Source organism: Lactuca virosa, chromosome 5 (genome assembly GCF_052849685.1).
Source record: "Lactuca virosa cultivar CGN04683 chromosome 5, Lactuca_virosa_CGN04683_v6, whole genome shotgun sequence".
In the NCBI taxonomy this organism is placed as follows: domain Eukaryota; kingdom Viridiplantae; phylum Streptophyta; class Magnoliopsida; order Asterales; family Asteraceae; genus Lactuca; species Lactuca virosa.
Genome location: NC_136430.1, coordinates 299,019,376 through 299,091,464, shown reverse-complemented (window position 1 = coordinate 299,091,464; position 72,089 = coordinate 299,019,376). Strand labels below are relative to the sequence as shown.

The following is a 72,089-nucleotide window of genomic DNA, read 5'->3' as shown; positions in this document are numbered from 1 at the left end:
TCAAGTATTTGCGAAGGACAAAGGACTGGGTCCTTGTACTTGGTGGCAAAGATACTTTGAGAATAGATGGTTACAGTGATGCCAGTTTTCAAACGGATAGAGATAACTTCCGTTCTCAGTCTGGATGGGTATTTTTACTGAATGGAGGAGCGGTTACTTGGAAAAGTTCCAAGCAAGATACGGTGGCTGATTCTACTTGTGAATCTGAGTACATAGCAGCGAGTGAAGCGTCGAAAGAAGCAACTTGGTTGAGGAACTTCATCGGAGATCTCGGAGTTGTTCCAACCATCCAGGAGCCTATGGAACTGTTCTGCGATAATGAAGGAGTGGTTGCCTTAACAAAGGAACCCAGCGATCATGGTAAAACCAGACATATCGACAGAAAGTACCATTTCATAAGACATAGAGTAGAAGAAGGCCATCTTGTGGTAAAGAGGGTATCATCTGAACCTCACAAAGGGTCTGAGTAGGGTTAAGCATATTCAGCATGCTCGGAGCATTGGACTGAGAGATGATATTAGTTTTAATAGTTAGATTAATTTTTATTCTGAAACTTGTAACAAAGTAAATGTAATTGACTTTTGGTGATTAAATAATAAAGTATTATTTATGAGTTTGGTTACTGCCTTTTGTCAATTGTTTATTATTTTGTTTCATATTTTGCATGTTTTACTTCCTGAATAATATGATTATTCAAACTCCACAGTCGCTCGTACTTTTGGAAGTAAGTAGTGAATTAAGACTGTCATGAATTGGATTGCAGATTGTCTAAAGGAGTTAGACATAGCAATAGAATTGCTGCAATGTTCATGAGTACTTAGAAATAGAGATTTGAGTATTGGATAAACCCTCACTCAGAGTATTACTTCATGGAATTCATCACGAGTAATACTGAGACGATAATATCTTATAATCTTGAAACGAAGACATATGAGTTGTAATTTCCAAAGTCGGTTATACATTGGTGATACGAAAACGCATCAGTAACTTGGTATCATAAAACGTATTGTCATGTATAGTTTGATGAGTAAAAGATACTAGCATATGAGTCAACGTTTATTCGTTCCTTTTGCCCTAACCGGAAAAGCGATATCTGTGGGCCCCTCGATGATTTGGTGTTGACTTATGTGTTGGGCCCAGCCAGGACTAAATTGATGTGTTCAATTAGAAGTCCTACATCAACACAAATCAGAATTCGAGAAACATAGATTCTGGACAAAGAGATTGATTACATTCCATGTCTTATGTCTGGGGATATCTAGCAGAACGAAGGATTATATGATCACTTATCTAAAGACACGTAACTGACTGGGTCAGAGTTCAGCAGCAGCTTTTGGAAGCTACAATTTGCTGGTCAAATTTAGAAGTCATACTAGCAATTATAGTTACAAACTTATCCAAGTGGGAGACTGTTGGATTAGGTGTCTAAACCCATAACTATAATTGGTATGTACTTGAATTGATAGCAGCACAGTCCTTTTGGGTTGCCCTCAAACCTAGCAACTCGACAAAGAATTTATGAAAGGAGAGAAATTGGTTTATTATAAGATTAATAAATTAATATAAATGATTTATTAATATGTTAAAAGATTAATATATTAATTAGAAATCATAAGGTTTAATTAATAGTTAGCCAGGAATTAATTAGAATTAATTTTGGGGTTAATTGTATTAATTATAAAGTGCAGGGACTAGTTTGCAATTATCAAATAGTTGAGTGGAAGGTTCCAGAACCTCCTTGGAAGGGGGTGGACGAAATCTATAGGGGAAACCCTAATGATTTCGTCCAAGGGGCTTGGATAAGGCCTTTGGACTCGCTTAGGCCCCAAGCAAAGGAACATTAGGGTTTTCCCAAAACCCTAGATCCCTCAGCTATATAAGGAGCCTCCTGGCTATCAAAATCGGCCACTCTTACTTTGGTGAAACCCTAGGGCCGAAAATTGCATACCCTACTCTCTCTCTCTCTCCTTCTAGTTTCCTTCTTGCTAGCATTTGGGTGTGATTCCATTAGAGGCATTACATTTGTGGTGCTAGGCTTCCAAGAAGATCAAGATCAAAGGATTGTCAATTGTTTGCTATAACAATTAAAAGGTATGTAACTCTAAAACCCTAGTTTGTTAATTTCAAAAATAGCCTCTCTCCTTAGGGTTCTTGTTTTGCAATTCAAAGTTATATGTTCAATAGTTAAAACATAGATCCAAAGTAGGTTGCATGTGAACTTAGGAATTGTTTTCTAGTTTATTTGTTTCACCTAAAACCCATCAGATTTTGTGTGTTTTCATGATATATGTTGTGATATGTGTTTTACTTTTGGAGTTTTACTTGAGCTTGAAGTTTAGTATTTGGATCTTCATAAAAACCTTGAGAAAAGTATGTGTTATCACATATATTACATGTAAACTTGTAGATCTGAGAGTTATACACTTAAAATAGCAAAAATAAGTGTTGTGTACAAACATGGATAACTTAAACTCAAAAATCAGCCTTTGACAGAAAAGTTTTGGTCTAATCTCGGACTGTTTTGACCACCTTAATGGTAATATTTTTCAAAAATGTTTTACATGCAAAAGGTTCAGGTTTATACCTTTAAAATGACTACTCTCACGTTTTCATACGATTTTTCTACAATTTTTGCCGAATTTTACAAACCTGCCTATCATATTTGAATTAATCTCGGACCAGTCTGTGAAGGTGAGCAGTTCCACACTGGTTTGAGGCCATTAAAATTTTTGACAAACTTTGTGAACAAAGTAGACAAATTTTACAAACTTCCAGAGTTTACGGATCCACATTTCGACTTACGATGATTTTCCTACAAATTTTCCAACAACCGGGTCAGAAAAGTCAAAAACCAGAAAAATTGTTTTTAACTTACTAAGAGTGTTTAAACTTGTGTTGGATGCAAGACTTGGCCTTTAAAAGGCCCTAAAATGTTATTTTTACTAAAATTGGACCTTAAGGGTAAATTTTTGGCTTAATGGGCCAAGAGTGTCATTTTTACAAAAAGTGGGCATTTTATATCATTTTAGTAAATAATTGAGCTAAAACTAGCAATATAATAACAAACGAGCTAATTAGGTCACTTTCATGTTTATTGGGCCTTAGTAACCCATTAATATGTTTGACAGGTCTTGAATACTATTTATATGTTTATTGGGCCTTATTGACCCATTAACATGCGCGACGGACCTTGGATACTATTTGCGTGCTATTTGGGCCTGTAAATACCTTTCATGTGAAATGGGCCTTAGTTGTCCTTTTACATATATTTTGGGTCCATGTTATATAATCTCATTCCTATCGGGCCTTGAAATGACTTACATGTTTAGCGATGTCTTAATGGTTCACTTACATGGTTCATTGGGCCTGGGAATGAGTTTTATATGTTTTTCTTCGCGTAAATTCGATTAAGGATCTAGTGAGACATGTCGGTTGACACCTATTGAGTGTACGATTGTAGCCTGTAGTTATAACCAGAGTCTCTTGGAGGGAGAGCGGGGATTTGTGTATAGATCTATACGGGGATGACACCCCACACCTGAGGTGTTGCTACAGTTAGACTACATCAGTCTAGGATGACTATAATCTTATTTTATTTTTCCGCCGGCGTTCACAAACGCCAAGACAGACGAAATTGTCATTATTTAGTATGGTTATGACGGCTCACTTAGAGGAATTAACGTCATGAAGTTTGCGGAAGACCATTTTTTTTCTTGGATTACTCGGAAACATACTCACACTGGTACTCAACCTCGGGGTTGGTACGACATCATTCTCTTTTTTTCTTTTACAGGCAACATAGGGTTGTCTGGGGGCATTCTATTTACATTCTCTTCATTCACTTTTTGCATTCTATAATTCAATAACATACATGCATTAATACAAGATCGGACACAAACATACTAAACTATTTTAAGAAAATACAGGATTTTCTTGTGATTATAAAGTTATACAAATCATTTTCTCAAACATGCTTATGAACTCACTAACATTTTTATGTTGACCTTTTTAAATTAACTTGTATTCTCAGGAAACCGTTGAAGCAGGTTGGGCTGAACAAACTAATGGATGTTTTGTTATATTTTGTTTCATCAGACTTTAATTATTTTGGCATGTAATATTCAAACACGATACTCGATGTAAACAATGATTGTTGTTATATTACATGTGTAGTGATGATGATGTTATGTTTCGAATATATACTTTGTGATGATACTTTAAGGATAAAGTCACGCGCAAGCCCCCAGACGTTTCCGCCGTCTGGTTCGGGGGTGTGACAATTAATTACAATGTTAAATTTAGTGTTAATTAATCTTAATGTCATTTAACTTATTTATACTTCAATATCTCCTAAAAGAGATTATTCAAGTAATATGATTCAAGTTAAATAATTATATGTTTACCAATAATAATTTGATATTTTTATTCATTAACTTCCACAAATTAATGTAAAACCTTTGAGTTATTTGGTATTTTTTATTTATGTTTAACAACAAACACATTAATATATTATAAACTTTAATAAAGCAAAGCAAAGAAACATACACAGATTTTATTAAACATCATCATTTGTTATATAAAAAGTTAATATTGTTTTTAAGTAATTCATAAACTATAATATATAACATATATGTATCACTTTTAATTTTTTTCTTTAAAAATATAATGTTAAACATTCATAAACTAATTGGAATATATTATTGATCATATACTTATTTTTATTTATATAAGGTTTTTGTGATATTAAAGGTTTAATTTATATACTTCATGAGGTAACATGTTAATTATTAATATGTAATTAATTAAACTAGTAAAGAATAAATATAACAAAACATATAGTTATTTATATTTTATATAATTTATCACTAAAAAATATTTATATATCTTTTATTATTATGACATTCTTTTTCATCTTAATGAAGATAAATATTATACGTCAACCATTATAATTTTTTTATATAAATATTAAATTACGTAATTAATTTAATTATAATACTAAAATTTTAATTTATAACCTACTGATGTGCAATTTATATATTACCAGTTTTAAATTTATAAACCTAACCTACTTAATTAACTAATTGCACATAGACAATATACCTAGTCGAATTATATGATAGTTTAGGTAAGTCGGGTGTCGATAACAAGGAACAAAATTTTAATTTAGAAAATAACTACTAATAGTTAAACTAATAAACAACTTTAAATATGTGGTTTTTACTGGTTTTGCAAGTTCAGTTCTTAACTCAAACAATTATCAATTAACATCTATTAAAAGTAAGCAAGCAAAGAAAACGATTTTTAATTCAAGTTTAAAGAGTAGTCATGTTTAGTTCTGAATTCCCGTCTCATATGGTTGATTTCTAGTGGATAAATGATATTGATTATCAATTCATCAAATTATTAGTTATCATGATCTGGTATCTAGTTTCCAATTCATGAGTTACCATGTATTGATCAAGAACAAGTTAAACACAAAATTTATATAAGAACAAATTGGATTATGAATGATAAATCTATGAATTACCTATCCTAGATCAAGACAAGCAACTCAAGCACAAATTATTGATCAACTACGCTCTCTAACACTATCAAAGTAGCTAACTTTTTTTTACCTAACTCTAGGATTTGTTCAATCACTAGATCTAATTATTTAATGGTCATAAACAACTAGATAAAAAATTCATGCAATTAGAATGATCATCTACCATACTAAACTTGTATAATAAGCAATATAAGCTAGAACTTCAACATGCTAGGATTCTGATTATCAAACACTAGTAAAATCAACATAAAACATCCATAAATTCAAAATCAACACATAGTATACAGGTTCATCTTCACAGAAGTGTAGGGTGATTAACCCATAACTAAAACAGAAACAAACATAAAATCAAAGCTAATTAAACTAGACATGGTTAAAACTAGCAAACCGAATGATCAAATGTTGTTCTCCTTCTAATTCTCTTCAATGCTTGAACTACAAACAAATTCTGAACTTCCAAGGGTTCTCCTGGGGGTTTTAGTCGCAACTCTTAACTTAATTCCCAAGCCAACTCCTGAAATTCGACCTAAAGTTCGATATATATAAATGCCAAAAATCGGTTGCCACGTCGTGGGAATTAGACCTCCACGTCATGGCCCTCATTTAAAACGTGTACGCCTTAAGTCTCGGGAAGCTTCTATGTCAGGAAAGATGGCAACGTCGTGGCCTTGAGAATGTCAGGTCGTGGCATGCAATTTGCACAACTTCTTCTTTCTTCTTCTCTATTTTCAGCTTCAATCCTCCAAGGATTCAACTTTCTTCTTATTTCAGCTCCTTTTCCTCGACAATATCATTTTTGTCGGCAACATACATTTAATCATTATAAGTACCAAATATCTTTGCATTTTATCAAAATATAGCTTAAATGTATTAAAATAATGCCTAAATATATGTATAAATATGACAATATCACCTATCATACTTCATTTTTCTAATTTAACAAATAAACTATTAAAATGTTTTGAGACTCTTTTCTAAAATAAATAGTTTTTTTTTTCAAAAGGTATTTTCTAACTTAAATAACAACATGAATACTTATTGATACATTAATCAAAATTTAACTTTAACTAAAAACTATATAAAATTAAAAATTACATTAACTTGAAGATAATTGTTTGAAAACCCCATCATTATCAAAGTTGAAAATGATTAAAGTAATAGTTTTTAAACTATGGACGTGTAACCCACATATATATAGATATAAACACTCTACATTTTTACTTTGGATCTTCTAATAATAAATATATTTTTATCATATGGTCTAAATTAATATCTAATTTCTATAAATTTTTTTAGTATAAGAATAATTATCATAGTTAATAGGAATAATTTAGCTATTTTTTAATATATATATATATATATATATATATATATATATATATATATATATATATATATCATAATTTTACTCTTATGCAATGCATAAACATTCTCCTAATATGAAATATTATGAAAGGAAGTGATATAGTTCATTTCTATCAACCCTTATTTAGGGGCAAAAATTTTCATTTTCATGTAAGGGAGTGTTTGGGATTGTTTTTAAAACACTATAACAACCTTAGTTAAGAAGTATTTATTAATATATAGTTTTTTAAAAAGTGTTTGGATTAACCTTTTGATGGGAAAAGTCAATAAATTAACAAGTTACAAAATGTTTGACTAGCTTATAAATGTAAAATGACTAAAATAACTTATAAGTCGTGTCTTTTCCAACAAAAAGTCATATGTCTGGCTTTTCCAAAACTCATTTTTGAATGTGTTTTTAACTTTTCAAAAAGTTATTTTAAAAATAACATTTACAATTACCAAACATTATTTTTGACTTATTAGTTTTTTGAAAAATTAATAAGTTAATAAGGAGTTCCAAATGGAATCTCAAAAACCCTCAAAGGCCGGAGGGAATGGCTCGTCATGGACTCGCTACACCACCCCGCACCTTTGCTAGAGAGTGGCCAAAGATGGGTTAGTACACCCTTAGCAAGATGAGAAAGAAAGCAAGAGAAGAATTCTAAATCAAAACTGAAGAATTCTAAATCAAAATAATAAGTTGGGCTTTGGTATAAAAATTGAAGAATTCTAAATCAAAATAATAAGAAAGATGATGAACCTATGTGTTGAATTGTGATGATTTCTTCTTCTCAAATGGATTTCTTCTTTTCACTGTTAAAGCACAAATACATTTGGTGGGTATATATGGATGTCTTTTTATTTATTTTGAATTAAATGAAAAATAATGAAAAGTAAATAATGTTTCGAATACTTTTGAAATATTTTTTAAATTTATCAGTATTCTATTTAAGTGTGTGTTTTAAAAAAATAGAATTTATGTAATATAAAATGTTTGTATATTAAAAAATATAATTTATTTAAATTTGAAAAAGAAAAAAGAAAAAAATAAAGAAGTGCTAGGGATGCTAACCACTCCATATGAAATGCTAAAAAAAATGTGTTAGTAAGGTGGGAGGCAAAAAAATGACATGATAGTAAAAAAAATGATATGATAAGATGTTAGAAGTGTTATCACTCTCTCCAACCTAAGTACCATTTTCGCAACCCCTCCCAAGGTACACTTTAACATATATTTCAAACTTTGGTATTTCTCAATCATAAATAAAGATTGTTTAATAGTGGAAATCACATGCACCAACAACACTCATTTTAGCCTTGTAAATCATACTTGATCCCACAAGCTCACATTGTGACACATTAGTCGGCCTAACTTGATCAACCACACAATCAAGTAAATAATGCTCAGAAGGTACTTAAAGAAAATACACTTATTGCTTTATAGATAAGTCAAAATAAGAATACAAAATGATTTTTTCAATAATTTTGCCAAGACGTATGTCTTTGGTTAAAAAAATGGTGATTTAAAAATCAATGGGAAGAGCCTTATTTATACATGAGGGCTTCAACGAAAAGACAATACTAAAATAAAATAAAGGGGCGTGTTTTAGGAAGACAAAAAAAGTAAAAAACTAAAGAGGCATGTTTTAGGAGGTGTCTATTCATTTTCCTTCTTAAAACTTTCAAGAACTATGTACAAAAGAACATATTAGAATCTCTGGAAATCTTGGTCTTCAATTGGGGGGTCCTTACAATTTACTTACTAGGATATTATTGTCAAACTCAACAATTCAAAATACATATCATAAGTTGCATTAAATATGCAACTGTGGGGACAACCTTGAGGGGAAGATTGTCTATGTCATGCTTTTTTGCATCAAACAAATTCAGTTTTTAAATTATGAAGTGTGATATAGTCATATTGATATTCTCAACCAATGCTCAAATAATAACATGAGAACATAAAATGTATGGAAAAAGTTAAAATACAAAACTGATATCTAGAATTGTCCACCAACTTGGCTAGTGCATTTTCCCTGTCACAGTTGGTCCAAACAGCTTTTTATTTAATAAAATGCCCAATCTGATTTTTGTCAATTTTGCATTAAGCATTTGACTTTTCTTTTTTTACTTTCCTTTCATCAAAATGGAAACATCTAAAAATTAAAATAGTTTCTGACTTTTGTCATTTCCTTTGCTATCATCAAAATGGAAACTTGTAAAAGTTTTATGATTAAAATACTTTTTGATTTTATCCATTTAATATTAGAAAGATTTCAAATGAATTCTTCTTATACAATCTTCACATCTTTTGTAAAAATTTCAAGTCAACCAAGATCTCATGGAACGTAGTTACCAACTAATTATTTCATTAAGATAAGTTATGCATTTTGCTCGAGATAGTACACTAGTACGTTTCATAAAGCAAGATCCAATCCTTGAAATGTTAGCAACTAAGCATCATTTTTCGGAAAAAAAAATTAAATATAATCTCACAAACAAACATTGAAACTGTTAGATTCTCAAATAAATCGGGTTTATATAGTTATAAAATATACACCATGAAAAGATTGGAATTTTTAAAGTGTGAATAAGTCCAATTATAAAATTAAGGGCTCTTTTGGTTTGTGGATTTGTGGAATTCAAAGGAACTGAATGAAAGATTGGAATTTTTAAGGGCTCTTTAGCCTTTATATACATATTAATCATGTGATTAAATCTAAAGATATTCATGCATCTTGTAACACAAATCTTTAGCTTTGATATTCATGCATCTTGTAACACAGGAGCTTTTAAACACCATTTTATATTAATAAAAATGCATTTTTATAATACTTTTCAATAATTATCAGAGTTCACAACTTTAGAGTGTTACATCAATATCAAAAGTTGTAGTAAAGAGAAAAGGATTTAACAACCTTCTTTCTTCCCTTCCTCGTCATCAGTGATTGCACTCTCCACTTTCACTATTATACCTAAGTACATAACACATTTAAACAAATATGTCAAACAAAAGTCTGGTGAGCTACATGGATTTTGACACAAACTCTCATTCATTTATTCATTTAATATATGATAAAATTACTCTTTACACAAATGTTTTAGCAAAAAATCTTAGCAAGTAGAATACTAGCAAGTACAGCCATGTTAAGAACGGATCAACTAGGCCAACGATAACTGATACGGTTTACACCTGTGTCCCATCGTTTAGGACCTGATTCAAGATAAGTCCATGCCACTACATGCAAACTTGCCGCTATAATGATGCTCTGATATCGGGAACCATAAGTGTAACATCATGTTTCCCGTCATTTCTTATTTCAGGCCGTGGGCTATAATTCGATTGTGTAAAAGCTTTGGGCCTTAAGGAGGTAAATATTAGACCTTGTGGAAGGAGGTAATGATGGTTGAGAGATATAACCCTCGAATTGTGTTTTGTGCCGAAGGGTAAAAAGGGAAAAGCCATAGGCTGGGTTCTTTCATGAAATATTGATTTTTGTTCAAGAAGTTTTTAGCCCAAGATATTTAGATAATATTGTAGAGTTCTTCAACACCTTTCCGTGGATATAAAGAACGTTGAAAACGGAGTTGAAACGAAGAAGTTACGAACGTTTGAAGTTATGGCGATTTTTGGGCTAGCCGCATATGCTGGGCGTACGGGGAGTACGTTGGGCGTACTAGGGCATCTCTAGTACGCTGGGCGTACGCGATCAATGCTTAAACCCTATTTTTGTGATTTGAGCCCTATTTAAGCTCCTTAACTCCCCCAAACCCACTCCATTCTCAGCCTCCACCTCTCCAACACCCTCTGTTGAAACCCTAACCCTAGTTTGAGCCTTGTGAGCAAAAAGAAGGTGTTTTAAGTGCTTTGGAGTGTTTTTGGTGCACCTTGGAGAAGAGGGACTCATTGAAGAAGCGTTGGTTGCATTGGAGCTTGTAGATCCAGACCTTGTTCACCTTGATCTTTCTTGTAGAGGTATAAAGTTTGAATTTTGATGATGAAATTGTTAGATCTAGCTAGTTTTGGGTGTTATGAGCTTTTGGTCACTTTAAGTGCATAAAGTTTAGATCTTGAAAATTTGTGAACTTGTTATGGATAAAGTTGGAAACTTTATCCATCTAAACATCATATTGATTCAGATCTGAAGGTTGGAGACTTGGACTTTGTAACGCCCGTGTTTCTAGGCTAGGCATTAATATTGACATAATGGTCTAGGTTAACCTTTGTAACTCATTTTGAAGAAATGAAAAGGAATTATGTGAATTTTATGTGAATTATGTGTTTTATGCTTAATTATTACGGTTTAATTAATTAAGAATAAAAATGAGCGTCAAAAATTAAATTTTAGATAAAGCCGGTATCTATTAAGAAACTTGTACTAGGCGTGACAAGGATTACGGATATATAAAGAATGCCGAAATCCGAGTTATAACGAATAAGTTATGACCTGTCGAAGTTTCACGATAAATCGGCACGGTGCCGAATGCCGTAAAAAGTGAGTTTTTGATAAACTACTTTTTAGCCTTAGTGATCTAAACGAAACTCGTAGTGTTCGTTAAACCGAGAGTATGTAAAAAAAGAACGCCCAAATTTGACTTCGTATGAGGAAGTTATGATTTTTCGAAGTTTCAGTTTAGCAGTAGACAGCTAAAAACTCGAATTTTAGATCGAGCGATTTTTAGCCAACACAACCTAAACGAGAATCGAATGTCTCGTCATTTGTAGCACAACGATAAAAAGACAGACGAAAACGGACGTCGGATGAAGAAGTTATGAGTTTTTAACGGATTTCCTGTCCCGGTCTGTTAAAAATAATAATATAAAAATTAAATTCAAAATTAGCCGACAAAGTCTAAACGAAAGTTGTAGAGCGTAATTTTACCTACGCGTGCATATAAAGAACGTCAAAAACGGAGCTCGTATGCGAAAGTTATGAATTTTAGAAGATTTTGGCACAAAATTCGAGAAATTTCGCATGGATGAGCTTCACCCGGAAATGCCACGTCACCTTCGCTCGTAGCGCGCCACGTGTCCGAATTGCTGAGTCACCTGAGCCCAGCTGGAGAGCGCGTGTCGCTTCCTGATTCAACCGAAGTCTCGGTCCTCGCACATCCGACGCGTGTGCACCCCCGTGTCCGAGCTCGGTGAGTCATCCAAAGCAGGTGAGTCATCTGGAGCTGGACCAATCCGAAGACAACACCTGTCCGAGCCTCGCACCGCCTTAGCCTCCGAACCTCGCAGACTCCGACGCGTGTCTTCTTCTCACTGCTTCGGGTCCGAACTTCGGCCCTATATATAGAAGGCTTGCGACACCTCCCGGGTATATTTTGGAAAAGTGTCAATTTTAGCCCTTTTTTCAATATTTCTTTCATTTCAACTTCCCTCGAAGCCCCGGTATCAATTATAACCCCCGGAATACGCCACGAAGTGCCCGAGAAGCCAGGAAAATTTATCTTTTCGGTTTCAAAGCCCGACCCTCGCAGAGCCCGGTTTCTCAATAAAACTCCCGGTTTTATTAGAAACGATCGTTTTTAGGAAACGAATTGTTGTCCGATTTTCATTAATCAAGTGAGTGTGTAGTTACTTTTACCTTACACATATATATGAAGTATTTTCTTTAAAATACGTGCTATGTGTAATTATATTGATTGTTTAATTAAGGTGACTGTTGAATAGATGTTTTATATAAGTTTTAAAATGTATATATATATTTTTATCTACAAATATGTTGGGTAAAACATGGATAGATGAATTAGATGATGTGTGATGAAATAAAAGTGATGAGAGGTATCGATGTTTAAGATGATCTAGTCATCTAGCAGAGTATAGACAACGGCCACAGACTATTTTAGATAGTCCAGTGGAACGTTAGTAGACTTGTAATCGGTACGTATGTTTGAACTATATGTTCATAAAGTGTTCTTGAACTATATGTTCATTAGGTGTTTTTGAACTATGTGTTCATCCATTAGTTCTTCTTTTTGACACTATTATGTGTCGGGGTACGGGAGCGTACGGGAGTACTTTATCAGTATTTTCCCTATACTTTTATTTGGAAGAGCTTTGGAGTCTCTGTTCTTTTATGAAGTGATTGGACGAGCTTCATGAGTTAGTGATATAGATCATGAGTTAAATAGTGGGTGTGTGATGAAAGGTGAGTTGGATAGATGAGATGATCAGTGATATAGATCATGAGTTGAGAGTGAGTGGTGAAATATGGGAAAAGCTTTTACCCAAACGTTGGCGTGAGTGGTGCAATATGAGAAAAGCCCTTACCCAAAAGTTGACCCCCGTCATTCAGCAGAGTATGGATGACAACCATGGACTGTTCTAGACGGTCTGCGGAACACTAGCAGGCTCGCAACCTGTAGGTGTTAATGGACTTGAGTTTTCATTCGCTGTACTCGATTCCCCTTCGTGAGGGGTGCAATATGAGAAAAGCCCTTACCCAAACGTTGACCCCCGTCATTCAGCAGAGTATGGATGACAACCATGGACTGTTTTAGACGGTCTGTGGAACACTAGCAGGCTCGTAACCTGTAGGTGTTAATGGACTAGAGTGTTCATTCGTTGTACTCTATTCCCCTCATAAGTGCCTTTAGTGCATGTATGGCTGGGGAAACCCCTTAGTATGTTCATCAGCTGTATGGAAAACCCATTGACATGTATTGCGGGGGGGGGGGGGGGGAACACTCGTGGGAAATACCGTCGATGAATAAGAGCTATGGACTTAGCATATGGAAAACCCATTGACATGTATTGCGGGGGGGGGGGGGGGGGGGGAACTCCCGTGGGAAATACTGTCGATAAATAAGAGCTATGGGCTTAGCACATGGCAACGATGTGACTTCATGTCTTATTTGACATAAATTGCAGAGGGAAGCAATGTTGTCACTTTATAGGTTGTTTTATGTTAGGATGTCTTGTTTGACATAACTTGCTGAGGGAAAGCAATGTTGTCACCCCGATGTTTGTTTTATTTGACATAACTTGCTGAGGAACCCCCAAAGCAATGTAGTCACCCCTAGTGATAATCCTTAGGCTAGGTCCCTTGTGATAGTTGTTTTAGGGATGTAAAGTGAGGATAATGGGAATGGGTAATTAGGGTTATTTTGGTTGATGAAATTAATAAATTTATTGTTGATTGAGAACTTAATAAGTTTATTATTTATTGTGGGTTGAAAACCCTATATGCTCAGCATGCTCCCAAGCCTGACCCATTCAGTTTATTTGTATCAAAGGTATCGATACGAAGTTGCTTTACACTGAGAGATTAAAAGAGAAGTAGATCACTAGTGTAAATGAATGTAAGTTTTGTTTATGCTTATGTTTTTGTATTGACAATGACATCCCAATGGTTTAAGTGAATAAAATACATTTCTTCGGAAATGATTTGATAACATATTTATTATGTTTTTCTGGGAACAAATTCCGCAACACTTTTAATCAAATGATTACTCTGAAATTATTTCAAAAGCATAAATTAAACCGGTCTTTTCTGGCCGTGAATTTGGGGATGTCACAGACTTAATGGATTAAGTTGAAAAAGATGCACTTTTGGTCCCTTTATGACTTAAATACTAGATCTTGTTTGTTGGGACCATTCTAATGGATAAAGTTGGAAACTTTATCCATTATGGAGCTATTAGGAAACACAAAAATGTGATCTTGGTCCTTCTTTGCAAGAGTTGTAATGTCTTAATGGATTAATAAGTTAGGGTTTTAGCTTTTGGACCTTCCCTAGCCATAGAAAGTCATAAAGGTGGAAACTTTATGACTTAAGACAATGTTTTGAGGTTAGATATGAGTTTGCATGAAAGTCCTTAACGGATTAAGTGCTTAATGGAAAGGATGGAACCAACTCGAGTACGTTGGGAGTAATTTTCGTGTGTTGGGCGTACTAAGCCATCCCATGTACATAAGGCGTAAGTTGAGTATGTAGGGCGTACTCAACCAACCTTGGACTTTGACTTTTGTTGACTCCGTTGACTGTTAACTTTTTGACCAAGTTTGACTTTAGGTCAAACTTGAGGGTTTTGATTGGCGATTAAGATTTTATATGGTTCTGATGTTAGTGGATCTGCGGGATCAAACAGTGTAGCAGGGAGCGTATCATAGTGTTCTCGGGTTTCTTCATTTTAGGTGAGTTTCGCCTCACTGTACTCGTGGGTCGAAGGCACCAATGTCGACCCACTAGTTCTGGTTATCTGTTAGTAGAGGGATGCCTAGGGACTGTATGTAGTCATGTAGGGCAGATTGATGACTCTTGATCTAGGCTCTTTTACCTGTTCCTTGTTTGGTTGTGGATCTAGAGTATGGTCACCTGTCCGGGTGTCTATCTCACCTCTAAGTATATACGACCATGCATTCCTTGGATAATTGATATTCAGTATGTTGTTATGATGTAGTGATCTGTTAGATCTGTATCCTGGTATCGACTATGCTGCTATTTTTCCGTGATCTGTTAGATGTGTATCCTGGTATCGAGTATGTTGATATGTTGTAGTGATATGTTAGATCTTATCCTGGTATCGAGTATGTTGCATTGATGTAGTGATTTGTTAGATCTGTATCCTGGTATGGAGTATGTTGCATTGTTATAGTGATCTGTAGAACTGTATGTTATCTGTACTTACTGGGTATCAACTGGTGGAGTTCCCTAGGGACTGTTTATGGTCATGTAGGATAGTCTGAGAACTCTTGGTCTAGGCTTTCTTGCGTGTTCCTTATTTGGTTGTGGCTCTAGAGTAGGATCATCTGTTCGGTGGATATCTCATCGCTGCTTACTTATTGTTAATACTATGGAGGTTAGCTGGTAGCAGGATTGTATGGTGTGAGAGGACTAGTAGACGGTAGTGAGTTGTATGATTGATGTTTGTCTGTATTATGTGCCTACTTGATCCAAGATTGTTTATATGTCGACATATGGTAGTGGTAGGTTGAGGCGGTCCTGCTTTGTGTTGTATTCCAAGATACCCGGTGCAGGCCGACTGTAAGCCGAAGGCACGGAGGCTCGGGAGGAGCGGTTGGGTTGGTGCGGTAGGCCAACAAACCCTGGTATTCTAGCCCGAATAGACTGAAGGCCTGCGAGGCGGTCCAGTCAGGCCGAAGGCCCGAAGAACGGCCATTATGCATGCTTGTATGTTTATCGTATGGGGTATTTTGGGGGAAACTCACTAAGATTTGTGCTTACCTAGTTATTTATTGTTTTAGGTATCATCGGTCATCATGGGAAGGCGAAGGCGTGACTGTACACATTCATCTGCAACAATGAAGATTCCGCGCTTTGATATTACTCTGATTTTTATAAATGTATTTGGAATAAACGGTTTTCTCCATAACAGAGTTATAATTGGGAAGATTTACTTAAATAAAATGATTTTTTTGTTGTGAAAATGTAACGTTACAAGTTGGTATCAGAGCCCTGGTTTGAGCGAATTGGAGGAACACTTGTGTAAATCCAGTCTCAAACTAGAATCTATGTTTTCTCTATTGATATCAACTAACTATGAATATCAAGAAAACCCTAAGAGATAGTTTATGAAATCGAAATTCATACATAAAACTAGAGTTACATACCTTTTGATTATTATTGTAAATAATCAAAGTGGAATCCTTCTTCTAGATCTTGGAAAGATAGCACCAAAGGAATGGATGCCTCTAATGGTTTGTACCCAAAACTCTAGTAGCAAGAAGACTTGAGGAGAGAGGAGACTAGAGCATGAATTTGGCTCTATGAAAGCAAGTAAAGGTGTGTGGAAAATATGGCATCCATGGTGTCCTATTTATACTTGCTTAAGGAAACTCCCATGGAAACCAAAGAGTCCTTTGAATGATTAATTCTAATTAATCTTAGAATTAAATCCAAATAAATTCTGATCAATCGATTAATCATAACTATTTCTAATTAATATATTAATAAATCATATATTTCAATTTCCAATTAGTTTACTATTCATATAACAAACTAACAAATTATCCTCTATCTCCAACTGTCATTCCAATTAGTTACTAGTTTTGAAGGCAGCCCAAAAAGGACTTTGCTTCTAATTCAAGAATATACAATTTAGTTATTGGCTTAGACACCTTAATCCAACAGTCTCCCACTTGGATAAGTCTGTAACTACAATTGCAAGTATAGACCTTGAAATAAACAACAAAGAGTGCCTTCCAAAGCCACTTCCGAACTCTGATTCAAATTAGCTTTTGGCCCTAAGATAAGTGATCAACTATTCCTTCATTCTTCAAGATATCACATGGACACGAGACATGGATCAGAATAAATATCATTATCCAAAATTATGTTTCCCGATTTCCTGATTTGTAAAGACTCGATTGGACTTCAAATAGAACACATAAATTAGTCCTGAATGGGCCCATCACTATATAGTCAACATTAAATCATCGAGGGGCCCAATGATATCGATGTTCCTGTTAGGGCAAAAGGAACGAATTACTTTGACTATATAGTCTTACAATTCACACATCAAATCACACATGGAATAACCCGTTATAACACCCAGTTACGAGATGTGTTTAAGTAAACCAATGCACAACTGGTCTGTAAACTATGAAGTATATATCTCTTTTTTAGAATAGAAGATATTATCGTCTTAGAATTACTCATGACAAGATCCATGAAGTGACTTCAAAGTGTGGGTTTCTCCAATACTTAAAATCTCTTTTTTGAAAGTACTCATGAATATTGTAGCAATTTCAATTGCAATGTATTAGCCTCAATCGAAAGTCTACAATCAATTCACGATAGTCTTAATTCACTACTTACTTCCAAAAATATGAACGACTGTGGAATTTTGAATGATATTTAAATTACTCAAGGAAGTAAAACATGCAAAGTGGAACACAATAATAAATTAATTAACTATGACATCATACCCATTGATCATAAATAAATCTCTATTATTTAATCACCATAACAATTATGAATTTTTTCATTGTATAATGTTTCAAGTAATCAACTAACCACTTGAATTAGATAACAGCAGTCATGCCATGTCCTAAACGTGCATACTATGCCTCTCGATGGTCCTTCCTTCATGAATAGATCGATTAGACATTAGTCCAATGATGCTTAATTCATGATTCTAAATTCTTATCGCTATCCAAGATGTGGTGGAATTCCAACTTTACATGCATTGATTTCTTGTGATATCGAGATTCGAAAGTCTCAAAGACCGAGTCTCCAATATTACAAAATATTCCACTGGAACTTTGTTACTAGATACAACTCCATGTTAATGAGGTCTCAAATTCAAGGTACACTCCTTGAACACCTTTCTTACATTAAAGTTTCCAACTCACATGTATATTTTATAGCCAACTCTTATTATGGATACATTTCCATATACCCATCTCCCATTATGGAATCATTTCCATATTCCCATATGAACATCAATTCTGACCAAGATTCATCTCGGTCCAAAATGTGTCACTATGATTCTTCCAAAACAATACCATACTTCCAACTGTCCACAAGCAACCAATCTTCAGTAACCTCAGAATGTTCTTGACAGTTTGTTTAATAACTCTAGTCACTTGAAATTCTAGTCCTTTTTCTCACAATGCTCAGAGCATTTGAAAAATTAGAATAAAAATATATTATAGCACATGTAATCGATCCTATATCGAAAGCATATGGGACCCGATTCAATATTACAAGGGTCCAATATCTGTCCAATTTCTTGCTATAATATTTCCATATATAGAATCTCCAATGTTGAAGCATTTCAACATGCAATCTCCCTTATGTCCACCATAGTGTAACAGTTTCCAACTTTTGCAACTTGTACATTAGAAACATTGTTCCCTATCGATAGTATTGTCAACATGCAATACCAGGCATAATAATTATGCTTCCACTAGCTTTGACATGTACTCAGAAATCAACTGGACTTCTAGAAATCAATACCTTTTGACTTTCTTATGGAAGTACAAATTCCTATCTCGCGATGCTTCGTCAAGCCACTAATTAGGCTTCTTAAGCTTATGCAGTTTATCTGGATATATATGTGTTCAACCTCTTTCAAGACGTGATAAACATATCTGTTGAAAGTTTAAATAATTCTTTGTCATTCCTCACAATTAGAAATATGAAGAGGAATGTCATAATCATATTGTGAATTTGAGAATGCAATTAACACAACCAATATCCATTTTGATCTTTATTAGATCCTTAAAATATATAAACGAAAGTGTTTCCTCATAATCATTTTCATGAACTAGAGCGAAACCTTTTGTCACCTAGATTCGAAGGCGCATATGTTCCCATCCATGTAGAACTTTATTTTTTAACCTACAGTCATAAGACAAGGTTTAGGACAAACCAAAATCACATTTAGTTCTCCTTCATGGACTGAACTTCGATTAATCTAAATTTCTTGCCTTATGGCGGCTCAAAAGCCCACCAGTGCTTCCCTGTTGTTAGCAACTCACTCATATTGATCAATGTACTTTCATTGACCAACGTGCTTCGACTTTTGCAGTTAAATGAAAAACATAGAATTCATAGGGGTTGCCAACTCAACTGGAAGTGCACAGAAATTAGAATAAAGCACAACAGGTTATCAACCTCAGGTCGCGTGCTAGTGATAACTAAAAGGATCATTGTCGGCTGACTCTTGAAACTCTCAAGATCAATAAGACTCCCACTGACTTCTTGACATATGAGTTTTTATCTCAAGAAACATTCTTTGATGAGCTAAAAAAACAAAAAATAAACACTTCATATAATAGGTCTCAGCTTGTTTTTCGATAAAAAAAACATCACAACTCCAATTCCAAATGTGCTAGAGTAAGAAAACATTATTACTCCACATTTTACGAGGTGTTGTTATCCTTCTTAGTTTTTGAAATGAGTTTCAAGATATGATTCATTGTTACTAGAGCATGACTCTAAAAATTTGATTGGGAACAAAGTATAACTCATATTATGATCGAACCATCTATAACAATGTTCTATTCCTCTTCTTAGTTATACAATTGCACTAAGATTTTCTTAGAGGATTTATTGTGATACAATTCCACAATTACTAAGACGATCATAAAACATGATACTAAATCATTCTTCTTTCTTTTCAGATTGGAGAATCTTTTATCTTTCATTCTTCTGTTCGTTCGACTACTCTTTGAACTTTTCAAAAGTATTAGAATTCTGTTTAATCTTATAAACAAAACCATATTTATTGAAACATCAATAAATCATGACGAATAGAGTTATCGTCCTTTGTGGTGGATCTAAAGAGTGCATATTAACATGTACTAGATCCATTAATCATTCACTTGCCTCACATAAACATGTGAACAATGATTTGAGTCATAATTTTCCAATGAACAAGAATCTCATATATATATATATATATATATATATATATATAACTCAAATTGTACGATTCCATTTATCAGTCTAGTTGGTGATGAGATATCCTTTCACTTGGTTAATAATGATATTACCACAAGCAATATCATAAGAATCAAATCCATAATTAATATTGTTATTATTAGAAACATAACCAACACTTTCATTAATGCCATTGCAAGGAAATAAGATAAGGCAACTATGTAAACCAAAACTTCATTTTATTGCTAAAAAGAAAATTGGAATTTGTCCTTACAATGCATAAAATGATAAACTATATTTCTAGACATCTCTGAAGAGTAATAACATTCTATTAAATTATCCTAACTCCCTAGTAATAGCTCCAAATTCTGACCATCTAACCATGTGAATAAAGTCCATTTCCCACGATCAGATTTAGCTCACTTCACTTAAGCTTCCTTCTTCCTTTTAGATCCTGCAATACCATCAAAACGTGATCATCACATTATGTATTAAGAGTCTAAGAATAGGAACTTATAAAACAATTGAGTTAGATATTGGATGTACCAGAAGTAGAGTCATACGAATTGACTTTACCATCTCTGAGATCCTTCAGGTACTTTTGGAAGCTTCGCAACCAGTGACCCTTCAATTGGCAATAGAAACAAATGGACTGTAACATCCGAAAAATACCAACTAAAAATTTCATTTTTAAATTAGGTTAATACATAAAAACATTCATAGTATTAATTTATGTCTGAAAACCGGTAACATCATAGTAAAATATTCAGAGTACATCCCAGAAAATCCATAGTGCGGAAACAAGAGTGTGTGTGATATGCCGCTACCGCGCCAGCTCCTTTCCCCTAGCTGAAGAGATACCTGAAAACAAAACTATAAAACGTAAGCACGAAGCTTAGTGAGTTCCCCCATAATGCCACATACCATGCAATCATATAATGAGTAACTAAGGGATACGGGCCTCGCCCACACCCATAGAGATACGGGCCTCGCCCACACTCTGCTATCCATGGAGATACGGGCCTCGCCCACACTCCGCTACTAACCCATAACATACAAGTATCACACATACAACAAGTATAAGCAATTCTATCATACTGGCATGTAACACAATCAAACTCGGCTATGAGATACGGGCTCCGCCCACACTCTGATACTAACATATCGTCTATACGGGCCGGCCTTGGTGCCTTAGACCCGTCCCTACTGGAAGGAAACTCACCTCGAGAGTAGCTGCCGAAAACCTGCTCAGACTACGCCTGGCTGCCGCACCGGTAATCCCTCCGGCTATAAATCCGTAAACATGGATTAGGTACTCATAAATACCCCTAAGGTCAAATGACTGGTCAAAGTCAACTCCTTGGTCAAAGTCAACCTTCTGATTGACTGGACTCGCCGAGTCCATATGGCGACTCGCCGAGTCCTTCTGTGTCTAGCCCGACTCTGGCTCATCGGGTCCCTGTTCCCACTCACTGAGTCAGCCCGACTCGCTAGACGGGGACAACTAACAAACCCGCGACTGGACTCGCCGAGTCCAAGGGGGTTACTCGCCGAGTCCGACGAACAGATCTCACAAATCGCTCCAATCTTCCATCAGAACATCAACCTTGGAGATTTGGAGATTCTGGGACTATAGCTACACGTTAAATTGCTAATTCCACGTGCGACTACGGAGGGTTGGACCTCCTACACTTAAACCCTTCTTATCCTAGTGACAGTTCATATGACTCGCCGAGTTTGAAGAACAACTCGCCGAGTTCAAGGCTATATTCAAGGGACTCGCCGAGTTTGAAGAACGACTCGCCGAGTACCAGACAATCTTCATAGGACTCGCCGAGTTGTTTATCCAACTCGCCGAGTCTAAGGCCATCTTCTTGGAACTCGCCGAGTGCACTTTGGCACTCACCGAGTACCCTTCTACTCTTCACCCATTCTGGCCAAAACTGAGACATGCAATGGTTCCAAACCATAAATCTAAGCTCCTAGGGTATAAACACACGGAGTTTGGGAGGTTTAAGGTCTTGAAATCCACATATAAGGGACAAAAAGGGAATCTATTATACTAAAGATTAAGAAGGAGCTTTCTTACCTGGTTAGGAGCTTCTCCCAGGGTAGATTTCGGATCTACCACACTTCCTTGCACCCTCCAACTTCCTCCTTCTTCTCATAAGCTTCAAACTTCCTTCACCAAGCCAAAATCACTCTCAAGGATCAAAATGGGCTAGGGTTTCGCTCTCCAGTTCTTCTGGAAGAGAATGGGACGAAATGGGTGTGTTAGAATGGGTAAAATAGGGTGCAATGTCTGAAAATAGAGTTTCATCCAGACAGGTGGACTCGCCGAGTCCATGCATCGACTCGCCGAGTTCACCGCTCAAATCCCGTGTCCATCCTGCTGCTACTCGGCGAGTCGGGACGCAGACTCGCCGAGTTCGTGGAAAAAATAAGAATAAAACTTAAATAAAATCATACCATGAACCCGGTGTTACACCCGATGTGGTGACGGGTATGATTCTTTCCCTCTGACCTCTTTATATGAGATTTATGATATTGATATGTGCTCTGTGTATATACGTTTAGGATCGTTGCATGTGAACGGTATTCCAGTCCAGGTGTTGTTTGATTCGGGGGCTACCCGATCCTTTGTTTCTCTTGCACTTAGCAAGAAGTTTCCTGAGTCCTCGGGAATTTTGGATTGCCCTTTAGAGGTCGAGATTGCGGACGACCGGTCGGTGCGAGCATCAGAGGTCTTCCGAGATTGTGTGTTAAGGTTGTTCGAAGAGCGGTATTTGGTTGATCTAGTTCCCATTCTATTGCGGGGAAACAAGGTCATTATTGGTATGGATTGGCTGAGTCCCAATGGGGCAGTGATAGATTGCGCGCAACAGTTAGTACGAGTCAGAGCCCCAAGTGGGGGAGAGTTAGTAATTCAGGGTGAGAGATCACAGCGAGGGCCAGCCTTCTGTTCGGCAGCGAGGGCAAGGCGTTACCTTCAGCAGGGTTGCGCAGGATATGTCGCATACGTCATGGACACCCGGGAGGCGGGTAAGGCGACGGTGGGCGATGTGCCCGTAGTACGAGAGTTCGTGGATGTATTCCCCGAGGAGCTGCCGGGGATACCTCCAGAGTGACAGGTGGAGTTCAGGATCGACCTAGTCCCTGGTGCGGCTCCGATAGCCAAGGCACCGTATCGGTTGGCTCCTCCTGAGATGCAGGAGTTGTCTACACAGCTTCAGGAGCTGTTAGACAAGGTTTTCATTAGACCGAGCAGTTCACCCTGGGGAGCCCCAATTCTGTTTGTGAAGAAGAAGGACGGGTCGCATCGGATGTGTATCGATTATAGGGAGCTGAATAAGGTAACGGTAAAGAACCGCTACCCACTCCCGAGGATTGACGATCTCTTTGACCAGCTTCAGGGAGCATCTTGGTTCTCCAAGATAGATTTGCGTTCAGGGTATCACCAGGTGAGGGTCAGAGAGGAGGATGTGCAGAAGACGGCATTTCGGACACGTTATGGCCACTATGAGTTCGTGGTGATGCCTTTCGGGCTCACCAATGCTCCTGCCGCATTCATGGACCTCATGAACCGCGTGTGTAGACCGATGTTAGACCGGTCGGTGATAGTATTTATTGATGATATCTTGGTTTACTCCAAGACGCGAGAGCAGCATGAGGAGCATTTGCGGGAGGTTTTGGAGACCTTGATAAGGGAGAACTTGTATGCTAAGTTCTCCAAGTGTGAGTTCTGGTTGCGCGAGGTGCAGTTTCTTGGGCACCTTGTCAACCAGAACGGGATTTCGGTGGATCCGGCCAAGGTGGAGGCCGTGATGAGATGGGAGGTTCCGAAATCTCCATCTGAGATTCGGAGTTTCCTGGGATTAGCTGGCTACTATCGGAGATTCATCCAGGATTTCTCCAAGATAGCATTACCCCTGACCAGGTTAACGAGGAAGGCCGTGGTCTTTCGTTGGGGGCCTGAGCAGCAGGCAGCATTCGAGACACTGAGACAGAGATTGTGCGAGGCGCCAATCTTAGCCTTTCCAGAGGGCATGGAGGATTTTGTTGTATACTGCGATGCGTCCACCTCAGGTTTGGGCGCAGTATTGATGCAGAGAGGGCATGTCATCGCCTACGCGTCGAGGCAGCTGAAGCCTCACGAGGCGAACTACCCGACGCATGATTTGGAGTTGGGGGCCGTTGTGTTCACCCTCAAGATTTGGTGTCATTACCTCTATGGGGTTCACTGTACGATTTACACAGACCACAAGAGTTTGAGGTACCTCATGGACCAGCCAAATCTGAATATGAGGCAGCGTCGGTGGCTTGATGTGGTAAAGGATTACGATTGTGAGATCCTCTACCACCCAGGGAAGGCCAATGTCGTGGCCGATGCGCTTAGCCGCAAGGCAGCACCGATCAGGGATATCTGTTTGAGGATGACGGTGGTGACTCCGCTTCTGGAGCGGATCCAGGAGGCTCAGCAGGAGGCTTTGAAGGAGGAACATCGGAAGAGTGAGCGGATTGTGGGACAGGTTTCCTCCTTCGACCATGACAGCAGGGGATTATTGACATTACACCGCAGGGTGTGGGTTCCATATGTCGGAGGCGTGCGCCAGGTTCTGATGGAGGAGGCGTACAAATCCCGATTCTCCATTCATCCAGGGGCAACGAAGATGTCTAGGGATCTTCGTCTGGACTATTGGTGGCCCTGCATGAAGCAGGATGTAGCATGGTACGTTGAGCGGTGTCTGACCTGCAGGAAGGTCAAGGCCGAACACCAGAGACCGCACGGCAAGATGCAGCCGTTGGATATCCCGCTGTGGAAATGGGAAGACATCGCGATGGATTTCATCACCAAGCTTCCCAGGACCGCGCGGGGAGTGGATTCGATATGGGTCATCATCGATCGATTGACCAAGAGCGCCCACTTTATCCCAATTCAGGAGAGCATCTCGGCCGAGAAATTGGCCGATATCTACGTCAGAGAGGTGGTGGCGCGGCATGGGGTGCCAGTTTCAGTGGTTTCGGATAGGGATTTGCGGTTCACTTCAAGGTTCTGGAAGAAGTTTCATGACGAGCTGGGTACTCGTCTGCATTTTAGTACAGCCTTCCACCCGCAGACGGATGGCCAGAGCGAGCGGACCATCCAGACTCTGGAGGACATGCTACGGGCGTGTGTTTTAGACTTCGGTGGTAGCTGGGATACCTATCTTCCTTTAGCCGAGTTTTCATACAATAACAGCTATCACGCGAGTATTGACTGTCCTCCCTTCGAGATGTTGTACGGGAGGAAGTGCAGGACCCCGATATGTTGGGGCGAGGTTGGACAGAGAGTCATGGGGAGCACCGAAGTAGTGCTCAAGACGACAGAGAAGATTCAGCAGGTCCGGAGCAGGCTTCAGACTGCTTAGAGTCGGCAGAAGAGTTATGCCGATAGGCGCCAATCAGACGTGGAGTTCCAGGTTGGGGATATGGTTCTCCTGAAAGTGTCGCCTTGGAAGGGCGTCATCCGATTCAGGAAGCGGGGCAAGTTGGGTCCCAGGTATATTGGACCGTATAGGGTTGCAGCCCGAGTGGGCAAGGTGGCATACCGGCTGGATCTACCAGCCGAACTCAGTCAGATCCACAGCACTTTCCACGTCTCCCAGCTGCGGAAGTGCCTGGTGGACGACTCAGCGGTGGTACCTTTGGAGGACATCCATGTTGATGACAGCCTGAATTATATCGAGCGGCCTGTAGCTATCCTAGACCGGAAGTCGAAGGAACTGAGGAACAAGAGGGTGGAGCTGGTGAAGGTGCAATGGCAGCATCGGAAGGGCTCGGAATGGACTTGGGAGCCCGCGGATGAGATGGTGGAGCATTATCCGGAGCTGTTCCGGGAGGGAGCGGTAGACTTCGAGGACGAAGTCTAAAATAAGTGAGGGAGATTTGTAACACCGGATTCCTGGTACGATTTTATTTAAGTATTTTCTTAAATTTTTGCCGTGAACTCGGCGAGTCTGCGTCCCGACTCGCCGAGTAGCAGCGAGGTGGACACGGGATTTAAGCTGGGAACTCGGCGAGTCGACATATGGACTCGGCGAGTCCACCTGTCTGGATGAAACTCTATTTTCAGACATTGCACCCTATTTTACCCATTCTAAAAACACCCATTTCGTCCCATTTTCCTCCCAGAGAGCAGTAGAGAACAACCCTAGCTCCTTTAGTGTTCTTGAGTGATTTTGATCTTCCAAAGAAGGTTTTGGAGCTTAGAAGAAGAAGGAGGAAGTTGGAGTGTTCCAGAAGTGAAGGTAGATCCGAAATCTACTCTTGGGAAGGCATCAAATCAGGTAATAAAACCCTCACTTTGCTCATTAGCTCTTAGGTTCCTTTTTGTCCCCAGTGGTTGATCTTCAAGCCTTAAAACCCCCCAGATTTCGTGTGTATATGTGATAACCAGACCCTAGGAACTGAGACCCATGAGTTGGATCAGTTGCATGTCTCAGATTTGGCCAGATTGGGTGAAGAGTCGAAGGGAACTCGGCGAGTGCCAAAGTGCACTCGGCGAGTTCCATGAAGATGGCCTTAGACTCGACGAGTTGGATGAACAACTCAGTGAGTCCTATGAAGATTGTCTGGTACTCGGCGAGTCGTTCTTCAAACTCGGCGAGTCCCTTGAATATAGCCTTGAACTCGGCGGGTTGTTCTTCAAACTCGGCGAGTCATATGAACTGTCACTAGGATAAGAAGGGTTTAAGTGTAGGGGGTCCAACCCTTCGTAGTCGCACGTGGAATTAGCAATTTAACGTGTAGCTATAGTCCAAGAATCTCCAAATCTCCAAGGTTGATGTTCTGATGGAAGATTGGAGCGAATTGTGAGATCTGTTCGTCGGACTCGGCGAGTCCCCCCTTGGACTCGGCGAGTCCAGTCGCGGGTTTGTTAGTTGTCCCCGTTTAGCGAGTCAGGCTGACTCAGTGAGTGGGAACAGGGACCCGATGAGTCAGAGTCGGGCTAGACGTAGAAGGACTCGGCGAGTCGCTATATAGACTCGGCGAGTCCAGTCAATCAGAGAGTTGACTTTGACCAAGAAGTTGACTTTGACCAGTCATTTGACCTAAGGGGTATTTATGAGTACCTAATCCATGATTACAGATTTATAGCCGGAGGGTTACCGGTGCGGCAGCCAGGCGTAGGTTGAGCGGGTTTTCAGCAGCTACCCTCGAGGTGAGTTACCTTCCAGTAAAAGTGGGTCTAAGGCCACAATGTCGGCCCACTAGTAGGAGTCGTATGATAGATGACTGTCTGTGTGATAATCATCTAGGTTTGTTACTACCTGATATGCTTTATGTGCTAGCAGATTATGATGTATGGGTTATGTGATATGTTATTATGTGGTAGTAGTAGTAGGGGGTGAAACAGTCCCCGATCCGGTCGACAGGACCGAAGGGGTAGGCCAGCACCCAGATATGCTAGGCAGTATCCGGTCGACAGGACCGAAGGGGAAGGTCGGGCACCCAGAAATGCCCGGCAGACATGTATGCTATGTGATTGTATGGTATGAGGTTCGTTGGGGGAACTCACTAAGCTTCGTGCTTACGTTTTATAGTTTTGTTTTCAGGTATCTCTTCAGCTAGGGGAAAGGAGCCGGCGCGGTAGCGGCATATCACACACACTCTTGTTTCCGCACTATGGATTTTCTGGGATGTACTCTGAATATTTTACTATGATGTTACCGGTTTTCAGACATGAATTAATATTATGAATGTTTTGTAACGATGTTTTTATGCATTAACCTAATTTAAAAATGAAATTTTTTGCTGGTATTTTTGGGATGTTACAATTAGACACCTTAATCCAACAGTTTTCGCCCTCAAGATTTAGCGGCATTACCTATATGGGGTCCGTTGTACCATTTACACAGATCACAAGAGCCTGAGGTACCTGATAGTGTTGGATTAGGTGTCTAAGCCTAAAACTATATCTGATATGTACTTGATTTGATTATGAGCATGGTCCTTTTGGGTTTTCTTCACGCATGCAACTTGATAGGATGACAAGTGGAGAGAGAGTAGAATTTATTATATGAATAATAAGTTGGTACTCAAAATGATTTTATTAATATATTACAAGATTAATATATTATTTGGAAATCATATTATTAATTAGTGAATAATCAGAAATTAATTTGATATTAATTTTGTGATTAAAGGAACTGATTTAATAATTGAGGGATTGGTTGTGCAAATCATTGATAGTTGCATAATTGGGCTGATGGACTCCATAGGGTGTAGTGGACGAAATATTAAGGGGGGAAGCCCTATAGATTTCGTCCAAGGGCTCTAAGGAGGGAGTTCATGGGCTGCTTGGTGCCTAAGTAGGTATTAGGGTTTCCACTTGAAAACCCTAGCAACCATAGCTATATAAAGACCCTCATACATGATGAAATTGGCCCTAAGCTTTGAGAAATCCTAAGGTGGCCGATTTCTAGCATCTCTCCTCTCATCCTTTGCATTGAGTGTTTGTGACTCCATTAGAGGTGCAACACTTGGGGCACTAAGCTTTCAAGAGTCAATGAGTTCTTGTTATTACAATATAATAAGTGAGGTAATCATCAAACCCTAATTTATATGTCAATTTCGAAATTGTGTATGCTAGTCTTAGGGTTATTGCTTTGGAGTTTGTATTTGCATGTTCAATAGAGAAAAACTTAGATCCAAAGCAATTAGGGTTGCATGTACACCATAGGATTGTTGTTATGCTCAAAACCCTTCAGATAGATCAGTCAAATCTAAATATGAGGCAGCGCCGGTGGTTGGATGTGGTGAAAGATTATGATTGTGAGATGCTTTATCACCGGAGGAAGGCCAATGTGGTGGCCGATGCTCTCAGCTGCAAGGCGGTCGCGACTCCGATCAGAGGTATATGTTTGAGGATAACCGTGATTACTCTGCTGTTGGAGCAGATTCGTGAGGCTCAGGTCGAGGCTATGAAGGAAGAGCACCGGAATAGTGAGCGTATTGTGGGTCAGGTGGCTTCCTTCGATTATGGTAGCCGTGGGTTGTTGACTCTGCATTGGCGGGTTTGGGTTCCATATGGGGGTGGTGTGCATCAGGTTTCGATGGAGGAGGCACACAATTCTAGGTTCTCCATTCATCCTGGGGTAACGAAGATGTATAGGGATCTACATCCTGATTATTGGTGGCCCTGCATGAAGCGGAATGTGGCTTGGTATGTGCAGCGGTGCTTGACTTACAGGAAAGTCAAGGTCGAGCATCAGTAACCTTACAACATGATGCAGCCGTTGGAGATTCTCGTATGGAAATGGGAGGACATTACCATGGATTTCATTACGAAGAGGTTCCATGACGAGTCGGGTACTCGTCTCCATTTCAGCGCATCATTCCATCCGCAAACCGATGGTCAGAGCGAGTTGACTATTCAGACCCTAGAGGATATGCTGCTGGTGTGTGTTTTGGAATTTGGTGGTAGTTGGTATACATATCTTCCGTTAGCGGAATTTTCGTATAACAACAATTACCACGCCAACATTGATCGACCTCCTTTCGAGATGCTCTATGGGCGGAAATGCAGGACCCCGATTTGTTGGGGCGAGGTCGGTCAACGAGTTATGGGGAGTACCGAGTTGGTACTCAAGACCACTGAGCTGATTCAGCATGTTCGGAGTAGGCTCCAGATAGCTCAGAGTTGCAAAAGAGTTATGCCGACACACGCTGGTCAGACTTAGAGTTCCAGGTGGGGGATATGGTTCTCCTGAAGGTGTCACCTTGGAAATGTGCCATCCGATTCAGGAAGAGGGGCAAGCTGGACCCCGTGTATATTGGTCCTTTTAGGGTTTTGGTTCGGGTGGGCCGGGTTGCATATCACTTGGATCTTCCAGATGAGCTCAATCAAATTCATAGCACGTTCCATGTCTCTCAGCTGCGGAAGTGCTTAGTGGATGATTCCGGAGTGCTGCCGTTGGAGGATATTCAGGTGGATGACCGCCTGAATTATATTGAGAGGCCGGTGGCGATTCTTGATCAGAAGACGAAAACCTTGAGGAACAAAGTTGTTGAGTTGGTAAAAGTTCAGTGGCAACACCGCAAGGGTTCAGAGTGGACTTGGGAGTCGGAAAAGGAGATGAGGGAGCACTATCTAGAGTTATTTGGGGTAGCAGACTTCGAGGACGATGTCTGATTCAAGTGGGGGAGAATTGTAACATTTGAAATGGGTATGTTTCCTTATATCCCTTCGAAATTAAAATATTGCACTTTGGTCCTTGGGGTTAGTACGTGGGGCGTACCATAGGGTACGCTTAGCGTACTAGCTGAGAAGCTAGTACGCGAGGCGTACCACATGTTATGCTTAGCGTTGTAACACCCATAAAATTCAGGCCAATTTAAAACTTTTTCAACCATTCAGAAACCATTAAGTTATTACAAAGTGTTTTTAAAATAGTTTCGACATCAGAGTATCCCAGAAATCAAGATCATAAAAATGTGAGGAGGTGCACGATCACGCCTTCGCCTTCCCGCGATCATCTGAGGTACCTGAAACAAAATCCAAAACTGTAAGCTCGAAGCTTAGTGAGTTCTCCCAAAATACCAATGCCATGCAAACCATATCAATATCATATAAACAAACAACATGCATAATGAGCCATCAGCCTGACTGGACCGCCTCGCAGGGACATCAGTCTATCTGGATCGCTCTCCGAGCCATCGGCACGTCTGGACGGCCTCTCAGGGCCTTCATCCTATCCGGACCGCTTGTCGGGACTTCGGCCTGACTAGTACACCCTAACCGGGTCTGCAATCTATCCAGTCCGCCCTGGATATGTTGGCACAAGCACAAAGCATGACCGCCTCAACCTAACCCCCAATCAAACAATCATGTGCACATAAATATCATACGCTAGCTAGCATGTGCAGATAGCCATACAGATCTAACAAATCACTAACATAGCATCATCCTATAACCAGGATATCGATCTAACAGATCACTAACATAGCATTATCCTATATACCAAGATATCGACCTAACCGGTCACTAACATAGCATTATCCTATATACCAGGATACCGACCTAGCAGGTCACTAAGCATATCATCATGCAATAAACCCGGATACAAATCCGAAAAGGTTCGGCATTGGTGCCTTCGACCTATTAGTATAGTGAGGAAAACTCACCTCACAATGTCGATCGAAACTGAAATATCAAATTCCCAAATCACGGCTCCAAACACCAACACCTACAACCACCAATGATCCACTTCCATAAATACCCAAATTACCAAAGTACCCTCAGAAGTCAAACTGGTCAACCCTTGGTCAAAGTCAAAGTCAACAGTCAAGGTCAACAGTCCATGTTGACCCAACTCGTCGAGTGCAACTCACTGACTCGTCGAGTTCCTTCAGAACTCAAGAAGTCGTGAAAACCCTAGTCGACTCGCCGAGTTTCTAGACAACTCGTCGAGTCCATGCAATGTCCAGAATGTCGGGAAAACCCTAACCAACTCATCGAGTCATCTCACTGACTCGCCGAGTCCATGTAGAACCAAGAACAGACAATCTTCATCCGACTCGTCGAGTTGACCATGTAACTCATCGAGTCCCTTCAGTCCTTTTCTTATTCAGATGCTTTTAAGCAAGACCAAGGCTCCAAATTGTAGATCTAGCCTTCTGGGGCATGGTTACCACGTAAAGTTGCAAACTTTACGTGCATGCAAGGCCTTAAATGCCAAAACCAAGCTAAGGAAGAGGTTTAAGCCAAATAGAAGGGCCAAAGCATGATAAATTCGATAACTTTATGACTATGAGGGCTTTGAGGAGTCCAGATATGTAGTTACAACTTCAGATCATTCTCAATACCAGAAATGACCCACAAATATGCTAGAAATTGCTTTAAACCCTTGAATGAGGAGATATAACACTAGAATGATCAAGGTAACAACTTGTTACCTTCAAATGGAAGCCAAAATGGAGTAGGTACTGGATCTACAAGCTTCTCCTTGATCCAAGCTCTTGAGTCTTCAAGTTTCTTTCACTAAAACCACCTTCCAAGCTTTTACACACACAAAATGAGGATTAATACACGATTAGGGTTTTCTGAGGTCGAGGGGGCGATAAGAGAGGAAGAGGGTGGCTATTGAGCCTTTAAATAGGGTGCAAAACCCTAGAAATTAGGGTTTCATATTCCAACTCCAACTCGTCGAGTTGGTCCCATAATTCACGCGGCCATAAGGGTTCCTACACGACGAGTTGGGGCCTTCCAACTCATCGAGTAGGCTTTCTAAAATGCCCAAAATCCCTAGAATTTCAGCCTTGGAAATCGGGATGTTACAAGCGTACTAATACAGAAGTTGATCGCAGGTTCGAGCCTCGTACGTTGGGCGTACGAGGGTTACGTAGGGCGTACGAGGGGCTTAATGAAACCCTAATTTTGGGGTGTTGCACCCTATATATTCACCTGAAGTCCCAAGAGATGGCCTCTTTATCAGCCTCCATTGTCTTAAAACCCTAATCTCGAACCCTAATAGCATCTTTGAGTGTTCTTGAGCCTTGGTCTTGATTTTTGGTGGTTTGTGCTCCTTAAAGTGATAGAAGAAGAAGTTGGAAGACTCATTCATTGGAGGGAAGCTTAGAGATCCAAATTTAGCTCTATCTTTTGGTGACTTTTGAGGTATAAATTTCATACCTTGTCTACTCTTTGCTTTGATCTACTCTTTAGCTTTTTATGGTCCTTTTTGGTCCCTTTTGGTTGGTCTTGATGAGTTAAGACCATTTTAGAAGCTAAATCTTGTAGATTTGGATGTTTGAAGGGTTCTTTAAGCTTAAAGGTGCAAACTTTATGGTGTTATTGGTCTCATGCATGTATTAAGTCATTTATTAAGCTCTTTTGAGCTCTAGAGTCTCATTAAGCCATGCATGCACGTAAAGTTGGAAACTTTACGTGATAAACCATCTTAAGGAAGTCAGATTTGATTTTGGGTTGAAGTCTTAATCGGTTAAGAGATGGAAAATGGAAGTTGGCCAAATAGGGGAGTACGTTGGGCGTACAAGCCCTAAAGCGAGTACGATGCGCGTACGATCTAAGTACGCCCCGAGTACTCAACAGGTTGGGCTTCAGACTCTCGGGCCTTTGGTTTGGGCTATGTTTGGACTTGGATGTTTAGGGCCTTTTTGGGCCGTCAGGTTTTTGGGCTGATGCTTATTCTAGGTTCGCTTGGTGAAGGCCCACAAAGGGATTTGGGCCCAATTTGGAAAATTGGGCCTTGGGTGATTAATTTGGAATTGAGCCTTTTGGATGGTAGGTTTGGGCCTTAGTCTTGGACCAAGCTAGGTAAGGGGTAAAATGGTCCTTTACCCTAATTTAGACTGATGGTTATAGATTGGAATCCAATTATTAATTGGATGTTATTGGTATTGATAGCTCGGAGATTTGTCGGACCAGCAGCCAGAGATTTATCAGAGTGATTCAACAGTTCGAGGTGAGTTTCCTCACTATATTTAGCGGGTCGAAGGCACCAATGTCGGCCTATAGTTATGTTATGTTAGGTTGCTAGATGTCTGTGTGACTCTTGCATGTGTTATGCACTCATATGCTTACCGGGCAGGGCCCAACGCTGGACGGGGCCCGATGACTATTCTGTATGCTATGTATCTTTGTGATTATTGCATGTGTTATGTGTTTATATGTTTATATGCCTTATATGTATACCGAGTGGGGCCCGATGCCGGGCGGGGCCCATTATATGTTTATTTATGTATGTATGGTATGTGGTATTTGGGGAACTCACTAAGCTTTGTGGTTACGGTTTCCAGTTTATGTGTCAGGTACTTATGGTTCCCAAGGAAAGAGCTAGGGATGATTGCAGAGCACACATCACTCGATTCCGCATTGTGTTTTACTCTGATGATTGTTGATGTATTGATACAATTTGTTTACCTTGGTTCTATGACAATGATATGGCTTACTATTTTATTAATCTAAAAATGAAAAAATTTCGGGTCTTATTTTTGGGACATTACATTAAGATTTGGGTTATAACATAAAGTAAATAATGTAGGCTTTTTTTGTATTTGTTAAAGGTTATTTTGGGTTATTATTTTTTAGATTGCATTAGAAACCTAGTTTTTTTTAAGATTTGTTATAATATGTCAAGAACTAATTTCAAACAAAAAAAAAAACTACTAGTTTCACCAAAAACAACAAATAATTTTACCATAATGATTAATAAATTAAAAAAAAACAACTAATTTCATAAATCATAAACCTAATAAAAGATCAAAACTTACTCATTTCATTCTAAGGTTTGGAAAGAGCTCTCAAAATCGTATTGGAGGAAGCTCAAATGTTCAAAAACGTTTTTGTTTGGCTACTTGCTGCTTGGAATAATCAAAAACTGGAGATATGAGTGTGTGATTTTTTTTCTCTACTATAGAGCGAGACATGTTCTTATGGTTTTTTTTTCTCTTCTTGTGGTACGTATCCTCTAATACAAAAAATGATTTGTCTTATTTATTTTCTCCTATTCTATACAAAAAATGATTTTCTCTTATTGATTTTTTTAACTGTATTGGTCTTTATTAAATTGTATTGTGTTAATCTTTTACAGGGTTGGGTTAATTTTTTACAAGTTGGTGCACCATATTAGTCGATGTTGGACTTAATACTAGTTGCACAATAATACAAAAAAAATACACTTGGGAGATGAAATCGAGTAGTGAACCAGGGCCCCTCATGACCCATACAACAGATTTTCTAAAGTTTCTTTTTAATTTGGGTTTTTTCTAGATTGATTCTATTAAGTTTATTTTGATTTTTCTGGATTTGATTTCATCAAATGTTTAGGTTGCATATGTGATTTTTCTAGATTTAATTTGTGGTGATTTTCGGAGGTGAATAGGATGGTTGTCAGAGTTGATTGTTTATGGTTGTCGGAAGTGAGCATCAAGGGATGTCACCGGGTTGATTTCAACAATTTTTTAGGCTTGAGATTTGATTTTTCAAGATTTTATTTCATCGTGTTTTCTTGTTGTTAGAGGCGGTGGTTGTTTTCTTTATAGGTGGTGGTTGTTGCTGGAGGTGAACATTGTGGAATTGGTGGTGGTTTTCGGGTTTGGGTGCGGCTAGGGTTAGGGTTAGGGTAGATTATTGGTCCCACTAAATAAATAATAAAAGAAATAAATGATTAATGAAAACATAAGTAACAAATAAATAAGGGAAAATAACACAAAAGGCACTAAGTTTACACCAAAATTCTAATTTGACACTGTTTTTTTTTGTCTCAAATTTTGACATTGTGTTTTCCAATTTTTTTTTACAATTGTGACCATTTGACCGGTCAATTTGGTTGTTTGCTGATGTGACATGATGTTGTGTCGGTTTTGATGACGTGTCAAAATTGAATTTTTTTTCACAAAATACACTAAGTTTTCACTTTTTTTAATTTTGACACTACGTTTTAATTTTTTTTTCAATTTTGATACTTTATTTTTTTGTTCCAAGTCGAACATTGCTTTTTCCAATTTTATTCGGTGTTGACCACTTTCCATTTGAAAGCCACATTTTTGTATAAATACAAGATTTTTTTCATCCAACCCATAATGTTATGTATAAATATGTATTAGTTATATAAGAACTGTATTATACATTAAATACGCAACTTTAAAATAAGTTTGAAGGTTTGGAGGCGTGTAGTCGTTTAAGGCACAAATGTCAGGTTTGCAAGCCATTAAATTTTTATATATTTCATAGCATATTCATAATATTATTAGGAACATTTTAAATCTCATGGTGTGACTCCCGAATGCTATTATGACTTAATCTTGAATGACCATTTAATTATTGAATGCCAATTTAATTATTCTAGAGGTATGTAATAATCACTATGTTCATTAAAAATATTGAAAATCATATTTTTCAGCTCAGATTTTCAAAAATATTTATGAAGGATAAATATCGTCATTTTTACATCTATTTTAGTGTTCTCATTAAATTTTGATATTTTGTTCTATACTTCCCACATCTTCTTCAATGTTTTAAGTGATCGTTAGATGCGACATCAATATATACATAATAGAATTATTTAATTGTAAATAAAAATGTGTAAAATCTACAACAAAATTCAATAAATAATATTTCATATGAGATAATTGATAAAATGTTGTTGTTTTTGTTCGATGTGTATGGTTAGTTTGGTTCTCAAGATATGAATTAATTATCTTATATTGTCCCGATTAGGGATTCTTAGACATAAACTATTTCAATATATTTTAAATTTAGAGGATATTGAACTACTATCGACGTGAAATATATGTATGAGAGTATACATACATTCACAAGCCTACACACTCATAAACACATATACTATGATTAAGGGATTTTTTTAGCAACATCATAAATTTATATATAAAGTCAAGCGTAATTTTCTTTTGAAAATGAAGAACTAATAAATAAGTGGAATACGGTTTCTATATAACTAATACATATTTATACATAACATTATGGTTTGAATATAAAAAATCTTGTATTTATACAAAAATGTGGTTTTTAAATTAAAATAAAATCTATTTATATGGTTTAAATGTAATAAAAAAATATTTATACAAATTTAAATGGAAAAGGGTCATGATTAAAATTGAAAAAATGATGTTCGATTTGGAATAAAATATAAAATATAAAAATTGAAAAAAATAATAATTAAAACTTTGTGTCAAAATTGAAAAAAAAATCAATTTTAACACGTCAGCATGTCATGTCAAAATGTCACGTCAGCAGACAACGAGTTTGACCGGTCAAGTAATCAGAATTGTTACAAATTGAAGAACACAATATTAAATTTTAGAAAAAACAAACAAACAATATCAAATTAGAATTTTGATATAAACTTAGTGACTTTTATATTATTTTCCTAATAAATAATGAAAATAAAGTTAAAATAAATTAGAAAATTACATATTCATTGGTTCAACTGAGAGAGATTAAATACAAAAACAAAACTAAACAAATAAATAATTAAATAAACTCCAAACGTAAAAACTATCTTAAATGAGACCATTTGTGTAATTTACTCTTGAACATATTTTGGACTTGGTTTCAAAGTCGTTTTTTGAAAAGAAAAATATCAATCTTTTCACTGAACCAATATTTTTAAAATAAAAAATAAATGATTTTAATATTTTCTTTGCATCAAATCGAATGACAAATAATATTAGAATCTTCATTTATGCACACCACGTGCTTGACAAAATGCCAATCCGATTAATCGAGATCTTATACAATCAATCTTTTAATTAATTTCTTGAATAAATGTACACCAAAATTTTGTTAATTATATACTAGTTTATAACCCGTGTTAACCACGGTTATAAAATTAATTAAACTTTTATAATAAAAATTTATAATTATTAATCAGGTATTTTAAAAAGTCATTTTAAATAAATTATTAATTAAGAGATATATCAAAATTTTAAAGTTATTATAAACTTCAAATCTCTAAATATTATTAAAAAAGAAACTTTATGACATCATCTTAAATAACCAGGACCCTTGATTGTGTTTTAATCCTATGTTTTCTACCATTAGATCGAATTGTTGAAATCGTCTTCCCTAAATGGAATGTATTTAATTCCACTAAAAGCTTTCCATATATTAAATTTTCAATTTCCAGTTATAAAAGTTTTAATATTGTCAACTAATTTTATAAAACGTAACTTATATTTAAATTTAGGAAATGTAATAAAGACTATTAAAACTTACCAATATTAAATTGAATAAGTCGGAAGTGCCCTAATTCTAATTCAGTCTATGTTTTTTCTAATTAGCAATCCTCCGTTATTTTCTTCTTATCGACGCGCATGCACACACACACACACACACACACACAAATCCTCCATCCTGATATGTTGAAGCTTCCTTCTTCCATGCCATTGTCATTGTCGTCGCCGACGTCTCCGCCTCCAGCTCCCACTGTTGCGCCTCCGACGACCTCTTCAGGTAATGTTTTCAGCCTGTCTATTTCTCTTGCTATGTAACCGGTCTTCCTCTTTCTCCTAAAGTCAAGGATTTGACATAAAATTTGTTGTTCATCAATATGTCACTATAATTTAACTTATAGTTTGTTCAAAATCCTTGGTAATAATAACAATGAGAAAATTGGTTATGTATATTAATCGATTTGAAAATTGGATATGTATGTTTTAATCGATTTGAAAATTGGTTATGTAACTTTGACGCACTTTTGATTTTCTGAATTAAAGATGAAACACTGAAGTTTCAGAACTTAGCACTCATCAACGTCGGAATTCTGCTACCATTGGGATATCAGAGAGTGAACAAATGCTGAAATAGAAAATTGATTCTAGGTTGGCCTTTATTTTGTAACAATCCTACATTGTTATTATCTATGACATGGTCGTGACCTTTTTGTTTTTTAATCTTTACTTCTTACTACATATTTGAATTTGAATTTGTGGGTGTGCTTATTTACGGGATTCTGAGAAGGATTGCTAAGAATCAGTCATTCCATTCCTTTCCCCAATTCTATCATATCAAACTGTAAACTTTCTTAATATTTCTTTTTGGCAGGAATCTCAGAGTTATCCAACGAAGCATCTTTTATTGTTATTTTCATCTTGTGCTTAAATCAAAATCCTGATTCTTATAAACAACAGGTGAGTTTTGTATAAACTGTTTTTTACTATTTAGTTCATACAAAAAAAAGTTATCATGGGTTTCGTTGCTTATTGATTTGGTTTGATCTATCTTTCTGATCATGAATCAAATCGAAATCTAATAAAAATTATTTTTATTTCATATTTGTTCATTTCGGGTTTTCAAGCATCATGAAATTACATAAGCTTTTTCCTTATGAGCCCTAGGTATATACAACCCCCTTCACCAAAAACTTATTTCAGTTTCAGTTTTGCCTTCTTGATTTGATCCCTTGGATTATTGAGTTTTTTCAAAAGTATTCCTCATATACTTATTTTGTTATATTTTTAGTTCACGGATAAATGTCTTGAATCAAGAAGAAGAAACCACTACAACGACATTTTCCATGTTAAAAAATTCAAATGTTACGGGGCATATTTTTCAGCTATGCCAATGTTCGTCTCTTTTCCTGGTTGCATAAGTATTTTAATTCTACAACTACAAAACCAAAAAAAAAAAAAAAAAAAAAAAAAAAAAAAAAAAAAAAACTATAAATCTTACAAGACATTTTTGATTTGTTTTAATTAGGATAATTATTTTACTTATTATACATTATTCTTTTAGCTAATTGTTATATTATTTTAATTATTTTATATTTATATTTATATTTATGATTTTTATCGAGGATTTTAGAATAACTTAACTTTGATTCAACAAGGTCCATGTTATACTTCAGAGAAAGTTTTAAAAGTCTTTTTAGCTTTTGCTCATATTTACTAAAAATCGTAACTTGATTAGTATCGGTCCATGTAATAGGTTTGTAATGATTTTGGGTTTCCCTTATTCATGAAAGATTGTTTTGGCAGATCATAATTATTATCACTACCAGACAACTGATTTATGTACACACGCAATCAAAATAAATAGTAGTGATTGATCCCAACTATACACAAGCAATCTGAATACTATTTCTTGTAGCATTTTGTATTATAATAATCGTAACATTTTGATTAATTATTATCATATAATCATTTTCTATCTTTTTTTTACCTTAATTAGTGCATATGAATTGTTTTAAACAGGCTGATATAAATGAAGTTGCATCAACATTCACTATGGTAAAAAGACAAAAAGGTGGTGAACTACTAGTCTTAGAATCCAATAAAGATGCTTAAATTCTTTCCGAATCATCTTTAAACAAGCTTGTTGGAGGTGCTGACATGCACAACTTAGAGGTATATTTAAAATAATTTAAATTATGTCTATTAATCTTAGAAATAAATGCAAGAAACATCAACACACTTTCATTTACTTGTGCCTTATACCATTTATACTTTCATTTCTTTAATATACAAATCAATGAAGTACAGCCATCAAAGATACTTTATATTTTATAAAAATGACTAAAAAGCCCTTGTCTTTTTGTAGGAAATGGATCCTCCAACTACCCTTACATGTAATTTAAGACCATATCAATAGCAAGCTCTTTATTGGATGATAGAATCAAAGAAATGTATGGATATTGAAAAAGCAGAAGAAACACTTCATCCATGTTGGGGTGTATATAATATATGTGATGAGTATGATACTTTAAATCTCAAATTTTAATTATATAAAGAAAAATTACTTTTTTAATTAATAAATTATTTACTTTAACAGAATGGTCAATCAATTTATGTAAGTATGTTCTCTGAGGAAGCGACTACTAAATTGCCAAAAGCAACAAAAACAACCATTAGAGGGGTAAGTCTGTTTTACTTAGAATTGATTAATTACAAGAAATATTAGTGTACTTTTACTTCCATTGATTTATTTATTAAAGTGTCATACTTTAATTTCTTCTTGTTACAACATGGTACTTTAAAATCAGGTTAATCTCATAAAAGACCTTATATTTTGTTATCTTTTCCGGACTAAAATCTCAACTTTATTTTTTTTTCTTAATAAGACCATGTATATTTTCATTTTTTCCAAAAAAAAAACCCTCAACTTTCTAACTGTTTCCGAACAAATCCTCAAATTCATTTGTTTTTTCAAAAAAAATCCTTACATTCTACAAGTTTTCAACAAAAATAACTAAAAATGGTCTGATCAGAAAAAACCAAAAAATACAAGGTCCTTTTCAAGAAAAAAAAAAAGTTGAGGTTTAATCTGGAAAAACACAAAATATAAGGTCTTTTATAAGATTAAACCTTAAAAATCCAAATACAAAGTGTAGATTTTTTAAAGTATACTGACGTAATAAAAAAAGATCGAAACTTTAATGTTGTAATTGAGTGAATTCTTCAAAGTAAATTTTATTAATAAGAAAAAAGTTAGAAGTAAAATGTTTTAAAAGAAAAAAAAAAGTTAGATGCTATGACACACAAATGAATGGAAGTATTTAGTTTGATAGTAAATACACATAATAATGATTTATTTCTTTTTTGATTTGATTAAAATTGTATAGATATTAGCCAATGCAATGGGACTTGGTAAATTTGTGATGGCAATTTCTTTGATCCTTGTAAGAATAGAAAAATGAACCCTAGAAATTGAGGGAAAAAAGATTTCATAAAAAGTAAAATAAAGCTTCTCAAAAAATACCAATAGGTGGAATACTCATTGTTTGTCATATGGCTTTGTTGAGTCAATGGAGGGTTTGATTTTTTGTCTTTATATGTTACACTGACAATGGCTTACTTGATTTTGTCTATGCAAAAGATGTAAATATCATTTTCATCCTCCTCATTGAAAATAGCCATGCAAAAAGTAATGTTAACTATGAATCATGAAAAGTCAACCATTTTTTCAGTTAATTTTTTGTGTGTTAATGAAAGATTTGACTTTTAGTCCTTATCTGTTACACTGACATGACATGACAAAACAAGTTGTGACATTGATTGTGACATATGCTCATAATTTACTTACATGATTGATGTGTTGTGTTTTGGAAGGTTTTTGGCTCCTTTGCTTCAGCTGCAACAAGAATTAGGAAAATAGGAATTAGAAGGTAAAAAAGTCAAGTGCAGACTCTGAGACCAATAATTTCATAGTACAAATTTTGAATGGTTTCAAAAGAAACAATTTTACTTAATCTTGGGACCTACTTTTATGAAAGGTACAGCTGAAGATTAATTTAGTGACAAAATTAATTTTTTTCTGATTTTTCTTAATGTTGTGTTGGTTAGACTCTTGGATTTCTTCATGGTCTTTTTAGGTCATCAATATTCATTTTGACATGCTTTTGGCTGCTGGTGCAGGTTGTGAGTCCCTTTCAACAAGGCTAGATCTTCTATTAAATTATTTCTGGTTAATTATGTTCAATGTAGACTTTATGGTTAATTCTAAGTGATTAGACTGTTTTCTATTATAACATTTCGTGAATTATTTTGAATTGTCATATTGTAGGGATTCTTGACGAAATCTTATAGCACTATAATTATATGTAATGCCTAATCGACATATTTACAAGATTAATAGAGCTTGCACATGGACATATGGACAAAGCAATCCAAACTAGAGGTAAAAGGCTACAATATTCTATTCATATTACAATTATATTTTATTTATAATTCCAGAGAAGTGGTTTTGATTTTGGGTCTTCGTCGTGGTTGCTCGATGGTGGAATCGAAACTACCCTAAAAGGTTTAGTTTTAACTCAAACTTGAGCAATGCTTTGGTTCATCATGTTTAGTAACCTCTGAAATTTGCAATTTCCTATTTCACATTTTTTCTATAATTTACTAACCATGTTAGTATTGAAGAATTTTTGCTTAAATTTATTAACCGAACTTACATTTTTTTCTTTAATTTCCAATTTTACACGGTTTGCTTTTAGTGTGGGAAGGGGCAGTTTTGATGAAGTTGCTCTAAGCAAATAGGTATAATTATTGAAATGAGTAAACTACATCATAAGGGTTGTTTTATATTTTTATTTTGATCAAGTGCATGAAGCATCATCCAAATTCCATGCGGCATTTATCTTTTTCTTTAAACTCCTAATAGGTACCGAATGCTTTCCTAGAAGTCAAAAGATGCACAATGTTTATAAGTTTCTTGACTTTACTACCCACTAGGTGCTTGACAAAATTTTACAAACAAACCTACCTTTCCTTTGTTTCTTTTATTAAATAGAGTAGAGTCAAAGATTTGATTTTTTGGGGTTTGGTTGAGATTTTAGTAATTCTTTTTAACAATATTTCACTGAATTGAAATTCCATAGTTTGATATTAAATTAAAATTTGTCTGAGAACTCATCATGTGAAACTTCTTTTATATGTATCATTTGGATGTCATTCTGATACGTAATGGTATGCTTACTTCTCTGTTTTAGTGTCATTATTCATCATTTTCAAAAAATAAGTTATGTTTCATTGTAAGCCTATTAATTATAACTTATATATTGAAGTTTTTTCCTATTATTTCAGGAATTTGGTGGCTAATAACTCCAAATTTGATAGCATAAACACAAGGCAACCATTTAAAGTCTCATTGTATCTGAAATAATCAATGTTGGAAGATGCTACATAGCTTAACTGAAGCTCTTTGTTGGTTTCAGTTTGTTCTTACTTATCTTGATGGGGGACAAGTTCTTATTCAAACAAACCCTATAGAACTCATCAAATATGGTACATGAAAATCAAATACCATTTTTGACTTTCCATTTTTTATTCTCCTTAGTAAAACTTTTGGTTTTTATGTTAAAATCAAAGACCCTTTTCTTAAATCTGATTAATAATCTTTTAAAAAAATTATAATTGGTAGAAAAATGTAGGATTTGGTTTGGATGCAAGAAATAACAATGTACTTTCATTAACTTGTTTATTATAGAGTTATACTTTGGAAAATCTACCAATTTATTAAATGTCATCCATATACAAATCAATTTTCACTATAGAAAAATGTAAACGTAAAATTCCATAATTCGCAATGTCTTAATAATAAAACTGAAAGTATATTGTTGAAATAGAAAGAATTTAATTTAGGATTCTATATTACAAAAATAATTAAGTTTATGTTGTTATTTCTTGTAATCATTTTTTATATATGTAACATCCGGATTCCCAGGTATCTTATTTTAAGTATTTACCTTGACTTTTAGGGAGGGACTCGGCGAGTAGGCGCTCAGACTCGCCGAGTAGGATCACGAATTCTTGTCTGGATTAATGAGGGACTCGACGAGTCGATGCGTGGACTCGGCGAGTCCGCGCTGTAAAGTGAAACCCTAAATCTCAGGGCCTGAGCCCTATTTAAAGGCCTTTATGGCCTCCATTTGCGGCTACCAGTCCAGAGAGAGATACCCTAGCGATTGTGAGCGAGTTGTGAGAGAGTTTGAGCCTTTTTGATCATTTTTGGTGTGATTTTGCAAAGGAGAAAGTGTTTCCAGCAAGGGGAGGTCAAGAGGATTGCATTTCAGTGGGTTTTCGGCTTGGATCTTCAAGTTTGAGGTAGCTATTTGATCCTATCCTTCTGTTTTGCTTAAGGGCATTGAATTTAGGGTTTTCTATACCCTTTTATGGCTTGTTTAGTTGTGTATAGTGTCCCATTGAGTGCTAAACTCTAGATCTGGACCTTTTGAGGTCCAGGGAGCCTGAACCATGCTGCTTTTTGTGGTTCTAGGGAGGAAATGGACATAGGTTGCCATGTTAGAAGGAATTTCACCAAAATAAGCCTTGGGAGCATTGCATGTGTAGCAAGATTCGACCTTTACGTGTTTATTGGTCATGGGGAAGTCATATCTATAGATTAGAGAAGCAGATCTGACCTCAAGAGGTCAGATGAGTGTTGTCATGGGAGGAACTCGCCGAGCCCATAAGGGACTCGACGAGTCGAGTCGAGTTGCCCCGCGATTCGCGACCTGTGATAACCCGTTGAGTGTGGGGTTGACTCAGCGAGTCGAGTGAGGACCAGGGGCGAAGAGGACTCGCATGTACTCGCCGAGTCACACGAATGCACTCGACGAGTCGGGTCAAAGTTTGACCGTTGACTTTTGTTGACTTTTAGGGTTTAGTCAGTGTTTGGACTTATGAGCCATTAGAGGGGTAGAATGGTCTTTTACCCTTCTTAGAGAACTTATAGAGAGGGGTTAGCTTAGCCTTTAGAAGTTGTATTAATTAGAGTAATTATGTATGTGATTAGGCGGAGGCTAGTGCAGTATTTCAGAGTTCGAGGTTTACCGAGTTACCCGAGGTGAGTCTTCTCACTATACTTTACCTAGAGTGGTAATTAGAGTTATGTGACAGAGTATCTTGTATGCTATTTATGTGATTGTGATACACTGCATTATTTCTATGTGATTCATGCCGTGTATGTTCCAGAGTTACAGAGTTAGAACCGGAGGGTCCACAGAGTTAGGACCGGAGGGTCCACAGAGTTACAGCCTCGAGTGGCTAATATGTGTTATATGTGGTATTTTGGGGAACTCACTAAGCATTTATGCTTACAGTGTTGTGTTATGTGTTTCAGGTACCAGTGAGGATCGCGGGAAGGCGCCGACATGATCAGTACACACATGAGGAGTTTTTTTTTACATTATGATCTTGGGATGTGTTTCTATGGATTGATATGGGATACAATGAGATTTTTATAATATCTATGAATGAAAGTATGCTTTTAAAAATGTGAAAAATTGTTTGAAAAATTACGGTGTTACAATATATTAGTTAATACGATTCTAAAAAATGAGTCGCTTTGGGTATAATAGTGTATTGCAAAAAGGTTAAACTCATAAAAAAAATTAAAAAAAGAAATTAGATGTACAATTTAAAAGTTGTATAAAGCATACCAATATTTTATTATATAATTATTTCTTCAATATTTGGTTTTTTTTTTTCAAGAAATAACAATTAACTTTCACTGGTTTTTGTTTATTAAGCATATCACTAACATTTTTTTTCCTAATTATAATATTGTATTTTGAAAAGTCTATCAATTTATAGCAATGCCATTCATATACAAAGCAATTGTTATCTAGGTATGAAAAAGACGAAAGTATGTTTTAATTTGGGTAGATTCTCTAAAATACATTGTCTTATTATGAAAAAAAAAACTTAAATTACAATGTTGAAATGACATGCATTGACATGAATTAGCAACTAAGATTTCATTTGTGACAAAAAATCCGTTCAACTAATAAAACAAAAATTGTTGTCTACAAAGAAGTGTTTCAACGATTATATATATTTACCAATTTCAGTTTATTTTATATATATTTCAATAACATCAATAACCATAATTTTTTTTTATAATTATTGTGCAATATCTATATACAATTCTATGTTTTTTTTATGTGTTCCCCGCGTTTAACGCGGGTGATAATCTAGTTTAACATATAATTACAAAAATATAAATTTGAATTTTAAAATAAGTTGTCTAATATATCTACATGATACATGGCATAATATTAATGAGGAGTTGTATTAAAATAACCTTTGCCAAAAGGATATTAAAACTATTCATTTATTAGAATAGGGATGTGAAGAATGATTTGACTTAATAAAACATGTTTAAGAACATTTAAACCTATTATCGAACTTATAACTGATTAAACTTCAAAAACAGTTTTCACGATCTTAATTATCGATCCAAATACAACACAAATACAACCAGCGTTTAAATTACCTACCAAAATCCCTACTCTTCTCACAACATCAAATACAAAACCACTTAAAAGTCGATAAGTTTCCATACTTGAAAACAACCAAACCCAAAACAATTTACAACTTTTACTGCACAAAGTACAAGTAATTGTCGTATCATTGCTCAGATTTCAACCATTACCAATATGAATATGATAAAGAAAAATATTTAACCTAAAAACATGGCGTACTACTACCCACCAACTACCAACAAGAAAACTAAAAAGCTACAAGCTTTTTTACTCCTTGAAATCATCTTTGTCATCAACAGGAATAGGTTGGTTCCTCCAATAAACAGCTAAAGCACTCCCACCAAGCTGCATTCATCATAATATGCCACGTCATTAAATTATTTTCTAGATTAAAATAATAAAAATAAAAAAAAAGTCCTACAGTCAATACGAGGGAGGTAAATCACAATGTCCACATCTTACACCTTATTTATGGATTCTCACTTTCTTACTGCTAAAAAGTTTTGATCCGACAAAAACCATAAAAAGTTTTTAGGAAAGAGAAAAGATTCTTACAGCCATGCAAACGACGCTGACAGCAGAAGGAACAGCTACAAGAGGGTTTGTGAAGTGTTTTTGAGCAAGCAAAAACCCAAGGGCCGAGCTCTGTGTAAATTCAAATAACCACATAAACAAATCAGCAAACTGGTTTGTAAATTCAAATATGAAGGGCAATTTCGTCTTTTGCACAGACAAGAGATACAGAGGTGCATACCAAACACAGTACAACCTGTTCTGTCGTATCCTACCTTATACCACTTGTTTAAGTGGGAAAAGAAATTATTTTTTCTGTCTCATTAACGTCAGTCACAGTCACAGTCTCAGTCCCAGTCCAGTGCATACCAAACACAGTACAACCTGTTCTGTTCTGTCGTGTATTGGTCTGTGTAATGAATGAAAAGAAACAAAAAAAAAAAAATACGAACCTGCATCCCGCATTCTATGGAGATGGTACGAGAGGTGGATTCACCAAAAGATAACTTGGAAATGGCATAACCGATGAAAAATGCCGCCCCATGGAGGGCGGCCACAGGAAGAAGCAACTGTAAACCTTGTGTTTTCAAAACATCCGCAACTTGTCCAATCTAAAAAGTAAAAACAAAACATGTATCCCAAAATATATATATAAAATAATGATTTATAAGAATTTTATAAAATTAAGGATATGATAAGGATTTGTATTGAGGGAACTAACCGGGCTTGCACAAAGAAGAGTTGTGAGGATAACTCCAATCAAAGGTGTCACCGTGATGATTTTTGAAGTGAATTTTGGGAAGAATTCATTCATCAAGACTGCACCAAGAAAGTGAATTATAATATATTATATAACAGTTTTTAAGTAAACGGTTATTTTTTATTCGGTGTTTCTTCTAGACACAAGGGTAAAATGGTCATTTACCTTCATTCAATTAAAAAAGAAAGAAACAGACTCTTAATCTGGTAAGCTATATATGGATATTCCTTGTTGAGTTAGTGCAAAAAGAACGACTTTATAGAGAAAGTTAAGGAAATGATGTTTTCCCATTAAAAATTAAGTTTTTACAAAATTGCCCTCGATTTTTTTACTTTAATTTCATCAAGTGTGTTGTTATTTTCTCAAAAAAAAAAAACAAGGCCTAGGTGGCAATAGTAGAACATTGCTAGATAATCTTGAAAATAGATTAAAAAACGTTAAAATTACCTCCAAGAATTGTGGGAACTAAAACAACCTGAAAAGTGCTGATTGCAAGACCCTGAAAAGATTCAAAACAAGAAATTAAATATAGAAAATGAACTTAATATTATTCATTACGTGTGGGCCCAACCCAACCACTTACAGCTGCATCAACAGGAACAAGTTGACCAGCTAGAAGTTTGGTCAACAATGGTGTCATGATAATAGCTCCAATAGTTGAACACCTGTAAAAAACACCATAAAGAATTAAAGATTACTTGTTAATATCCTCATCATCCATATAATCACACAACATGATGGTGGTATTTTAAATTTTTGCATATACATTTAAAAGATTAAAGCTTTTCACTACAACAATAACGTGTGTGCTTTAACATAAAGAAAATGGCCTAATGTAAGAAGTTTCTCTAACAAGTGATGAGTGCTAAATGGAAATAATAGCAAAGTACTTTTGTTGATTTGTTTATTATAGCATTGTAGTTTGAAAAATCTTCCCAATTTAGCAATATCATCCAAATACAAAGCAATTTTCATCACTCTGATTGAGTAGAGTTTTCAAACAACAATGTTGTAATAGGAAGAAATGAAAGTAGGATGATATAATACAATGCCTTTACAATAAAAAACTGAAAGTACATACAATGCTATAATAGAAAGAAACAAAAGTAAGATGATATAATACACAAAAGAGGAAGTAGGTTAACAATAAATACTTTGAAAATACTGAATTTTTTTTTTTAAAAAAAAAAAAAAAAGAAAGAAAGAAAAGGAAACTTACGTTGTCATGAGAACAGAAAGTGCTACATTTCCTTTTGATATATAAGTTGCAACATTTGATGCTTGTCCACCAGGGCAACATGAAACTAGAATCAAACCAGTTGCAAGTGGAGCTGATAACTTTAAAGTCTGTTCATACAAAATTCAAAATTTTTTATATCAATTAACACAAACAGAATGTAAAGATAGGGTAAAAGCTATTGATTTTCTTATATCAAATACAAATGAAATGGAAATGATACATTATATTATGATTGATAAGAAGCTAGGGCTTGTTTCTCTTAAGTTTTGTCTGGATAACTTAAGGAAATGGAAGGGAAAAATACTTAAGGGCAAATTTGTAAAAAGGTACTGACTTTTTCTATTATATTGTTCTTTCTGCATTAAGTAAATAAGTAAGTAATATGCATAGTCACATACCATTGCAATCAAGAATCCCAAAATCGGTTTGATCAAGTATTGAGCAAGAAACCCTACACCAACCTGAAAAAACCAAAATCATATTCATCTTTAATATGAAAAAATCAAAATAGCAACATACTTCCATTGATTTATTTACTACAGCATCCTAATTTCATTTCTTCCTATTACACCAATGTACTTTGAAAAATATTACCATTTATAGCAATGTCATCCAAATATGAAACAAATTATATTGTTTGATTGGATACATTTTTCAAAGTATAATGCCTTATAAGAAAAAGAAATTGAAAGTACAATGCTATAATTGGTAGAGTTTTCAAAGTAGAATGCCTTAATAAGAAAAAATAAAAGTAGGTTGCTATTTTTGGAAAGGAAAGAAGAGCATACAGTCCATGGATTCCTTAAACAGCGTCTGAAGTCCTCAAATGTTAGTGTAAGTCCCATTGAAAGCATGAGAAAACCCAATCCAACAGTGAAAAGATCTGTTTGTAACCAAGTAACCTACATTTTCATTTGATTTTTCACTCAAACAATTTAATCAAGTCACATTTTATTTTTTTATTATAAGGGCCAAAAAATGTAGACACAAGGGTATACTTACAGCTGAAGGCTTAAAGATCCCAATTATTGTTCCTATAATAACCTGTCAATGACATCAAATACGAATTATTGTTTTTTTCCCCCATTAAGTTTTGTCTGTATAAATGATATTTAAAAGATACTTAAAGGGGGAAAGCCTCCTTTCTCTGACTTTCTCTGTTAAGTTGTTCTTTCTGCATTAAGCCAAAAAGAAACACTTGTATACAGCTTACCAGATTAAGTCAAGTCCCCATTAAGTACACTTAAAAATGTTGAAAATGTGATGATTGATGAACATGTTTTTTTGACATACCCATAAAGGAAAAAGGGTCGTTAATGTTTCAATTATTCTTTCATATGTTGACATTCCACTTGAGGTACTTGCACTAGAAGGAACCTCTCCTGGAACATTTGTTGCTGCTTGACAAACAATCTTCGAACTCCTAACAACAAAATTAGACACAATTTGGTAAAATTAAGATTAAAAAGTGATAGGAATGAACATTGATCTTTCTTTGTTAACATTCAATAGTGTTTGTGGCGACTTATGTCCTAATCTTTCTTCATAATTTCAGACTACAAGCACATAATAAACAATGAAAACAACTCAACAAACACATATACATAAACACTACCTGGAAGCTGAGGATTGAATAACTGCTGGAGTGAATCGCTTATTCTGAATAGCCAAACTTTTAACATCACCAGACGAACGAACCCTACTTTCAAAAGCTGAAAATTTTCACAAAAATTCGAAAAATCATGTATCATATATATGTGTATAGAACTATAGATACCCAATGTACTTCAGAAGCAAACAAGATACGAAGTAAAGAACACCCAATTCGAAAACTAGCATAAAAACTGATCGAGTACATACAAACATGGTTGTGAAGTCCTCGTGGGGGCAAATCGTATCTGGGTCTTTGAAGAACAGCATCGCGTGATTGAAATTTACAATCTTTAGCAACAATTCTCGAAATAGACGCCATTAAAGATCTAAAATAATTGGTGGGGGTTAACGAGGGTTTATTTGAGCATGCCCTTTGTTTGAATTGGGCAAGTGAAGAGAGTGAAATGGGTCCCTAGATTTACAGAGAAGATATCCGAGAGGATCGTGGAAATCAAAGGAACACCACACATCAGATTCCGAACCAATCCAAAACCAAACAAGTTTCTCATCATATGTTACTATCACAATGGAAAATTGAACATGGTACAAATTATAATGCTCGTTGTACTACTCTATTATGGCCTTGAAATTGAAAGTTTGAAGTTGCAACTTGCACCTTGCAAGTATGACAAAATGTAATGTGAAAATTATCTCTTTTATTAGGTGTTTTATATATTTTTTATTATTTTTATTTTTATTTTATCTATTTTTGATAAAGAAATACATAGGCAAATTATTGCATATGGTTTTGATATTTATGATTATTGCATTTTTTAATGAAATGTTATTTAAGATTTAGATAAGCGTTTGGTTCATATAATGTTTTTTAAGGAATTGAAATCAATGAAGGAATTAGAATCCGATGGGATTGTAATCCAATTCTATATTATGTTTGGTTTGCAGGAAATAGAATTTGAATTCAATATCATATTTTGTTTGGGTGGCGGTGGGTAGTGGTGGTGGTGACATGGGTTATGGGTGGCGGTGCCATGGGTGATGGATGACGGCGATGGTTGTTGAGGTGGCAGTGTCGGTGGAGGAGGAAGTCATGATAGCAGTGGTGGTGGTGGTGGTGGTGTCGGCAGCAGTGGTGGTTGTGGAGGAGGTGGTGGTGGTGGATGCGGTGGCAGGTGGTGGCAATGGAGTTTCATATGTAATGTAAAAAAAATGTAATATGGTAATCTACAACATTCTCACGTGAAAGGAGATTTAATTCTCTGTTCTTTTAGATGGAAGGAAAGTTGTACTCGTTTGAGAATCCAATTCCTTTTAAAAGTTAACCAAACATAGGAAAGTGTTGGAATTAGATTCCAATTCCTTCTAATTCCAAAGGATTCGATCCAAACCAAACACTACCTTAAAATTCTGTTGACCTAGGCCTTTAAGATCTGATTAGTCTCTTACCTAAGATCGTTTTATGTTTTTTAGATCATGATAGTAAGAGCAGATCTTGATTGGAAGATCCTACCAAAATAAACAATTCTCATAATTAGTTGAATGTCTTGTTTGTGTTGTGTTTATTATAACTCGGTGTTAATTAAGATATTGATGGTGAAATCAACTTTAACTTTTAGCTATAATTCTTGTACGTGTTAATTAAGGTATTGACGGTGAAATCAACTTTAACTTTCAGCTATATAATTCTTGTAGTTACAAACCACAAAAATTAGACAGAAAACATCTTAGGCATAAAAAAATAATAATAATAATAATAAATAAATAACAAGATCGCCGTGATTGTGTATATCTAAAGACATACGATCACAAAGAGACTAACATGAGTGTCACGATGTTCGGACTAATTCGATATGAATAGATGAAGTGGTGATGTTTTTATGAGATTTTTTGTGAAATACGATAGGCTACTTCAAGTTAAATGAACGTTTTTACCAAAAAATAACATAAGTTTCTTTAGTCGATTTATTTTGAACAAACAAATTTATATTATATACATATGTTGATTACAACCAAAACCAAATCTAATCTTCTTAACCGGTAGATAATTCGATTAAAAACAACCACTTATAACTTATAATCATTGGTTTTAACTTTCAATAGCTATGACTTGTTTAAACTAATTTTTGAGCTAGCAATTTCAAGTTTTAACACATGAAATAGACCCCGTTTTATAATTTTGTCTCTAATGCATCAAAGGGGTAGAAACTACAAAGAATCGAAAATGGACAAACTTGTCCAAAGTGTAATTTTAGCACATACCATTTCTTAAATTGTTCTAATTTAAATCATGTGTACATCTTTAAAATCCAAATCATCCTTACCAACTATACAACTATCTATGCACAAAGTACAACAATTGCATTGTTCATGTAAAAAAAAAAATCAAAAAGAACACTAAAGTTTTCAAGAACGAACGTTTTTGTACTTTATTTACATTTACATTGTCCAAAACCGTTCATTCTTGCAAACTATAACATTTTTTGTGACATTTATACAAGGACGATAGTTGGTTTTGAAAGAAAAAAAAAATCAAGGACCAATGAAGCTTTTGGCTCTTCTCGTAAATTTTTTCACAAATTTTGTATTGGAAAATGTTAAAGGAAGGTCGTCATCGGTACCCTCTTCATTATTATTATACCAGCCATGCCAATATTCACCGGTTCCTTGTTTTACTTCGTTTTCCGTGTCTCCATCCGGTGCTTCGGGTTCTTCTGGTATATCTCGGTATAAATGTTTTAATATAAATAATGCAGTGTCAAGGTCTCTCCAATAATTTCTGCATCATGTGTCACAGTCAAACAAAAGTATAATTTCTTTTTTACTTAATGGACTTAATGAAGATGCATGTTTCCTTCACTTAATGAGCTTAATGGGTTAAACACTTCATCTTGGACAAAATGACTTCATGGGTTAAGCCTAAAAAATCTTCTTAATTACCTATAAGCCTTTCTTTTCTTCTCCAAACTCCTCTCATGTTAAGATTTGATTATTATATTTTAAATTAATGAATATTGAGAAATTTGTTTTTTGGAATGTAAAGGTAAAAGAAAACTGGTCATTTAATCTCATTCATATAGATTTTTCGGTCTAGAAAAGAAACAGACCTTATATATACATCAGTTTATCCCAACAGACATCATTATCCATTCAGTCACTTTATCTATACATGACATAATGAGGAAAAAAAGAAAAAATGTTTCTTTTTTACTCGATGCAAAAAGCATGACTTAATAGAGAGTCAGGAAAACGAGGCTCTCCCTATTAAGTAACTTTTTACAAATTTCTACATCTTTCTGTAAAAAGTAGAAAATTTAATTTCACAAGTATTTAATGGTTGATATATACTTACGTATGTGCTCCCACAGCGGATATGTATTGATGCTGAAATGTTTTATCCTGCATTATTCAATTTTAACGAAAGAAAGTGAAGTTCACAAATCTTTTATCATTTTGAATCATTTTATAAAAAGACTAGTAAGAAAATGCATACTTGAAGGACATGATCAATTCGGCCATCTTCACTCCGTGTTAACTTCTCCATCATTATCGAACCATATGATCTCTCCACTACTTCGGGCTCTTCTGGTGACTCCACTAAGGGTAAAAAGGGAATACATATGTATATATTCAATAAAAAAAAGTAAGGTAAAATAATAAAATATATATATTTATTAAAAATGGAAATATATACTTGAAGTACCTCCAACGACATCACCATCTTTCACTTGACATAGTGCCAGTACTTTACCCTACACATGATATGTTTGTAACAAAAATTCAAGTACGAGTGTTTGAAAAGTCAATAAAAAAAAATCATAAATTTGAAATGTACAAATTGAACAAAATATCAGTGAAAAAATACACACCTTTACTGAGCTCATGCGATCCATTACCACCTGAGAACTTGATGCAACATCTTCTACAAATTCCTACACCATTATTTATAAAGCAATATCACAGTGAATGCTAAAATCAACAAGGTTGTTAAGGCTATTTTTTATGATGAGGATGAAGAGGGTATTTATGTCTTTTGGACAAATGAGAGATCGAGAAAGAGACCCTATCCCACCTTTTTTATGTCATGTAAAGTGGGACCTACCTGGAATCCAATATGCAGCCTCTTTCCACCTTTATGATATGGAATGATGACTGGACGTGAATTGACATAATCTTTACAAACAAGTGGTTCTACTCTGTAATAAAAGAAACGGGTTATATCACTACTAAAATTCACCCTAATGAAACTAAAGGGATTAAAGATACCTATATGCCACTGGATCAAAAGGATGAAAAATGTTGAACATTTGTCGACATGATGGCATCTCTTCATGTACATTTTCATTGTTCCAATAGTCTTTTCCTTGACCTAGAAAAAATAAAAATTTAAAAACCATGGTTCCCAACATCTCAACATAATCATTACGCCATTTACCTTTATCTTAGTTTCGTGAAAATTAAAAAATAGATTAATAAAAGACCAAAATTGTAAAATGCAACTCATGAAAAACAAGCAAATTACCAATTCCTATACGGACATTACGAAGGGCAAGAAACACACCAAGAGGAGACCCAACCGCATAAAATGTATCCACCTGGCATCAATCTTAATTACAAGTAGGAATAAAAGCAATAAAAAACTAGAGAATATATGTAAAAAAAATAAACAAATTCATGGGTGTTACCTCGAATTCCAATTTTGTATACTTTATAAGAGGTGTGTAACTCTTCAACGTTTCATTTTTGCAAGATGATGAACCTTTGGAAACTTTTTCTAGGTCTTTAATTCGGGCATTCAAAATGTCAATCTGCAAGAATGAAAGCCGTATTTATTAGGAAAAATGAAAAAACAAAAACGATTGCATAAATGGAAGCCCAAAACTTCATTACCTCTTCCCTTAAAGATTTAATTGTGTTATTTTCATCATTGTGACAATTTTCCTCATGAATTCGATTTGAGCCACTAGCTAAAGCTTCACCATGGTCAGATCCAACTGCAACTTGTTCTATCAATGGAAGACTACCATGTTTCTTATGATTCCTAGTTTCTGAAAGGTTTGATTCTTCAACACGCATTTCAGGAAGTGAAGATTCCGATTGTACCCTTGTGATGTCCTTTTTAGCAGAAGAAATAATCGTGTTGAAATCCTGACCTCCTGAATTGGAGGACACGTGGCAGCTAGAAGACGACTTCATGTCAGTCGGTGTACAGCTTTCGTATTTAATCTGATCTTTATATATCCACTCCATTGGAAATGGAGAGGTCAAAGTCTCTTGATGACATAAAATGTCATACGAAAGAACACTTCCCAATGAATGACCATATAAGGAAACCTGCAACCTCAAAGACCATAAAAATAAGTCAACAACATAAAAAATAGAAAAATGAATCTGTAATTAAATGATAATAATAATAAGAACATTCACCTTTCCATCATAACCAGGATTTCTCTTGATGAACTTTAGATATAACTTGTTTAATTGAATGGAAACCTGTGGAAAAGCGGAATGTAACGTTAAATATAAAGATGACGTCAGATATTTAATTTTTATTTTTTAATTTCAATTAAAAATTTTCACCGAGTCAATAATATCTTGGCAGTAGATCGGGCTCATGTAGTACAACACATCGTGAACAGTTGCGCTTAAAGTTACCCTCAATCCACGTACACCAGGTAATGTACATTTTTCTACAGCTGATTCACCACTAAGTTTCAAATTTTTCCTCCACTGTATAACCACAGATCAAAATCATTTTACAAAAATAAATAAATAAATAAATAAACAAGATGACAACCTGGCATGGAATATAAAGAACTCTTTGAGTTCCACGTTGGTAAGGTGTCAAGTGTTGTTCTGCAAGGCTAGAGGTGACATGGCGAAATATGCCAACATCATCAACTAAATTAGCTTTCTCCAACCTTTGACCAATACCATGAACCATAAAAACTACATGTCCAACTGGAACCTATAATTATAAACATTCAAATTCAAGATCAAAGCCTTGTTTCCTTGACTTTCTCTATTAATTCATTTTTTTATTTTTTTTTGCATTACCTGTGAACAATAATCATCCATGTCTTCCTCCTTTTGTTGACGTAACTCATCCTACCAATAATTTTTTTAGTATTATTTACGGGTGAAAAAAGTTACAAAATTAAATAAATTTTAGTTTTACTTACCTGAGTTGGCTTTGGTGAACGAGAGGGAGGATACCCACGCCTTAACTTAATCCCAATCCCACCTAACTTAACAATACTAGAGAATCCAGAAGCATCTACATTTAACCATGCCTCCCACGTGTCATCTTCTCCAGTAAAAAGAGCATGCAGCCCCTGAATACAACAAGTTAATTATAAGCCTAATAAATTTTACCATGGTTAATTTTAAGTTGAAACACATGTTATTCACAAAATAATTAGTATCAAACACAAAACATACTGGACTTGACCCTTGCATGTCAACTCGTGCTGCAAATAGTCCAGATGGTTGAAATGTTCTTCTACGCCAAATCTAACACAAAACACCCAAAAAAAAATTAATTTTTAAAAAAAAAAAACAAAAGAAAGAAAGAAGACAGGTGTGATTAATTACTTACCCTTCCACGATAAGCAAACTCCAATTGTTCAGAAACATCCTCACGAATAGGAAGCCAATCAAGACCTCCTTTACGTGCAAACCAATGGCCTCTTAAAACCCTACGATTATCTCCATCCCAATAAACAGGGAAACAATGTCTTTTCACCAAGTCTACCTGCAATAAACAAATAGAATATAAAATTGGGTTGAAGAATTTTTATAAGAAATGTTTTATAATTATAACGTTACCTCGTATAAGCCTCCTTTCACGGGGACACCGACTCTGTCTTCATCATCTGGTTTGGTTGATCGAGAAGTTTCTAGAGAAAATGGTTGTAGGAGAGGGTCGGATTTGGAAACTGAAGCAGGAGACCCTTTTGGACCTTCACTACACTCGGCTAATTCTTTCCACCAAATAGACAGCAATTCATCTTCTTGCTGTATATGTTGTAAGGGAATTAATTTGATGAGTTTAAAGATTTTATTTGGTGATTTGAAACAGAGATGATGTTACCTGTAAGAATGATGCCTCTATTGCAAGAGAATCTCGCATACCAAATCGAAAATAATCACTCTTTTCTACTGTTTCTGCACGTGGGACATTAGCAGCTACTTCTGTACATAAGCAATAGAAGAAAACACAAGAGTAAATGGCAATTTCTGATCACTAACATCTTCATTGGCTCTTCATAGTTTGATAATCATGATCCTAAATAACTGAAGAGATTGTTTAAGGTTGAAGAGTTTTTATGAGGTTTTCAACAACTAGCTATCGTTTATAAAGGGGTTGGCTAAATGGACAATCATAAACATATAACATCACAAATACCTTTGTAAAGTAAGATAATTTCAACGAAGAACTCACCATTTTTCTCCATGGCAACCTTACGGAAGTACCACCTAACATCACCCCCGTCCGATGGGCTTTTGGTCTGCGCAAGATACTTTTGTCGCCCCTCACACTGCTGTATCTCATCAGCCAACCTCCTAATATTCGACGGCGTATTCCGTAACATATTAGCAGAGTTTTTCCCATCTTCGTCGTTGCCACCGGTTTCCCCCATTGATGAGAGATAAGATGGCTCAAAGCAAATTCAAATTCAGCGTTCCGGCAATTTATCATACAGTTGTTGTGCACTACGAAGAAACGGACATCTCTGTCTAATAGAAATGCACCAAAGTCGAACAAACACGAAAAAATCGAATGATTCAATCAAGAATTCGTTGAACTGGGTCTGATTGAAAAAACCTGAGGAAAATTACGAATATGGGAGTTCAGATTATCCAATTTCTATGAAGAATCATGATGATTTCGGCTTGACGTGATGAAGAGTATCAAGAATGTTGCGTGTCAATGTGGGCAAATCATTGAAATCTACGATAAAATTTTGCATGTTACGCGAATGGAAAGAGAGGAAGGGGATGCAGGTTGAAATGGGAATTCAAAAATAATTAATCCTCAACCTTTGAGACTGGTATCGCTTTAGTCCTATCACAAGATGAGAAGAAGACGTTCGAATCCCTGCGACAGCAGGGAGAGGGAATGGATTTGTGGTTTGCTTCTTAATTTCCATAAGGGCCCATAGATCCGATAACCGGTTTATCTTAAATAATCCACGAAACTGAGGATTAATTATTTTTGAATTCCCATTTCGGAGTTTTGACGAAATAAAGATTTTACGATTTCAAAAATATGTCCGAAATCCAATAAACAATTCCGGAATTTCAAGATTTTTTTTTTGTTTTTTACGAAAATCTAACAAAAAATTGAACAAACATAATAAATATGAAATATATATATATATATATATATATATATATATATATGATATTGTGACATAAAATTAAACATTGAACTGAAAAGCAGTGATATTAAAAATAAATATTTCGGATATAAGTATAAAGATTTCTTTGAAAAAATTGCAAAAAAATAACTCCGAAATTTGGAAAACAACTCGAAATGAGAGCATTCGGAAGAGTTGTTATTTTTCAAAAACTGGAAAAAAATATTTTCTTTGAAAAGCTCATTTATAATTGTTAGATTACTTAAGTTCCCAAATAGTTAAGTGTTAAATCATTAATATGTCCAAATGATTAAAAGGCATGAGAATTTTAAAGATAATGGTACCATTTTAATCAAAACAACTTAAAAAAACAAAGATTAACACAAAAACACGTATATGGATACAAAAGTGATCTAATTTGATAATTAAACTCCAAACAATCAAATACATCATGTTGTTTAGAAAAATCCAATTCATTATCACCAAGAACCTGTCTCATATTTCATTTTATTTTTTAGCAGAGCAAAAAAATCATCCAAACTTTCGTAATAGCCAATAAACACATGGACACAAGTTTTCTAGCATTGCGAATCATTCGTTAAGCTTTCTATTGTTTCTCAAATTTTCTAATTACTCTTGAACATTATATAACTCTTAAAATTAGCAAAGTCATGAACAATAACATAAGTAATCGTTTTATTATCCTAGTGTACCGGTTTTAACAACAAAAGATGGTTTGTATAAGCAAAAAAACTCAAAGGGATTTTTTATGTCTTTTATCTTCTGAAATTTTTGCTAAAAAAACAAACACCATCTTAGATTACTTATTATTTGTAGTTTTTACGATCATAACTAAACACTATGTTACATTTTCTTATAAATCTTTTTTGTATGTTTTATAAATTTAAGTTACTCAAATTTAAATATAAATAAAAAAACGCAAATGTCATCCATCACAAAGGATTACAAATTGTTTCATTTTTAGTAAAAACTATGGTTATATTATCCCGTTTTGCGGGGGTCGTAATTTGTAAAATTTTTATTGGGAGTGTACTATTTTTTGTAATTTTCTTAAACATATGGATCGTTTCTGTAAAAAGAAGTATGAACATAGACCTTTTTTGTAAATTCCAATGACAATTACTGTAATTTATTTTATACACAGAGACCAAACCTATCAATCTAAAATAATAATTATTATTATTATTATTATTATTATTATTATAATTATTATTATTGTTGTTATGCATAAATAAGGTCTTCATTGCATTGCATGGGGTACACCTAGTTCTTAAACATTCTCAAATTTCTCAAATTTATGAAATTTCTAGTTTCTCTCGTTATTTTGATATCCAATTCAATTTAAGAATACAGCCTCACATGTCTTCGACCACCCCAAGATAATGGATAATAAAAAAACAGTATAAAAACTTAAAATTTAACCCAAAACAATCCAAATTGTTTTAAATAAGCACTCGCTTTATAAAACATTCACAAAAATGTCTTTAGATTAATAAAGGATGTCTGCGGTCATAAATTATAATATCGTAGCGTTTGCATGAAAGGAATGGATCACGTCAAACATATAATAGCCGAGCAATGTATACATATAGTATTGCGCATATGTAAAACACAAGTCAAAAGTATATCATATATTAGGGACAAGTGTTCATGAGGTAGAGTACTCACCTCAGTTGTGTAGTCTATCCTCCAATGAATTCTAATAAGATATAAAAGGAATATGGAACATCCATATAACCATAATAAGACATATAATTAGCACTAATCCACTGAGTGATATGCTAATTAGGTTGCTACACTTAATTAACTCTTATAAACCCTCAAACATGCATTGTTTATCTCTAAGGCATCAATGGATGTAACTAGATGCCTTCCCGATGCCTAAAGATCAGGTTTCAAGATTCTTAAGGTTGGAGGCAGTAGAGTACATGCCCCATGTCTTTTACAAAGGGATTTCACATGGCTCATCTGAATCATACTACTCAATGCTTTAGCTAAAAATAACAACCTACTTTGCTAAATTTGATTTTAATACTTCAAACTCCATTTTTAATGATTAAGCTACATTCTAACTTAATTTCGCGTGTTTTAATACATTTATATCATCATTAACACCATTGGATCATGGATTAAAATGATCATTTTGTAAACGTCATTTATAGACTTAAAACTTGAAATGGTTGCTAGTTTACTTTTTTTCATCCATGAAATGTATTGATGATGATATGAATCAATTCCTAAACACATTGAGAACTTAATAACATGATTCATTTCTAAAATACAAATGAATTTATGGCTGTTTTGTCAATTTTGAACTTAAAACTCCATTAAAACACTGAAAACTTTCATTCAATCCAATATATGAGCTTAATATCATGATCTGGATTTAAAACCATTGAAATATATTTAAAACATAATCTAAAACTAGAATTCGAATTCCAGTTGATCCATAAATAAAATCATGCATCTAATGTTTAAAACCAGGGAATTGAGTAATTTAACCCTTATAAATGACTTTTTGACATAAATGACCAATTTCTTTTTTTTTTTTTTTTGAAAAGAAGCACATTCTCCGGAACACCTTGTTCCGGAGAGATCTCCGTAATTCCAAAGTATGGTTCCGGACCATGGTTTCAGAATACAATAACCTAGGTTTTTTTTTTTACGTGTAACATGTGACTTTTCTTTTAGCATATGTTTTGGTTTTATATAATGTATAAGTTTTTCTTTTATAAAATGTTTAAGTTTTGCTTTTATAAGATGTATACCTTTTAGTTTTATCAAATATAAAATGCAATTAAAATCAACAAATAACTAATAAATACATAAACTAAATAAAAGATGTGTCTGTAGGTGGTAATACAAATACGATGTTTAAATTATCTTTGTCCTTATACCCAAAAAAAATTTGCTAGTCGTTTTCGATAACCCAAAGCCCATGGACTGGTTTTACCTCTATAGAAATCGATTTCCCGATGATCAACGCCTCCATGAATCAACACAAAAACACCCCACAATCCCCTCTCCTAGATGTATAAGCTTCTCAACCTTATTGAATACAGTATGTAGTTGTTTGTATAAGCTCATACACATATAACAGACACATAAGACATCCTCCTAAATCCTTAGTCCTAATCTAGCATGCAGTTCTAACACACATATCATAACATAAACTTGTATGGGTAATTTTGGAGAACTTTCTTGAGCTCGGCTGATTGCATGCACCACACCCCTTTTCTTCTTTTTCAAATTTATGTTCTCTTTTAAAAACTCTTTTCTTTTTTTTTCTAGAAATTCTTTTCTTTTCTCAAAGCTCTTTTTCTAAAAATGATTTTCCTTTTGAAAATTTTCATACCAATTCCTCAGTTTGAGTCCAGACACACCCGAGAGTGTGCCCGAATCCCTCAAACCAAGGCTCTGATACCAACTTGAAACATCCCAAAAATCATGACCAAAAATTTCTTTTTAAAACATTACTAAACCATAGTATCAAATCATTTCAAACATACTAAAAGGGTTATATAACAAATCAGAGTATCTTTTCAAAACACTTGTCCATTTTATCAGAGTAACATACCAGGCTAAAACTTCTTGGTGTGTGCAATGCGATCATCCCGAGCTCTTCCCTCCGCTACCGGAAGTACCTGAAACCAAAACTGAAAACCGTAAGCACGAAGCTTAGTGAGTTCCCCAACCTACCACATACCACATACTGCAAGTACTGGGCCTCACCCTCTACCTCGGGCCCCGCCCGACTTCGGATTCATCCAACAACAGGCCCCGCCTGCTCCAGGACCCGCCTGGCTTCAAGCCCTGCTCGGTGTACAGATCTGTTTCTCTTAGGCCCCGCCTGTCTCTGCGCCCCGCCCGCTACCAACAAATACAAGCATATAACATAACACATATCATAAAGCTAAACATACTCTACTGTACTACTGATCTAAGGCCTCGCCTATCTTGGGCCCCGCCCCTGTCCTGCTACTGGTGAGTCATGGAACCCCGTCCACACTCCTGCTGATAGTGAGATACGGAACCACGTCCATACTCGGCTAGTGATGAGATACGGGACCTCGCCCGACTCACCTCTCTACCAGGCACATACAAGTATCACAAAGACAACAAGTATAACTACACATACACTACTAACTCGGGTACCACCCGACATCGGACCGAAATCCGGAACATATAAACTGCATCGGGCTAACCCCGGTAACGAATCTAAATTCGAACATATCCCAATAAGTGCCTAGGGCTAACCCCCGGGTCTTCCTACTACGCATAACCATAAGCATAAACATAATGGGCCGGCATTGTGGCCGTAGACCCATGCACACAGTGAGGAGACTCACCTTGCACTGCTAAAGACTGGCTGAAACACCTCTGGCTGCTATCTGACAATTCCCCGAACTGCTGCTCCCCTAGCTCCCCGAGCTACCAATACCAACACAACACTTAGACCAGCACACCCTTCAAAAGTCACACTAAGTCAACTGTAACATCCCAACCGTCAGGTATTATTAATATTTTTCCTTTTAGACTTCACGTTGAAGGTCTACTCGACGAGTTGGCGCTATGACTCGACGAGTAGCAGCGGGCCAGGACACGTTAATTAATGGGTGACTCGTCGAGTCGCCATGGGACTCGACGAGTAGGAGCTGGCAGTGGAAACCCTAATTTTCAGGGTTTTGCACCCTATTTATTGGACCATTAGCGCCTCCCACTGCCCTCTATCACCCTCTTGAGACCCAGAAACCCTAATTGCTGTGAGTGAGAGCTTGGAGAGTGTTTTGGAGCTTTGGGGAGTGACTTTTGTGAAGGAAACTTGTAGATCAAGAGGCTAGCATCAAGATTTCCATGTGGATCCAGAGTCTACTTCAGTTTGGGCACGTTTTGGAGGTAACCAGCTGTTACCTTAACCTCTTTCCTTCTAAGAATCATTCATATGTGAAAATTAGGGCTTTCTTTAGTTATTCATGAAGGGATTTTGGTATGGGAGCTAGATCTGAAGTTGAAACTTCAGATCTGAACCTCTTTTGAGTCCTAAGTCCATAAAGTTTCCAGCTCTTGCAAGGATGAGACTTTCCCAAGGTGTAAAGCTCCATTAGAAGCTTAGATTGGTCATTTAGAGCCTTTAGGGCCTTGCATGTGTGTAAAGTTTGCAACTTTGCGTGTTAAACATGCCTTAGAAGCTTGGATCTGTAATCTGGAACCTTGGCATGGCTTAGAAAGTGTCTGCATGGATGAAGGTCTGCAAGGACTCGGCGAGTTGCATAGTCAACTCGGCGAGCCATATGAAGATGGTCGTGAAATCATCGAGTTGATGAACAAACTCGGCCAGTCCGTTGAAGATTTCCTTGAACTCGGCGAGTCGGCTAGGGTTTCTCCCAATTCTTGGACACGTATGTGTAGGGTTATGAGCATTCTAACACTCCTAAGTGTACATGCAACCCTAAATACCTTGGATCTATGTTTTCTCTATTATACATACAATTATGAACATCCAAGGTATTATCCTAATCTAGCATACAAAATAATAAATATAACAAGATAGAATACATACCTCTTTGATGTAGAATGTCTTCATGAAGCTTGAGTGCCTAGTGCCCCAAGTGTGACACCTCAAATGGTTCACACAACACCAAATACACTTGGAATAACTTGAGAGAAACTTGAACACTCCTTGAAATCGTCTAGCCCTCACACTCACACATTAGTGCACAATTTCTTGAGCCATGGGATTCTTTTATATGGTGGCTATTAGGGTTACACCATGTAACTCATAACTTTACCCATTCCTTATGCTCCATGGATTTTAACCTCCATGGAGTATCCATGGGTCACCCCATGGACTTAGACCAACATAAGGAATCTTGGATCACAAGCCCACATATATAAGAATGAATGATTTACACAATTAACCCATATATTTAATTAGTCTCCTTTTGATCACTTAATTAATTCCAAATTAATTATTGATCAATACTAATCAAATAACCTTATTAATATATTAGAACTTATAATATATTAACCAACCTTAAGTGTTATTTCTCTCATTATAGTCTATCCAAATGCATGATGCCATGCAACCCAAATGGACCATGTCGGGTCGGGTCAAGTCTTACCAATTATAGTTATGGACTTAGACATTAATCCAATAGTCTCCCACTTGGATAAGTCTAAAACTATTATTGCGTATGACTTCAGGAACCGATCAGCAATCGTAGCTCTCAAAAGCTTCTGTCGAACTCTGACCTTGTCGATGAACTCTGACCTTTGTCAATGACTTGTCCATTAGATAAGGGATCATATATTCCTCCATTCTAGATATCATATGGACTGAGACATGGATTATCAATCATTCTCTCTGTCCATTTGTTGTTTCCCGATTTCCGATTCATGATGACTGACTGATTGAACAAATCAAATCAATCCTGGCTTGGCCAAGCACTCACATGTATCATCTTTAAATCATCGAGGGGCCCACAGATATCGCTTTTATCCCGAAGGTAAAAGGAATGGATAAACTTCGACTCATATGGCTTGTTCTACTACTTGTTGAATCATACACAAAGGCACGTTTTATAACATCGAGTTACCAATGCGTTTTCGTGCAATCAATGTATAACCAACTCATAGTAACAACTCATATCTCTAGGTTTGAAGAATATAAGATATTATCGTCTCATGATCACTCGTGATAAAATCCATGAAGTGATTCAAATGAGCGCGGGTTGAATCCAATACTCAGAACTTATGAGCACTCATGAGTGTTGTAGCACCACTTTGTCCACCAACTTGGACCTCTACAAACCAACCCATGACAGTCTTGATTCATATCTACTTCCAACATATGACCGACTGTGGATGGTTTGAATAACTTAATCATTCAGGAAGAGCGACTTAGTTATTCTGGAAGTCAAAACATGCAAAGTGAAACACAAGAATAAATGAATCAAATATGGTATCAAACCCTATGAATATAAATAAACACTTTTATTTATCACCATACTGATTACTCATTATTCATTGTATCGGTTTTATCAACTTTATACTTGAATTTAAAACAATAGTTGTCCCATGCTCCAAGCATGTACACTATGTTTTCTAAACACTAGTCATGCCATACACCAAGTATGCATACTATGTTTGTCTATGATCTTTACTTTGTAAAATAGATCAATTGAACATCACTCCAATGATCCTCTTTTCACAGTCCCAAATCCTTACTGCAAATGCAAGAATTCCAAATTCATGCCATTTACTGAAATCTGTTAGATTCTAAACTAATATGCATTGATCCTCTTAATGATTATGCACAAAGTCAGAAAGACTTGACAACAATCATTACAGAGCATTCCAAAGGAGATCAGCTCCTTGGAAACATCCTTCTTTCATTAAGTTTCCTAATCTTACACAGATTGAATAATTTCTAACTTTGAAACATTTCCATATTCCATTTTGACTATCACTTCTGAACAAGAGTTGCCTCCTTACAGATTATGTCAATATGGTCCTTCCAGAATTAACATTATACTTCCAACTGTCCTTGAGCAACCAATCTTTGGTAAACCTTAGATTGTCCTCGACAATTGCTTAATCATTTTAGTCATATCTAATTCTAGACCTTTTCCCTTCATAATGTCCCAGGCATTTGGAAAATTTTAGAAAGGATGAATATAGCACATGTAATCGATCCTATATCCGAAGCATATGGGACACGATTCATAATGTCTCACATAAAGACTAAACCAGTCTTTTGCTATAATATTTCCATTTCAATTTGCCAAGTTCTCAAAATTCAGATTATAAAAAGGGATGCCGTAATCATAATCAAATTTTAGAACGCAAATAATGGACCCATATATATAATTTCCTTATGTTGAGCCATTCCAACATGAAATTCATATATATATCCTTGATTTAATACGATTAAAATCTCAATATAAGCTTTTAGAATTGAAATGAAGTATAATTTCCTCTCCCTTAATTATAGCAAAACAACTTTTTCAACCCCTGCAACCTCACGAATTGAAACTTTTGTTTTCTATAATTAACATTGCTAACTTGCAACCTTTGTCATAATTATCATGCTCCCACTAACATGATGATTATTAGCATAACACTTATGCTCCCACTAGCTTTGACATGTACTCAGAAATCAGCTGACTTTCTTACCAAAGTTCAGATTTCTGATACTAGATTGTTTTGATAAAACTTTATCAAAATCATACACCTCTCTTAGATAGCTCACATGTGTGTCTAAACAATTTTAGAACTATGAAAAGAGATGTTGTAATCATAGTCTCAATTGTTTAGACCTTTGCCACTTCTCACAAGTCCATGTTAGTGTGTCGGTAAACCACACACGCTCCACTAACGACTTTGAGAATACAAATATCACAATTGCTATCTAGCTAAAATCTACTTAGTGAAAGTGTTTCCTCACCATCATTTTCATGAATCGGAGAGAAACCTTATGACACTTAGATTTAATAGTGTATGTGTTCTTATCCATGTGAATTTGTCAAAACCATAATCACAAGACAAGGTTAGTGACAAATCCAAACTCATATTGATTAAACTTGTGCAATCTTAAATTCTTGCCATTTGGCAGCTCAGGTGCCTGCCATTGCTTCCAAGTAGTTGTGCAACCAATTGAGAACTCTCAGAACTCCTATGCAAAGCCAACTTGAATAGGCACAAAAATTTCAACACGATAGGTTATAAACCTCAAGTCGTGTGCTAGTGAAGGACTTTAGGTTTTATTCTTGATTAAGTCTTGAAACTTTCAAGAGCTTTAAGACTCCCACTGTCCTCTTGACATATAAGACTCCCTTGTCAAATATTCAAGAGATAGTGCAGATTCTTTATCAAGACTAACACTTTACACAATTGGCCTAAGTTGGTCTCTGTTTTATCCAAAACATCACAACTTACCAATTTCAAATGTACAAGAGTAGATAACCTTTTACTCTTACATTTGACTAGTGTTAACAAACCCTCTTTAAGATATGTCACTCAAGTTACAATCTTGGAGTATGACTCTAAGAATTGTTTTGGAACGAAGTATGACTCATCTTTTTGATTTAACCATTTCAACAATTCATGACTCCTCTTCTTAGTCATAAGAATGCACTAAGATGACTTTAGAGGACCAATTGTGATATGGTATCTTAATCATTAAGATGATCATAAACATGATACTAAAGTACTCTCCCATCTTTTCAGATTTGAGAAACTTTTATCTTTCTGCCTAATTTGATTCTTCTTATTCGCTCTGCCATACATTGGAACCTTTTCCAATGTCTCAGAATTACACTTAAGCTTGTAAGTATAACCATATTTACTGAGCTATAGTAAATTATGACGAATAGTCTTATCGATCTTTTGTGGTGGACATGACCAGTGCACAAGAATGTGTACTCGATCCCTTTAGTCCTTCACTTGACTCACACATCCATGTGAACAAGTAATTAGTCTTGATTTTCCAATGCTTGAAAGTTCTCATTCATCATACTATACAACTTGCATGATTCCAAGTTTCGGTCCAATTGAACCTTGGGTGATGAGAATCTTTCCTTATTTGGTAATATTAGACACTACCACAACCGAAAGAATCAAGTCCATTTTTCCAATATTGCTATCAATGGAATCTTATAAGCAACAACTTTTCACAAATGCCATTGTAAGGATACTTAAAATAAATAAAATCAAAACCTTTTTCTTTTATTTTAAAACTTTGCGGAAAAACTTATCCTTACAATCCATATGAAAACCTTGTTGTTATCTATTCCTAAGCAATATAAATATCATCACTCTTAAGTAATAGCCCAAAATTCTGATCACCGAACCATGCGATTGAATTCCATCTTCGCGATCAGAATCAACATGTACTTAATAAAGTTAGACAATGAACTTTACCTGAAGTAGAGCCAAACTTATTGACTTTAACATCCTTAGGTAAATTTGGCAGCTTCGTAACCAATGCCCCTTCCTTTGGCAATAGTTACCTATGGACCCTTGATAATGGGACTATCTCAGACTTCGCCTCTCTCTTTACCATTGGGTCAACCGAGTTGACTATGGCCGATCCCTTTCCATTGGGAAGAGAGAGCTTTACTGGATATCCAATGTCATCATTGTCAATGTCCATAGCGTTTTAGGAAGTTGATCTTAGCAAATAGATAAGATCATTAAGGGTCTTGTCTTAGTCTGTTTCATAGGATTCCCAAAAGAACTCACTATGTGACTTAGAAAGTAGTTGAGCCACCAACTTTCTCAAGACTTTGACACCCAACTCTCCCGGCTTGTCAATATGTGACTACATCTCCAAGATGTGATCACACCTAGACCTTGCCTTGCCAATAGGGCTTGAGTGACCTTAAACTTTTTAGGAACTTGTGGGTTAGGGAGAATAATTGGAGGAGGTGAAAGAAGTATGATATCCATGGGACATCATCTTCATTTAGGAAAGCTTGTTTCAAGAGATTTGGGAAGATCATAAATGTCTAGACCAGACATCTTTTTGGGAGATATTCAAGATAGTTGATTTAAAGTCCTTAATATGACACCCAATATGAAATATTAAGGCTAGGACCCAACAAACTATTTTATAACTTAGAAGAGGGATGTCGTAATCCAAGCTATAAAATATTTGAAGGTAGGTGAATGACGATTCACCAATTTCCACCATGAAAAACGAAATAATTTATTAGGTTTTAATTGGATTTGAAAGTCCTAGATCTTTGAGATTCATTGAACTGTTCAAAGGCATGTTTCAATCTCGAGTGTGCCCTTCAGGTTTTGTGACTGGGATGCCGAGGATCACAAAACAAGGTGTGAATAACCATGCAAATATACTTGGTACCCTTAATATTTACCCCTTAATCAGTGTGCCGGTTAACCACACACGCTCCACCGATACTATGATAAATATTAAGTTACCCTTTGCCTACCTTGTTAAGTCCAGGTTAGTGTGCCGGTTAACCACACACGCTCCACTAACGACTTAAGCAAAGTGCAAAGTGTAATTTCATGGGTTAGCACCAAATTCACATTTTCCTAAGTAACTAAGATTGGGTATTAATAAGAGTTTAGTTACTTAGTATTTATCATTAATACTTTTAATGAAATGAGAATTATAGTCCTTGTACTACCCGTTCGGCTAACGACCCTCTACCAGTCAAGGAAGCGGTGGGTGAGAGTGGACACCCATTAAACTGCCATTTTATAGGCAGTAACCTTATACCCCCCTTATAGACCGGCTTCGTGAATGAGGCCTACTAACGGTAAGACTGACTTTACTCTTATACATACATATAAATATTATTAACTTATAATATTATAAAGTATAAGGGTTGAATTTTAACTTTTAAAATTCTAAGGGCTAACTTGGAATTAAAGTATTCATAAGTGAAAACTTTTCAAATTCCAAAACTTGAGGGCAAGTTTTGAAACTATTCAAAACTAATTAATTCCATAACTTATGAGTTTAAAGTAGTTTTAATTAAAAAAAACTCTTCAAGTTCCATAACTTGAGGACAAGTTATGGAAGACTTTAAACTAATTAATAAAAAAAAATAACTTTTTTTTATTGTAACTTATGGAACTAATTAAGGTTACACTTTTTTTTTTAATTTAATGAAGAGACTCTTGAACCTCCATAACTTGAGGACAAGTTATGGAGTCATAAAACCATTTAATTAGAACTAGACTCTTCATTTTGTAACCTTTGCCAACTTTTATGAGTTTTATGATTCTTAAATGTGATTTTTCATATAACTTGAGGACAAGTTACAAAAACACACTTTGGAATCAACTCTTAGATTAAAATGGATTGAAAACAACTATTTCACACAACTTTTCTATTAATCTAAGAACCTCATAAAAACAAGATAATTCAAATCATCAATCTTCAAGAAATTAGCATGAACATACAAACTAATACAAATCTTGAAATTATGACAATTATCTTAGAAATTGGATTAGCATGAACATTACCACATCAAAAACAAGTTTATAAGTCCAAAAACATCTTAGGGTAATGTTCCTAGTCCAATTCCAGCCAAAACAATCGAATATATGCATCCAACTCGATTTTTCAGCTACTTTTGCAAGTATAACAAGAAAACAAGCCTAGGCTCTGACACCACTGTAGGGTTATGAGCATTCTAACACTCCTAAGTGTACATGCAACCCTAAATACCTTGGATCTATGTTTTCTCTATTATACATACAATTATGAACATCCAAGGTATTATCCTAATCTAGCATACAAAATAATAAATATAACAAGATAGAATACATACCTCTTTGATGTAGAATGTCTTCATGAAGCTTGAGTGCCTAGTGCCCCAAGTGTGACACCTCAAATGGTTCACACAACACCAAATACACTTGGAATAACTTGAGAGAAACTTGAACACTCCTTGAAATCGTCTAGCCCTCACACTCACACATTAGTGCACGATTTCTTGAGCCATGGGATTCTTTTATATGGTGGCTATTAGGGTTACACCATGTAACTCATAACTTTACCCATTCCTTATGCTCCATGGATTTTAACCTCCATGGAGTATCCATGGGTCACCCCATGGACTTAGACCAACATAAGGAATCTTGGATCACAAGCCCACATATATAAGAATGAATGATTTACACAATCAACCCATATATTTAATTAGTCTCCTTTTGATCACTTAATTAATTCCAAATTAATTCTTGATCAATACTAATTAAATAACCTTATTAATATATTAGAACTTATAATATATTAACCAACCTTAAGTGTTATTTCTCTCATTATAGTCTATCCAAATGCATGATGCCATGCAACCCAAATGGACCATGCCGGGTCGGGTCAAGTCTTACCAATTATAGTTATGGACTTAGACATTAATCCAACAGTATGAACTCGACGAGTTAAAGGGGAACTCAACGAGCCAATCAAGGATTTCACGACTTCTCGAGTTCAGGAAGGACTCGACGAGTCGGTGAACTGCACTTGACGAGTCGAGTCAACATGGACTGTTGACTTTGACTGTGGATTTCTGGTGGGGCCCTGAGCAGCAGAGGGCGTTTGAGACCCTCCGACAGCGGTTGTGCGGGGC

At 35.6% G+C, this 72,089-nt stretch overlaps 2 protein-coding genes across 3 annotated transcripts; both read right to left on the bottom strand.

Annotated features, from left to right (window-relative positions):
- Window positions 1-46,409: 46,409 nt before the first annotated feature.
- On the bottom strand, window positions 46,410-51,268 carry BASS2 (Sodium Bile acid symporter family). Its single transcript, XM_079051604.1, has 13 exons — window positions 50,849-51,268; window positions 50,604-50,700; window positions 50,282-50,411; window positions 49,991-50,032; window positions 49,777-49,890; window positions 49,387-49,449; window positions 48,968-49,095; window positions 48,332-48,413; window positions 48,196-48,247; window positions 47,710-47,807; window positions 47,441-47,599; window positions 47,031-47,120; window positions 46,410-46,820 (listed from the first exon to the last, which is right to left on the bottom strand). Exons 1-13 carry the CDS (start codon window positions 50,958-50,960, stop codon window positions 46,743-46,745), a joined length of 1,245 nt encoding a protein of 414 aa, XP_078907730.1. The 5' UTR covers window positions 50,961-51,268; the 3' UTR covers window positions 46,410-46,742.
- Window positions 51,269-52,833: 1,565 nt separating this feature from the next.
- LOC145110801 (phospholipase SGR2-like) lies at window positions 52,834-58,730 on the bottom strand. Of its 2 annotated transcripts, none has more exons than XM_079047115.1 (20): window positions 58,041-58,730; window positions 57,690-57,790; window positions 57,425-57,613; window positions 57,195-57,350; window positions 57,038-57,109; window positions 56,779-56,931; window positions 56,654-56,704; window positions 56,394-56,564; window positions 56,177-56,326; window positions 56,024-56,089; window positions 55,487-55,930; window positions 55,282-55,404; window positions 55,119-55,191; window positions 54,863-54,965; window positions 54,699-54,792; window positions 54,466-54,528; window positions 54,291-54,348; window positions 54,090-54,193; window positions 53,949-53,995; window positions 52,834-53,375 (listed from the first exon to the last, which is right to left on the bottom strand). In XM_079047115.1, exons 1-20 carry the CDS (start codon window positions 58,237-58,239, stop codon window positions 53,129-53,131), a joined length of 2,664 nt encoding a protein of 887 aa, XP_078903241.1. In that variant the 5' UTR covers window positions 58,240-58,730; the 3' UTR covers window positions 52,834-53,128. The 2 variants fall into 2 exon arrangements, with proteins under 2 accessions (XP_078903241.1, XP_078903242.1); XM_079047116.1 differs by having other exon boundaries at window positions 52,836-53,375; window positions 54,300-54,348.
- Between the last annotated feature and the right edge of the window lie 13,359 nt (window positions 58,731-72,089).

Excerpts from the sequence above, each read along its gene's own strand:
- LOC145110801 (XM_079047115.1), bottom strand. The coding sequence starts at position 58,239 with ATGGGGGAAACCGGTGGCAACGACGAAGATGGGAAAAACTCTGCTAAT. Across the intron at positions 54,966-55,118 it reads TAATGTCCGTATAGGAATTG|GTCAAGGAAAAGACTATTGG; the intron begins GTAATTTGCTTG and ends TATTTTTTCTAG. Across the intron at positions 54,349-54,465 it reads ATCGCATGAGCTCAGTAAAG|GGTAAAGTACTGGCACTATG; the intron begins GTGTGTATTTTT and ends TATCATGTGTAG.
- BASS2 (XM_079051604.1), bottom strand. The coding sequence starts at position 50,960 with ATGGCGTCTATTTCGAGAATTGTTGCTAAAGATTGTAAATTTCAATCA. Across the intron at positions 50,412-50,603 it reads ATTCAATCCTCAGCTTCCAG|GAGTTCGAAGATTGTTTGTC; the intron begins GTAGTGTTTATG and ends TTTTGTTGTTAG. Across the intron at positions 49,891-49,990 it reads GGATCTTTAAGCCTTCAGCT|GTTACTTGGTTACAAACAGA; the intron begins GTAAGTATACCC and ends ATGAAAATGTAG.